Consider the following 72,089-nt stretch of genomic DNA (forward strand, 5'->3'; position numbering starts at 1 on the left):
AGATTATGCAGGGATCAGGAGAAATGCCTCGGGTATTGTGAGCTCTATTAGTTTAACTTCCTTTCTTTTCAGCCAATGAGGGATGTGTGCAGAAGTCTGTCTTTCAGACATGCAAACTTAGTTGCATCAAGTTTTTAAGAGTGCACCACATGTGACCTTGATAATGTAGCCTGGTTCTATATGCATGGTGGAGCTAAGCTTATCAAAATGGTGACCAGATTATGGGAGGGAAGCCGACAAGTGCATTTTTCAACCTTCTGGTTTATTTTCAGCCGGAAAAATACAGAAATTATATGAAAGGTAACAAAACCAAGCAAACTGTTTTCTATGTTCATTTGAATGCTAAGCAAACAAATATCTGAAAAACTGATTCTTTTAGCAAAAAAAAAAATAGCTGATGCCATGTTAACAGATACTACTTCTGTACAGCCATACGTATCACTTTTAAAGACCATCTGGTCACTTCTTATGAAAAGCAAATTAAATTCTCCCAGCAATTACAAACATTAGAAATGTATAGTGAAAAACAAAAAACACTTGTAACAGGTTCAAAATCAGAAAACAGCATCAAGTAGCACATGGAATACAAATTCACTGTATTACAATAAGGACTGCAGTTTCAAACAAGCGCTTCCCTTTAATGTGTTTTTTTTCCTCATCAACTGGTGTGCCGAGTGAACAGTCAATGAAAAACATTTCACAACTGCAAACTACCAAAAACTGTTTGGATTAGTAAAGGTGGACCTGGCACTACAGTGTGATGGACAGAAAAATGAACAGAATCCACTTTAGGAGCCATGAAACAGGTGCATGGTGCTCAAGACGGTGTGCTTATACTGTTGTTCAGCCTTCACAGATGTGTTGTGTTCTAACTGGCTGCTGACCTCATCAATGTTCTCAGCAGTGTCCCCAAACCCATGGTAATGTCCATAGTGCAAACTATCCCTCAGGTCTGCCTGCTCGAAAGGCCTCTGGGTGACACAGCCACTGGGACTGTCACCAAGATGCAGGGAACCACACATGTCAGACTGGGGGTCACTGCCCCTGGCCTCTGGACCCTGCTCAGAAAACCCCATAGCGGATCCATTCTCAACAGAGTTGGCCACTGTCGCTTCCCAATTGGTCGAGAAGCCATTATTCAGCACGGATTCGCCTCCATTGGTGTGTGCTTGAGAGCATGGTTTATTAGCTGAAAATCCGTTGGTCAGCAAAGTCTTCTGTGGCGTATGACAGTTCCTCAAACCTATTACTAAAGGGTCACCTGCCATTTAAAATGAAATGATATTCAATGATGCTTGTGACAGTGCAGTTAAATGACATTTTACTTTATGGTTACACGTGGTCCTAAGTAAACAAAAGCACTGCTTTACAGTATAGACAATGACTGGGGGAAAACCCATTTTGATTTTGTTTTGCACATATAAATCACTTTATTCGTTCCCCCATAAAAGAAGTATGTCTAAAACTGCATTTAAAATCACACAAAACAAAATAGGACTTATTTCTGATTCTCAAAAGATGGTTAGAAATAATGTATCTGAACTGTTAACAGAACTATAGCACAGCATTTAAGGACTTTTTTGCCTTAAACTTAAGTGTTATTGCTGCCCACAAATCAAAGACTAGTAAGCATAGCATTAAATATTCATGTTAAAAGTTAAAATCTTTAGAAACAGTGAATATGGGGTCAATGTCTACATACTGTATCCATACAAAACAATCCAGTATACTGTCTGAAGTGAAGAGAGGTTGCTATAGTCCCAACTAGCTGGAAATCAACAGCTGCAATTCCATTTCATGGTCACTAGAAGGTGCAATGCAACAGTCAACTAGAGCCACTGCAGGATTTCTGAACATTTACCAGAATGAATCAAACGTTATGAATTTAATGGGACCATTTGTCCATGTAGAATGTTTTAAGCAGATTGCTGCGTTAAGTCAAAGTTTCAGAAAGCTATAGTTCACATGCAAGATGTTGGAAGCTCTTTTGTTAAAGATGGTGTTTTTTTTGGAACATCATGGCTAGAGACAGTAGATAACTAGTGCTCCCTGTCTCGTTGCTGAGGCAGACACCATGAAAGTGAAGAGGATGCATTTTAATTGCTGTATGCAATGGCTTTAGTTTCAATCAACAATTGCATGTCAGTGTAAAATCTGATAATGTGCACAGATACTAAAAAATGTCTGACACCTTTCATCTTTTTAGACAGAACAATGTGATGATTCTGACATTATCAGTACAATTAACATTAATAAACATTTTTAAAATGTCTCGGTACACTGTAGTTTCAGTTTCAATACTTTACCTTAACAGTATACCACACACAACCAAACATGCCACAACTGGCATCATATTAAATGAATGCCAACCTGTTCGCTAAAGCAGTATCAAGAAATACATTTTGTTAATAAAATCTATGCAAAAGCCAGCTGCGTGACATCTTGCCACAAACCCTGTATCTTCTGACACTCGTGAGATCAGCCATATCCATCATTACAATTGAAACTGGCAAGAAAAAATAACCCATAGAAAAATGTATTGGTTGATAGCTGTCTAAAGTATGAAATCGTGTTTACGCCGTGGTTGCTTTGCACAGTGGTTTCAATGTTATAAATTATGTTTTTGATTTGCCCACTGAACAGCAACAACATCAGAATAACAATAATAATATAACCATGAGACCAATAACGTGGAACACTGATGTCTCAGATATTAGCACAATTATTCTAACATATTGTAACATAGACAGACAATTTCTTCAACACAGTCCATTTGTCATCTGAGCAGCTTTTACTCAGGTCTAAGACTGGCTAAAAAAAAAAACCTAATTAAAAAAAAAGAAAACAGAAAATTCAACCATATATTACACTGCAAATCTTGTCACATACACTCAGAAAAGGTACTTAGAGGTTATGGAATTACACTCAGTGTAGCACTTGTATTTTATGGGTGAACTTGACATTTTGAGATCTACTAAGCAATTTGTCATTTTATTTTGATATCTCAAGTCTACCTATACCAGAATAAATAACTTTTGTAGATTGCTATCTAGCCAAAAAATACTCCTATGGTTTGCATTCAGAGTTTGATCTGGAGTCAACGATACCACCCAATGGACAAAAATTCCACGCGATTGTTCAGTTCACTGCTATTAACATTCATCCTTCCACTATGAATGAAATGTGGGAGCATGCATTGACATGGTCACACTCAAGAAAAGGACCTAACACTTGGTCATTATTAAGAGGTCAACACCCAACATAAGTTGTTCACCTTCAAGCCATTAATAGATAATGGCGCAATGTATCTCAGGACAGAAATGAAGCCGAACACCAGCCAAGACAAAACTGTCAAACACACACAGATACATTCAGATTGGAGAAGAGAAAAGTTCAAGTAAGTATCCACTTAGTCACAACCAGACTGGTTCTGAATCCATTGATTATTTAATGAGATTACAATACAGATCTCTGGGAGAGAACCATCAAGCCGAAAACAGATATCAAATTTTATGTGTGCCATTGAATCAATTTTCAAAAACGAAACACTGCTGACAGAATTTTATACACCTTACTGTCCCTATCAAAATGTATGCATAAATAATGCATTTTAAAAATGTTTTACTCAGCAATTTTTTCTAGAAATAAGGCAGGGTTCCATAATTCTATAGAATGTAATCTATAAAACGTTTATACATCACATTCACTTACGTTAATATGAGTTTTATTTCAACAGTGCATTTTAAGCCACAACTGCTACTCAAGACTACTGTACTGAGTATGTGAAAAATTGAAGTACAAAAAGAGCCACAAGACATACAGTATTTCATCTATATATAAGAACTGCACTACTTAAAGAGACTAAGGGTACACAGCCAAAAGAAGAAGATTAAAAAACGCTTTATCCTGAGTAATCTTAACCAACAGCAACGGGACAGAATAATGTGTTATAGCACCTTTCATTGTTATAGTTGAGCTGTTACTGAGCTACACAGTGAGTATATAAGCTGAAATATGCTTTGGCAAAATGAGCAAATTATGAGTGATAAAAAAAAAAATTATGAAAAGGATTGTCGTAAATTAGATTACCTGAACAGTACCAACATGGAAACAAGGAGTAAAAATTTAACTGAATGTGAAACAAAAAGAGAAGCTGATAGGAACTGGACAAGAATCTTTAGATCTTTGTTGAGACCCACATGGTTTAAAAGGCTCTGCGGAATCTTGCAGGGACCAGCTCCTTCTGTTGTCTGGACAATGCAGGCCTACAGGCCAAGCTTCAGGACAAGCCTCTCTTAGCAAACACACATGCACTGAAAGACGCATGAGTAATCCTTAAATTGAGGGGACCCCCACACATAGAACATAAAGCAACTAAAGCATTCAGGGGTTCACATGGGATAATTATTACAATATGGAACATAATGGAGAAAAATTGTGCAAAACAAATTGCAAAATGGGTCTCCCTTTTCAGTCAACAGTTCAACTACTGCAAAACTTAAATCAGTAATGCTATGACAGTATAATATACATTTTTTAAGAGAATGAAACAAATTTAAGCATTGTAACACACTTAATGAATTCAAATTTATCCATATCTACATGGAATAATGTAAATATTCGTGGATACTTTCTGCATTATACGGATGTGTATATAATCGGCATGCAAAAAGACCCGATACCAATGAAGGTTACACAGCGGCAAAGAGAATCTAGTGTAAATAGGGGAGACTAACAGTAGAGAAGCGCTGAATATATCTGCGCACTACAAATAGGCATATGAATTTGTGCAACGGCACGGGATCTGCATGGAAGTCACAGTGATAATCTCCAGCTCTTTGGGTGTAGGAGAAGTGCCTTCTATAGCCATGTGGTCCTGTGTACTCTCTGGGCTTTTGGTGACAAACGGAAAGAAGGATCCAGTCCCACCTGAACTGAGTGCTGTGGATGATTCTGTGTGCATACTCTCCAGCTCCTCCTCAACACTGCTGAAAAGCTTCATGGGAGAGTCCAAGCCTGGCAGTAAAGCATCACCAACAATCATTGCATTTTAGATACAATACAAGCTTATGATTAAATGGTTCACAACTTACAGAGCATCCTCAGGAACCCACATCACCTAGCACACGCTCTGCTCAGGCATGAACACTTTACATATAACCTGAGACACTGCAGGCCGGACAGTATCATCATACATAAAGCACGTTTTTAAAACCGTTTCTTTTCAACCACAGTCAGACTGGTGGCAAAAGACATAAGGGAAAAATATGCAGACTTAATCTCAGATGTGCAATATTTTTAAAACAATAGCTGTGTGGGTTTAGTGTTGTTTTACAGTGTGTTCAAGATTAATTTAATGTAGTGCTATGGTACAATATTCAGATGAGCTAATTTTATTAGTATTTTAAAATGAAAATCTGTGTTTTATTGTGTCATTTCACTTCTTTCTTTTTTAACAATGTCTTTTTTTAGCATGCACCTTGATAATGGGTATTTCACTACTTTACAGTGTTTCAAAATTACCTATTTTTGCACCTCAATGTTTGAAAGTGGGTATGTACAGTAATTGTATTTTACAATGTCTTCTTACTACTTATTTTGTGTCATTACCCATCCTGGCTTTTAATTCTCTTCTTCACTGCTGACTCCAAGAGCTTTGCACAAAAATTCCCACACATCCAGTGTTTGGGCATGTACAAATGGCAAATACATCTCTTGAATCCACATAAATCATTATAAATTGCATCAGAGTAAATACACAAGAAAATGCAAGGACCTACCATCAGTTCTGGCCTTCTTGATGTGATTGGACTCCATGCAATCAAGAGACCTCTTTCTATTTGGTGCCCCATTGAAGAGGCTTGGTGCTTGGATTTGTGGACGGAGGCCATTAGGAGCCCCATTGGGACAGAATTCATTGAGGTGGTTCTGCATGTTAGAGAGGAGCTGAGCACACTCCTGGAAGCCCTGGGCTTGGGCCAGGTCTGCTGCGGTGAGCCCACTGGCGTTTCTTAAGCTGCACAATAAATGAGCGCCCATTACCAGCCGTGCAGCCACTCACGCGCTCGCACACACACAAGTCACACACTTCTGTCTCTGCTGCCCTAATACTACCAGTCATTTACCTGAAGGTGATATGAACACAGAAAATTTAACATTTTTTCCCCCCAACAATTGTTAGTAACTTAAAGAAAATAGCACAGTGAACCCCCATTTTAAGATATATTTGTACACACTGCAATCGGAGGTGAGGAGAGTATTGCAAATGTGGAACACATCAGAACAATGCCTAAACCACCAGATACACTGCCCCTGAAATGTCCTTAAAACCAATACAAAGAAAAAAGGCCCATTTTAAATGCTTATCAATAAATGAAAAGCTAAAAAAAATATAGAAAATATTTTCCTTCTGGGGAGGGAAAAACACGAAAGAGGCTGAAAATCACATGGGCATCCGATTTGTTGTGGTTAAGTAAATTTCTTGTATAAATGCAGAACATGCGTATTATGATAAAGATGTGATTCCATAAAATGAGAAGATCATGCCATCTGAGTGCCCCCAGGAAAATGGGAAAGGATGGGAAAGGAGGAGAAAAGGGATGATTTCCAGACCAAGCTTGAATTTAGAACACTGATGTCTTCAGTCTTCCAGTGATGCTCAAAAGGCAGGGAGATGAACTAAAAAGACACAGAACCTCAGGTCAGGAAAACATGCTTTCTATGGGATACATGAAAGTCCCCAACTGTAACCCAATTCAGGAATGACACTGGGTAAATGTGTATTTATCCAGAATGACTGACATTACAAGTAATGAAAGAAATATTCAGAAAGATAGGATGAAGCAAGTTCCAAGTCCTTGCAAACGGCCAAAAGAAAGCACCACAAATAGGATGAATAATTAGCTCCACTAAATTAAACTAGTGATACTCTTGGGATCAGCTGTGAACAGCTAAACTAAAATAAAAGGTATGAAAGCAGGAATGTACATATTTTAATGGACTGTATGTCTTCATGATATAGTTTTAATGTAATCCAAAGAGAAGCTATAGATGAACAGCAAGTGGAGGGACACAGGGCACATGGAACCGGAACACTGGAATCCAGCTAACTGGAGAAGACGTGGAGGGACACAGGGCACATGGAACCGGAACACTGGAATCCAGCCAACTGGAGAAGACGGAGCTGGATAAAGGTGCTGTCAATGAGAAAAAATGAGAAAGCGGCCATTTCATAGAATGGCCAAAAACAATTCCCAGTGTTTGTTTACTTAAAAGCAAAGCTCCATGATATTAAAACCTCCCATCAGTGATTCAGGCACATCTTTAAGGGCAGTTCCACTCATCTCCTATTGCAGTGTGAGGCTAAATGTTTCTAAGAATTTATAAACAAACAAGCTGCCCCAATGCATGGCTTTAACTGCTCCACTTACCGGAATACTGTTGCACTTCCCTGCCCAGTGTTTAGGCAATGAAACAGATGTAAAAATGTCACTTGGGGTTGCTCACCAGAGTGTCTGCACAACAGCGACCCAGAGATTCCCAACTGACTCAACAACAGCTTCAATTAACAAGCAGGACACCTTTGAGCACAGAAAATGGCCTTGTGACATGATAAACATAACTACTACATCTTCACACCTATATTATCTAACGTTGCAATTTCAATGACATCATAATTTCCTACATTATATACAAACCATTTGATAACCATTTATATCAATAGGTAACAATCTGAAAAACCAGAAGACCAATCAAGCCCAATTTTTAACAACGTGGACTGATACTTACAGCTTGGTTAAATAGCAGAGCTCATTCTGAATGTTTGAATGTGTTAGGGCTAAGTGTGCAACACCACAACAGCAATTCATTACCAGTTATCAGAATGAATTATTTTTTAACCTCTGTCTTTAGATTAATGATATAATTTGAGGGCAAATTATTTTTCTGTTATATATTCCTGACCTGGATCTGTTGAGAAACATAATAATCATTTTTTTTTTTAAGTGGCCAAATGGAGCTTTCCCAGTGAAATCATGCCGTACTTAAAGCTCTACAGTCAAAGTTCACAGTCATAATTTTTTTTATTATTATTTATATCCAAATCTGGACATAATGACCTGATGGTTGTTAGGGAAGAGGGAAAAAAAGATTACAACTAAATAAATGAAAATAAATTATAAACAAGTCACTGAAAAAAACTGTTAAAAACATCCTGCATAAAACAACCTTTCATGAGCTGTTACTGAATAATATGACTGGGCATTATTTCAATAACTAGCCATTTGACTCAGCAGGAAAGGTCAGGATGACGATTGACATTTTTCATGAGCAGCACTCAGCTCAACCATGCGGTGTCATGGGTGTGAACTGCCAAAACATTTCCATTAGCAGCCAGGAGTCTGACCCTCCATAGTAACAGTAAAGCTAAAAATTACACACCAAAATCTCACCAGGAACAACAGTCTCTTTGTACTTGCCCTTCAATAAGATCGAGTGCAACAGTACATTTTATACTTTCCAATGAACTATACGTTTACAAAATTTTAAACAAAACCTTTTTCAATTAAATAAATAAGATTCTATCAGGCACTCGGGTGCAGCAACTCAAGCAACATGTGACATTGATTAACAGATCGCCCATGAACATTTAGAGGCAGTTTGTTCATTCACAAATTCACTACACTATGATATACATTTATGCAGAACTTAAATTTCCTCATCACTTCCATAACAGTGTCACACAAAAAAAAAAAAAAATCAAGAAAACAAAATGCATTAGAGAAAAACAAAAATATTTAAAAGTGCTAAAAAATACAATCTGTCTGACCTACATAGACCATCAGCTAAGAAAAAAATTAAATGCTTCCAACATGTTTAACTTCAACAGAAGTTTTGTTTCCATTTCCCCCAATATAACAGGACCAGCGGGTCTCAATAACTCCCTATGCCTGACAACCAGGTTTAGATGAAAAACAACAACTTTTCATATCATATGAAAACTGTAAATTTCACTGCATCCTATAAGAAAATCACACTAGAAGCAAAGCTTTGAAAGACTTTTGATAACACAAACCAACAGCTCCTCTCCTCACAAGCAGGCAAAACAAAGAAACATTAAAATTTAAAATCAACTTACTAGCATCATTTTATCCCATGATAAGGTGCCAAAAGACACGAGTAATTCCAACTTTAAGTAAAACAAATGCATGTTTTGCAATTTATCAATGCAGACATCGATAAAAGCAGGAAATTGTATTGCAGTGTCAAAGTTCAAATTTACATAGCTGATTTGTGCGTGCAAACCTGTGCCAAACTTAAATGCCGTAGTTTTCCTTGAATCGCAAACAAATAACAGAACAGAATTTTCTTCAAAAGCTAAACCTGCTAAATTGGAAAGGAAATACTTAAAAAAAAAAATTATGCTCAAAAAATCTAAACTGAGAATTTTTGTAGTATTCAACATTACAAAATCTGTTTTACGCATTTTATGTTGCAAGTTAATGTTCTACCGAACTTTGAGCACAAATTGAATATGATTATTACCTTCCAGGTATAATATGATGAGTGCGCAGCCCTGAAAAATGAATTGTTAAACTGTTTGGTTAGTAATGATCTATGACTTCTTGCACATACATTTATGTTATTCATATATACTACAATGACTGTCTTTTTACATAAAATTGTTAACGTTTACATTAAAATCTGATGCTCCATGTACTTTGCAAAAACCCACATGTATTACATATTAATTGATACAGCAAAAAACTATTTCACAAATATAAATTGCACCAAAAAGAACTAGCATCGTTTGCAAACTTTACTTTTAACACATAAAGACATTAATTTGTGAATATTAACTTTCCAACTCCATTGGCATACTAGGTGTTTCCCTCCATTTCTCTAAATTAGAAATTTAAAAGGAAAATGCAACTGAAATTCTATAGTGTTTCTGTTTGTATTCCAACAAGAAAAACAGCAGACAATTTAGGCATCAAGATACAAATTTTCTGTTTTGATTTGGCACAAATTGCACACAAAAAACAGGAAATGAATTAAGACAAAGCAAGTGAAGTTTACAGCACTGAAAAACATACATTTATATAAACGTGAAGGCAGGAATGGGATTGTAAAGCTTCATTGCATTTTTTCAGCTTTCAATAATCAATCTGGGTAGATTTTCTCAGCTGGCAAGCAACACTGAAAAAGCTTTGTTCTCCACTGTCCTGGAAAAAAGCAAAATAATGCAGCATTGTGTGGTTCAGCTATGCAGCCTATACTGGACTAAAGATGACTGTTATAGTGCCAGAGCTTCTCTGTACCAGCCGTACTTTGCCACAGTCTCCCTTAATCATTTTCAGTTGAAAGATTAAAAAAACCAAGTAGTCTGAAAGCTCACACTACCTGCCAGCCACTCATACAACTCCGCTATATCCCATACCCATTCCTAACAGCCTACTCCTTATCACAGAGTAGGAAATCTGCAAGAGGTGTAGAACCAAAACAAGTTGTACAGGATGGCAGCTGGTTCAGACTGGATCTCACCTGCCCAACGAAGGTCTGTGCATACCAATTAGCACCTGCAGTGACCAACTTGTTTAAATGATGATCTACCCAGAGTAAGACTCCTTCATTAAACAATTCTGACAAAATATTATGCCTTAATTACCAGAGATGCATCACTTATGACATCTGCTGTCTTGAAAACCCTTAAGTGGAACATTCTATTCCATCTCAAAGCTCTCATGAACTTGTGTGTTCATCCTCTAGTTAGCCCACTTTCCTCTTGGTGAGAGGCAATTCTGTAAACACAGGGCCTCACTATGTACTAGAACATCGGGACAGCTGAAGTACACGTGTGAGGATCCGGTACAATAATTTCAGCTTGACTTTAGTAGAGTTAGACCAGATCTTATGTGAACTGTCACAGCTAAACATCACCCTACCCACTTCCTGACAAATATAAACAGGTGTGTGGGGCTGCAACACTACTTGCCAGACATTCCCACCATTACCACCAGTGTGCTATAGGTCTGTTTGTTCTTCTCTCTTCTAGTCTCTTCGACTTACATGCAAACGACTGTACCTCCACTGATCTAGCCACAAAACTGCACTGGTTTGCAGAAGACCCCACAATTGTAGCTCCCATTATAAATGGCACATAGCAGCGGATGTTACTTCCTGAGGCAAATAAGGAAATTCAAGATCTACCTATACCAGTGTTTCTCAACCCGCTCCTCGGGGACCCCTCCATGGTCCATGTTTTTCTTCCTTCCCAGCTCCTAGCTGTGGACTGTCTGGGGATCCCCTTGGAGTGGTTAGAGAAATGCTGACATAAGCCATCCATTGGCCCACTGCAAGCACCAACTACAGCACATCATTCATTCTGCCGAGGAAGTTCATGGCTGCAAAATGCCCTCAACTGTAAAAGCGGGAGATGAGCAATAAGCATCATCAGCAACTGTTCCCATCCAGGTCACAATTTGTTCTGCAAACTCTCTTCTGAGATACACAATTAGTCACAAAGAACCAGAAAAATCCAGCATCTGAAGAGCTCCTTCCTCAGGGCTAACATCTGAACAAGACCTCAATCACCACATTGTCTACTACATTACAACCACTATCAGACTGTGACACACAACACAAAATCTGAATTGTATTATAAATTTGCACTAATCTCACAATTTACTGCAACAAGTCCATTCGTTATTGTTTCGTGTGTCTACTCACTCTTGTTGTACCTGACTCATCCCCATTGTGTACCTGTCTCTTATTTTTATGCACTGTTACTAGGTACGTATTGTACGTTCTTTGTATGCAGCACCAGAAAAATAAAAAATAAAATAGCAGGTACATGCTAGAGTACTTGGCCAAAAAAAAGCGGATTATGGATGCCAAGACAATGAAGAATAGCTGTGGGGGGAAAGCACTTGTTACACTGTGCAGCCAAGGAAGTATAAGTGCCAACTGGCAAAAAAATAAGGAGAATCCTCTGAACTTACCTATATGAAATTCTTCGAAAACACTGATTTGATAATAAAGGTCTATTGTTGTTGCCCATGAAAACATACCAGATTCTGCTTTGAAATGTCATTCCTGTTGTTTTCAACTTTCCATTAAATTTAATTAACATAGTTATCCATTCAAGGTATACAGTTTTTGTATATGGTGTTTTGCTTTCCATTCTTTTTGCCCACAGAAATAAAAATACACCTCTCACACAATCCTCCCTCACCTGCAAAAAGTTAAACAAAAGCTTCTGTTTAACCAGGCCTCATATCCTTTTTCCTTAGAGACAGGGTTTAAAAAGATAGAAGTATGACAGCAGTGACCCTAAAGAGGAGAGGCTTTCAGTGCTCAGCACAAGCAGTAGAACTGTAAATAAGGAAATGTGCTGGTTCCTCAGTGGTGCCATTTTTCATTTAGATGCAATAAATGCCCTTCAGATGATTCCGTCTAGCCTGTGGCTGTGTCACCCTGTGAGTCATGTTTCAGCAGGCAGCACTGCTGGTGCCAACCAGATGAGCGGCACAGAGAGCCAGGATTCGACAAATATCTCTGCAAAGCGCCTCAATAGCAGAACTCCGGTGCTACATCTTGGTCATCCCAGGTTTCCTCACTGGAGCCACTTATTTTGCATTTAATGAAGTAAGATGCAGCACACAGAAAGAAAGATGATCTTCACTCTTGATGGAGGATTGGTCAGGAGTACCTGTGTGTATATAAAGCGTATGTGTCCAGTGCATTATAAATGGTTAATATTGCTATTCTCTAAAGACAAATCACACGTGGAAGGTTTTGCAAAGCAGACACACAAGCACAGAAAAAGTATGCCTAATGGTGTAAAGGCTGAATTCAAGCTGGCCTTCCAAAAAGTGACTAGGGATTCAGCTGACATTCTACAGTTTTAAAAAACATTTAAGGCAGGCAATTAGAGCACTTACAGACCTTCACATTCTGTGTGACGTGTAATAAAAATTATTTGAAAGTGTGACTCTGAACAGCACTGGCACAAATAAATGGGCAAAGAAAAATTTATGCATAGCATGAATCAATGGATATATTTTGACATAAATGGATACATAACTCACTGCAAAGGTTTTAGACTGCCACAAGAAAACTATCTACGTTGGTGTAAAATTATAATTACATAATTTTGTGTGTCAGCTTGGCCATTTCAAAACCTCTCCTCAAGTCACCCAATTTGCAGTTATCATCCAAGATGCCCATAAATTTGTTAAACTCAACCAACTAGCATACCTTGCTTAATAACTTTTATGTTATTGTTAGTTAAGTTAATCAAGTGAGCTGATGGGGAAATTTGGCAAACACATGGAACGGCTAGGTCGAGCCTGAGGAGCGGTTTGGGAACCAAAGCTGTGTTGTTCTAGCCATCGAACAAGGTATCACTAGCTCTTTGGAGATTAGGAAGAAAATATTGTTACTTTTTATTACTGTGTATTCTAATATTGAATAATTTTTCCTCAGAAAATATGCACTTACTTCCCAGCTAAACAGATGGTCTCAGACTATTGCACAGTACAGCAGATTCATCTGTGTTCTCCAACATGCCATAACAGGTTTACAAAATTACCGTTATTAGAAGTGGCTATGCACGTGCTGCAAAGAAATTTTATTTATTTTTTTTAAATCAAGAAGCACAACTGATGTATTTAGTGTTTTTTAAACTTTTTTTCAGATAAACACTGCAACAAAACAAGCAGACAATTTCATTTTTCATTTTGCATGAAGACCTCCACTGCAAACCAGGCCATGCTCCACTGCAGATAAGCACCAGTGCGTCATTCTCTAAATAAGGTGTTTTTGACTCACAGCAAATACCATTAAACGCATGTCAAAACTAGTATGAACTGGACGATTTCAAGCCTTACTGAGCAAATATGCAATTCTGTATGACTGTCTACTGTACCTACATATATGCTTACAGACAAATTAACAGGATGAAGAAAAAAAAAAGGAACAATTTACCCAGTAGGCCAAATATACTGTATTTAAATATTACAAAAAAAGGAAAAACCTAATTTTTTTGCTAAAAAAAATTACAACATGAATGAAAGTATTACAGATTACCAACATAAAACAAATTGACCCATAAAGATGTAACTAAATTTGGTATGGGCCTACATCAATAATCCAAAGTGGAATAGTTTCACACCCTTCCAAATATAGATCAAATTCATCAAGCATGAACTACATACAAAAGTACCAAATTACCTTAATCTATTTATTCAGTGTTTTGCCCACTCAATTCTTTCAGTCAGATATGGAATTAAATAACGATATCCTTGGCAAATGCACTTTACTGTATAATATTTAGCAGTAATAACACAATCCGTTGTTGTCCATTTGAGCCAAGGATGACAGGAAGGGGGCAGTATTGCTGCAAAAAATGGCAGCGTAATACGAGAGGTTTGTCCTGGAAATAATTGTGTGTTCCAAAAGTCTATCATAATTCAGCAAATTCAAACCTCTCAATATCATAAAATAGTGCGCAAGTTTAGATAATTCATCAGGCTCACACAAACAGCCAAAATTAATACCAAACATTACATCATTTTAAAAGCTTCCACAGCATTTCCAGAAATACCAACAGGGGCAAGAATAGCACTGGTGTCAGCAACAGCACTGTGCAGACTTTGGGGAATATGGCAGGAATTCGGCAAAGAACCAGCTAGGATGTGGAGCTGACAATGTTATAGTGACAGAGAAGGGACTCGCAAATAAGGTGATGAAAAAATGTGACCATTCTTAAGTCCCTGAGCATGGCCTTTCAGCTGCTCCAAATGTACCAATATGCTGACATAATTAGATGCTTACACGCGGAAGTTATCACACAAATTACAGGCACTCACTGGCAAACAATCCCACTTGTAGGAAGTAGGGATGGCCATCCCAGGTCCTGCAAGATTTAAAGAACACATTTTAATGTGGCTGACACCATGCGAAGAGACTACAGAAATAAAACCCGACCCATCTGGAGGACCAGTGCCCCCCATGTAATGAGAACTAGATTAAAATTACCTGGCGCAATACAGTGGCACTGCATTTAACTGAGTGCGACTTATCTTTTGCAGGGTCCATGGTCTACAGCCAAGAGTTGGTGAAACGAGTCCAGGTGTCTGAGGGATCCAGGCTAATAGTTGAGAGCACTATTTAAGCCAACACATCGTTAGAATGGAATGCCGCTTCATCAAGCGGCAGAGACAGAATCCTGAAAGAGGCAGAAGGCAACAGAACAGATCTGGTTTATTCCCTCCCAAAAACCCAATGAATGCTGGTCATGAAATTGTCCAGCACACATTGATACAGCACTGAGACCCAGTCGAACCAATTTGTTTTCTGGAAGTGCCTGGCTTAATCCCAATGCAAACCTTTTTTTTTTTTGCTGGCATAAATGCAGAGTACAAAAAATCTGATCTGAAACAGTGCAGAGAACATCCATGCACAAAACAATCCAGAAACTACAGCAGTGAAATTGAGACCCGCTGTTCTTAAAAAAGGAAAGAAAAAAAAATGCTACGTGCAGAAGCAAGGTATAAAACACCCAGCACATTACAATCATGGCTCATGGACAATCCATCATCACTTGTCCTGGAGAAGAAAAAGGAAGCATTTAATTTTTTGTTCCTGAAATGCTTTGCTTTTCAGATCTGCATACACATAGAACTTCTGCCATAGCTGTTTCTCGCTAACATATCACCTTCAGAAACAAAAAAAGCTACAACCATGCTTACATCTGAAAAGTGACAAACATATCTGATTAGACCTGAGCTAATGTATTCCTACTGTTAGATTACAAATAAAGTAAAGTAAAATAAAAGTTTTAAACAATTAGAATATAAGCAAAGCATGCAGGTCTAAACAAGACTATCTTAACTGTATTCCTAGCATTAAAACCAATCACCGCAAGAAATACCTCAACGGTTTGCCAGTGTGTAGATACGAAGCGATACTGAGAACACTCAATGCCACAACTGTAAGGTTTTCGCAGAAGCACTTGTGGCAGACTCAGCAGTGCCTATTTGGAATGCTCCCCCTTTCTAGGATTACTTGAAAAAATCAAGTCATTTCCAATTCAATAGCTGCAAAACATTAAGATGTGTACGTTTCTTTTCGTTTTTTGTAACATCTTTAATAGTTTATCTGCAGCAGTTTATAATAATCTCACTTTCATGAGGGAAAGGGTGACAGGTGATTAAAAAACATCTTAGCAAGAAGGGTTAATACGGCAAGTAACATTCAAAAAACAACAGTTCTGTATGAAGCAATCTTATGTAGAAAATTCAGGTGTACAGTTAATCCTAGATATAGCTACAATCTCACTGGGTACCTGCTGACTAATCTGAACCTAGCTTCTGCCTTGTAACACATGACAGAATTCCAGTATAGTCAATAGGCTGAAAGCTCATGAAGTAGAAAAGTAACCAAAAAAAAACCTGTGCTGGACATTATGTGAGACAAAGGTTAAATTAACTAAGCAAATTCAATGGATTTTCCGTTTTTTTTAACATGAATGTTTAAATGGGGCCATGGTTTTGTTTTATACGCATTTTGCATTTTAATACTTTGTGATTTTACATAAAGAAATATGTTAATGTAAACTCATACGCATAATGAAACACAGCTGACATGCCGAAAGAAAGCAAGACGACAAAGTCACTGTATTAGAGTCTTTATGGAAGATCAATAGAAGAGAGGTTCAAGATAGAAGAGAGGTTCAAGATAGAAGAGAGGTTCAAGATAGAAGAGAGGTTCAAGATAGAAGAGAGGTTCAAAACCGGCCTTAGAAATGAGGTCTGATGAGACTGCTACTGTGAAAGGAGTGATGTGAAATGTGTTCTGCTCCTTCTTGGATATCTGCTTAAAGGACTTTATCACCAATGATGCTGAAACAGAGACTTGTAAGAAATTTATATATAAGCCTGGGAGAAAAACAAGATGGGAACAAAAGGAGACGATAAAAACAAGATTAGGATGAAAAAAAAATTCTGGTGGGGAATGATACTCTCTTTGACAGAAACAAGTAGTCTCGAAAACAGCAATGAAATCTCCGAACAAGATGGAACAAGCTTATGGGTGCTAAGGTCCAGAACACCTGGGACATCACAGGCAAAAGTAACTGGAAAGAAATCAATTTCGTTCAAGGTAAAAATAAGTCCACAGGTCAGGTCACACGAAAAAAGAATGCAGACTCTGCACACAACCCAAGCAAATTACAACATCCACAACAGGGATGGGCAACCTTAGGCATCTGTGTAAGCCATATATACCCTCAAAAGAGCACACAGGTTCTGACTTCTGATATCCAAAAGAAAAATCAGTCTTCCTTTTTGAAATTCCCATTCTCAGGACCAATATATTGCATTCTGGAGAGTTGAGTGAGTGGCTCTTCTTTTTTCATGCATGTGGGTCAGAATCATAAGTGGTTGGGACAAGAAGATTTACCAGCTAAGATCGCTGCCATCTTGGAGCTCCCGAGAAAGGCCCATTCATAGATGGAGGAGGACTCATCTTCAGCTTCTGATAATGCTGGGAAAAGGCTATGGATGGTTCCAAAGCAGAAGATCACACAATGGGGGAAGCTGCCAGATGTGACTGCAAGGTGGCATCCTGTCTGGCATGGTTGATGTGTTTCATTTTTAAATGCAGTATGTGTTTACACAGCAATTTCTGATCGAATGTTTAGACAATTTCTGGAAAATTAAATTTAAGCAAAATTTTACAGTGTTTGTCTACAAATTGGGTGCTGGGCATTAATCTATATTTTAGCTATTTTTTCCACTATTTTGAGATTTGAAAATTGAGGTGAAATATCCACCAAGCAAAGCTTTTCACTAAAATGATTATGCCTTTTTTTTCTACTCACACACTTTCTGAGAGCTTCAATATTAAAAGCACTGGTTGTATAAAGGGCAGGTGAGAGTCGTCTAAACAGCTGGACTTTTTGAGCGCAGTTCCAAGAATGGGATTCTCTTGATGACAGAGGGTTTGCATTAGCCGAATCAGAAAGGGCTGCTGGATCCTGCTGGTATAATGCCAGTCATTCTTTTATAGCAATGTTCTAAAAGTTTCCAAGCTAGTGGAGGTTGTGCATGTCATACACCCAACTGGCAGTAACTCACCCCAAGCCATTACAAGGAAGGTTAACACAACTTTACCAGTCGGAAGCTGGTTGAATTTTGCAGTCCGTCATGTTCCATTTCTTTCTGTGATGGGTATGCCACTAATTATTTAACAGGATAGAAAGAGTTAAAGCGGACAACATTCTAATATATTTATATAAAAAATAGGCTTTGGGAAACAGCCAGAACAGTTTAAAAATTTCAATTGAGTTTCTGCAGAAAGTGTGTGGAAAGTAGACATAGATGGTTGTGCTAATTATATAGATTGAGGTAGTTTCACATTAGTATTAATGATAGTTTGCAAACTGGTTCTAGAATCAAATGTAACACTGGGTACTTTGAATATTGGCTGTAAAAGTATGAAAATTATTATGAGAATGATTTAAATACCAATTAAACAGAGAAGTAAACAAAACCAATTTTATATTAAAACTACTATTAAAATTTGTATTTTGGCAATACACAGAGAATTGTTAAACGGATAAAATCATATTAAAAGCTAAAAATTGCATCTAAAAAATGTTTGTTTTTTTTTTTAAATACCACATAAGTTATTTTAAAATAATATATTTTTGAATTTCCTAAAGTTTGAGAGCACTAGGATAAACAACAGATTTATGGCAATTTATGATAAATAGCATTTAAAACAAACCACAGTATCAGCTGTCTGGTACTTCACCAAGTCCTGGAGTAACTTGCATTTCAACTGATATAAGGAGATGTTTGGAGCCTAAACACACAAACCAAACAGCCTCCTTGAATGAAGAATAGGGAGGGAGCACTAATGGCTGAAACCATGCTGTCGCACTGAGGGTACAGGAATAGCATGCAGCAAGCCCATTAATCTGTGAATCTGTCTTTCATGTAACTAATGAAGCACCGAAATCAGCAATCCCCAAAGCCAAGATGATTACATCATCGAGCACAGTAGCCACTCTGTAATTATGGTATCAAAATATTATTTCTGTACCAGGCTCACTGATATTACAGTATTCGCAAAAACACAGAGGGAAAAGCAGAAATAATCTACACCGATAAAACTTATCGCGATTTTTAACTGTAAACAGTTAATCTCCAAAACAGAGTGGCCAAACTTAGGGCAGCATTAAGAATGCCTGGAGGTACGCGTGAGGCTGAAAAACTGGTTTCACTTGTCCATATACAAAGCATACTCCCAGTAATTAACAACATCAACAACAACATCAATAATAGTAATAACCAAAAAAAAAAAAAACCTGGAAAGATACCAGGCAAACTTCATTAGCAGAAGTTCCACCCACTTCAAAAAGGGAAAAAAATCTTCCCTCCCAGGAGGCTGATGGCTGCGATGCCAGTGGCATGTTTCCCAGAATGGGCCACACTTGGTTATTCCATCTTTGGAAATGTCTGCTTAGTCACTCAGGCCCAGGAAGTACCAGATGCAAACAGCTTGTACTGAATAGTCATACTTACGTATAAATATAGAGATTAATAATTGTTATTAAAAGTAAGTGAAACTGTAACAGTAAATTTTGAAGTTTATTGTTTATAGAATGGTTTGAATATAATACGTTTTCCATAAGATAGCAATAGCAACCCAGTGAATGCCTATTTAGGTAGAAAACATTGATCCATCATTATTTGTGATTTAAAAACATTTTATTGCAATTAATTTTTATCATGAGTTTTAAATTACAGCTGGAGATGAAGACATTCATGAGCATTTTCATAACTAACTGCTCTCTACATCTGTGTTTTTACCTTTTCCCAGCCTGAAACTAGGAGTTTACTGGCTTCCAAAACGTAAAAATGAACTACAGCTGTCAAAGGAAACAACAACAGGTAACAAAATACTTTCAACATGCTTTGAAAATTAACCTTGCAGTATTAATAACAAACACATTACAGTCACTCTCAGGTATAGTCATAACTAATAAATCCATGCACATTTCATCATTTCAAAAAGTGTTCCGGGACATCAGGTTTCGATTCTGGCACTAAAATCCATATACTGTACGTGTAGTAAGTTCACATGCCATGTCCTGTTCAGAATATTACCTAATCAGGTGTATGTAACAAAATGATTAAAGTATCCAAAAATCTAGTTTAACCCTGCAGTAGCCAAGCAACTAACAAAAATGGCAGAATACAACTATTAACTGTGGATTCATATAGCCTAAGGTCAAATTAAGGTAGCTTTTAAAATGAGCTACAGCACATTGTATTCTTAGCTGATAAAAGATAAAGAGCATTCTGTTATGTAGCGTTAAGTGATTTTAAATGTAAAACTAAGTCAGCAATACATACATAGCTTTAAACATTGGCTTGAAGACTCTGCTATGAGCCTACAGTTTTCACACAGAAAGATTCGACCACTTCTACACTTTATGGCCAATGGAGACTGCCACAGTAGAAACATCAACTTCCACTTAACAAGATGTGCTTTGTTTACTGCTAAACTAACAAGGGGAAATTAAGACTGCAGACCCAATGGAATATGTGATTCTATTGGTTCCATTATCTGTTTAGACTGACTCTGTGCTTGAATTCCCCTTGGATTTTGTGTCGTACAAAATGTGTCTCTCTGGAGGACCCTTAATGAGCATTCAGTTACTGTGAGCAGTGACAAATTTTGAAAGAAGCATGGCATGTAGACCTACTACTGACATGTAGGTAAGGGCTTCAGCCTCGTCTGGATGTTTTCAAATTTTTCTTAAGTGTGACAGAAAGTGGGTATATTGCTACTGTTCCACAGATAGCATGAAGCATGGATTGCACATCCAGGCTCTAATCAGACAGTGTCCAAATTAATTTCACAAGTCCTAAAAGCCATAAACGGATTCCATTGGTTATATGATGTTATCTGCTTAATCTAGTATTGTTCAATCTATCCTGATATGTAGATTCAGTCTAGCGATTATTTTACATGACAAGATTCATTAGGTTTACTAATGCGCGTCTTTTCTTTTGTGTTTGTGTAAACCCGCGTCACTGGCACTGAGGATGAATCTCTAAGAGCTGGCTCTGTTTACTTTGCTCTGCCACAGATCGATAATGCAGAGAAGAGTGTCCCTTAATGGGTAGCGAGGCAGGCAAAGCTTTGGCGACCCAGAGCGTGTACGTCACCGCCTTCCCAAAACTATGGCACACAATTCATGACATTTTGGTGTCCAATAGAAACCAGCACAGCAGGGAAGCAGAGCCCAACTGCTTGTCAATAGCTGCCTCTGAATTTAAGGACAAATTTTATTCCTCAATAATTAAAGGTAAATCTATAACAATATCATATCTTCTTAAATCTTTTAGAAATGTTGTCAGACGATACTGGACTGAGTGGGTTTGATGTATTGCTGCTGTAACTACACTATGCTCATATGTAGTTTATTAAGGTTTCAGGTCTAGTTTACTATAGATTAATCTTTCCGAAATGTAAATGTTCATAAGTGTAACTGAAATGTATGCTTCTAATGACCTGTTTATTAGTGTGGGTTGTCAGTTCTTTGATAAGCAAACTAAAAACTGTTACTTATTGTATATAGAGCTTAGCTGGTAGTATCTGTACCCAGAACAGCTCATCTGAGATCATGCAGAACCAAGAGAATCTGTGGAACAGGATGAAGATACCCACTCAAATGGTTGTTATAACCAGAAACTGGTAATACTGTGAACAATATAGGACAACCCATTTACTGACAAGGGTGTGAGGAAAAGCTATACAGATACAGCAGGGGTAACTGGGCAGCATGTATTTCACTTTTTTAAAATGTATGCTTTATGTGGAGTGCGGGGCAAAATGGTCTGCTTCCATTAAATCTTAGTGTACAGGGAAAGCACTTTGCCATGAAACAAGGAACTCCCCCGGCATAAATTTGAGCAAGGCTCTTTCAGCACTCCATCAGTTACCAAAAGCTGCAATGTTGGCATAAAAATAAATTAATGCACAACTGGCTCTCAGTTCTGTGCTCAGAAGTCACCGCCAGGCAGAATGACAAGGCTTTCGCCACTCAAACAAAACCACCCCACCTGCTTCCTTTAGCATGAGAGGAAAAAAACAAGGACCTTGTTTCACTGCCCATTCTGCCTTGTAATAGGACTTTTATCACATAAAATGAAAAAAATACTACAGCAGAAAATACATTGGAGGTTGTTCCTTTCCCTCATGTCCCCCTGCACTACTGGAAGCTAGTGTTGCAAATCTGGGCCAGCAGGACCTTCAAGCCATTAATCTGTCAGGTCCTGAACTGCTGCAGATACTAACTGCCCCTCCCTGCACTCAAAGGGCAGAAGAGGTCGGCAAATGGACAGTAATTAAAGGTACAGTGCCCACAGAAAGAGTGACTGTTCTTCTGGAGGATGCACTACACTGAGAGAATATCAGAAATCGGATCAGTGTGCTGTTGTTCTGAGCAAAGGACTGGGGGAAAGGCTATCAGCAGAGCACCACAGCCTCAAGTCAGTAAACAGAATTTAGACTTTCCAATCAAAATTTTCCAATGGGCATTTTGGAATTTGTCCTCAAAAAATGCACAGATAAAGCCTAAAATCTTTCAAACAATGAAGAAATGTGCATTTGCCTTCAAAGCAGCTATCAAGGTATACTGAGGCTAAAATGAAAACACTTAAACTTTACTGGTTAATGCAAGATGCATTCACTAAAATACTCTGCAATTACATTAGCAAAATATAATACATACAATCAAAAGTGTAATTCTGTAAGGCAGCGTTATTTTGACTGTAAGATCTAAGGATCAAAAAGGAACTCCACCAAATGCTACCATATGATATGGTTTCGTGTATAAAATGAATCTTAAGCTGTTTAATGACCTCAGATCTGAGGCATGGCAGTAAGGCATGGAGTGACCAGACAGAAACAGTCGAATGGGAGAGAGAGAAAAAAATCCCATCAGAATTCACCAGATTTTTTCCCCCACAAATTTACTTCTTTCATTTAACTGCAGGCAATACCTACATTCAAAAACTGAATATTTATTATACCTTTCAGACCACATAAAGTGCATTAAATGCCTGCTGCACATCTGTTGTCCTCTCCTGCACAACTGCTTTACAGCCTGTCTGGTCAGTTAAGGAGTTAGCACTGCCAAAAAAGATTCAAATCTTACACTTGGAGCTAAGCCCTTTTGGATGAGTCCTCTCCTCAAGAAGTTTCTCCCCAACTTTCTCACAGTTAAATTAGTTTGGAGAACTGTTACCAAGGGTATTGGAACATGCACAGGTAAACGAAACCACATCTGGAGCACTGGATGGCATTCCCTCATAAAGTCACTTCCTGTTTAATCATTACTTTGTGCTGCACAGTACAGTCGAGTGTGAGCACGCTCGGTGTGGCGCAAGACTTACTCGGCTCTGGCTCCTTGCATCAAAAGAGTCTTTATGCACTCCATGCTGCCAGCCCGGGCTGCCTTGTGGATCGGGGTCTCACCCACATAGTCCTGCAGCAAGGGGGGGGGGGGGGGATAAAGAAGACTGGACCATGAAGGCAACAAACAGGGTAGTGGCCAAATCCAAGATGTTTGCAGAGCACCGTGCCTTCTGTACATGGCTGCTTGTGACTTTTATCATGATTTTAAATCCATGGAATTTGTAGAAACCCAAAAGGTAATGTAATAATGGCACACAGGGTTAAGGAGACAAGTTATTCAAGTGATCTGTAATAGGTATATTCAGTCCATTGTGAACAGGAATCCACAAGCCTCTAAGGGGACCACAGAGCGAGAACAACGTTCACTGCACAACCTAAAGCGGATCTGCTTGCTAGCTGAACTGTCCATCAGCACCTGGCCCTAGAACAATTCAGAAATGCACAGGCTGGGATCTGTGCAGGGCTGTGGAGTCGGTAGATAAATGCTCCGACTCCAACTCCGACTCCTCAGTTTCTAAATCTTCCAACTCCGACTCCTCTGTATGTATATACTATGCTAATGTATTTTCTACATCCATTGAAGGAAAGGAAGGCAACATACATGTCATTTCACCACAGAACTACTGGCTAGGAAGCAAACACTCTACTATAATGCCAGATTAAAGACAAACACAATGAAAACAAGGTTTCAAGGGTAGCGCATAGCGAAGGGGAGCCGACGGAGCTGAGAACACACCAGATGATTTTTCAGGCGTTTGATGCGTGATGACTCGTTGAACGGCCGAAAAATCGGCAGTGCATCTGTAAATGTATGGGGGGCTTTAGGCTAGGTTCACAGTTCCCTGTAACAGTGGAACACGACACAATGGAAAGCGGTGCCGCACCTTACCTGTGCATTACATCCCATATAGTGACGCATACAGTCAATGAAAAGCATGCTTCATGGTTACTTGACATGTTCGTTTTGTGGTAACATTATGCACTGCATGCATTGGGCTTTATTCTTACAGCAGAGAAGTAGTTCATTATGACTGTTTGTGAATTGGGACATTTCAACTTACTTTTTTAATTCCCATTTAAATTTAGTAGGAGTCGGAGTCGGTTAACTTTTTGCCGACTCCGACTCCAGGTACCCAAAATTGTCTCCGACTCCGACTCCACAGCCCTGGATCTGTGAACCTTGTGTCTAGGCTGAGCCCAGTTATTCACCAGGGAGATCCACAGAAGTGGAGAATTTGTATTAAGCTTGCTGTGGAGAGGAGGGGTTGTTCATCTCTGCTCTGACACTAAAATAAGTTCCCCATGATCAACCAGACCACCTTTACCGAGAGCTACATAGCTCAAGTTAGCATTAGCTTCCCTGTCTGAAGCTGGGATTCCCCAGGAATACTCGCTAGCCCCCAGCAGGCAGGACCAAGGGTAAGAAGGGTATTACTCCATTACTCCGACATTTGTAAGGCTTTTCAGACATTCTTTAAAGGCTAAATATTAAGCCTAAACGCATTCCCTTCACTGTTACCATCCACGATCCTACCAAAACAGATGTTTCTAATAATCCACTTGCTAAGTCTGACATAATGCATGACGTAAAACTGTTTCTGGTTACATTATTCACCATGACTTCATTCTTAAGCAAGGCATCATTGAGGGTGAAAAAGGGGCTAACGTCCTTGAATTCAAGTTAACAAAAAAGGGGGGAGAGGGTAATAAAAAGTAGGCGAGATTGAGTGTAACTGTCCTGCCAGGAGGAATTTTCAGTACTTCATTTTCAATTCGGCAAACAAGATAAAATTAACAAACACACTTCTTGGCAGGGGCAGAACCTAAATTAACTGGCTGTGGGTTTGTTACAGCTAATCCTGGTTGCAGTCCGTCACAAAATGAACGGTTTGATAATATTTTGGTTTTCTAGTAAATTACTCCAACATTGGACAGAGAGTAGTTGATAAAAAAAAAACAAGGTTGTCCAGCTGTTACATTAAATTTGGATATGCTGCTAAAAAAACAGGAGACACCACCATCCATGTGTGTGCGACCAGAGCAAGGCAGGAACAGCCTCTAAGTTGGTCTCTCTGTGGCATTTAAGCAAGTTCAGCTGCAGATAGGCAACCATACTCAGTAAGAAAACGCAGGATTTGGTTCATTATGATTTTTATGATTTTTTCGATTTTTAAATTTGATATATTTTTTACAATGTACAAACAAGCCCATCTTGTTACTACGATACATTAATGGACACATTGTGTTTGCGGTTTTAATAATAAAGAATCTCAAAACAAATTCCATTTTCCCTGCTGTTCCAAAATTGCACCGAACCATTAACCCAAACCACGGTTTGTACTGGACCATGAATTTTGTGTACCGTTACATCCCAACACCAAATATGAAAAGATTGTGAGGATGGCTCTTTAGTTTACATAGCCACTTCCTCTTCACTGGCATGGAAAGTGGCAGAAGGAGAGTTATTTAATATTTTTTTTGTTTCAGATCAATTGAAACACTGGCATGTTGGCCTGTACTTGGCTTGGCCCTACATCATGACTTAACAAGCGGACAGTAATATTCCCATGCTCAATGGAAGGTAACTGGAGCTAAACAGAAAGGCATTCTCAAAATCTGATACACCTGTTACATCAAGAATTATCCATGTTTTTTAATTACTCATTTTATTTTATTATAGCAGTATATAAAGTGGTGAGTACCTTTTGTCTTACAAAAATGGACACAAATGTTACATATACCTGAGGTTCTATCATTGCTGTTATAGAAAATTAAATCAGTGAAACTGAGCTGCAGTCATTATCTGATTCCCTAATCCTTACATTTTAAGTTCTGCAGAAAAGGGTCTAAGTGAACAACCTAAGAAATTTGTAGGGGGTGTTTCTGGGAGTAGTATGGTATGATTCTGCCTGGTTAAGTGTTTCAGAATTAGGGTTTATTCGCCAAGCATAAACATGCACAAGGACTTTTCTTGGTACAGAAGGAGGAGACAAAAGGACAGAGACATGTATTTACTGAATTTTTGTCTGTATAGCCAATAAATACACAGATAAACAGAAGTTTAAAAATTATATATATAGAACAATGTAATGTTAAGCTGCCAATGAGCAAAAGTGATATATAAAAGGAGCAAAAAGTGCAGTTTGAACACGATCCACTCATGAGGTTTGGTTGTAGGGGGGCAGACCTGTCTGTTGATGTCAGCTCCAGCTTGCAGCAACCACAGCACACAATCCGGATGACCTCCGAAGGCAGCGATGTGGGTGGGTGTCTGGGCAAACCTTGTGGTCACCGAATTCACACCACTGCCCACTTGCACCAGACGTATCACACACTCCAGCTTTTGAAAGGTGAGGGATAAGAAAGAAGGCAAGATTACCACATATCTCAGCAAGTGCTACACATCCAGGGAACACTGTAGGATCACAGAAATGGCCCAAGTTCCAATGGTTAATTATTCTGGGGCCTGTATCACACAGCAGAATTACTTGTTTAGCTGGATAATTTGATTTATTTTAAGATTTTGACTTTAGTCTGGCTTAAACATAAGTGAACGAAGATAAAGTCCATTTAAACTGGGGTAACCGACAAGCTTTCCAGCTCAGTAAGAAAGCCAGCTCTGTGATATAGGCCACTGGACGTAACGTCACATAAATGAACCAACAGAGAAAAATATATTGGGCTTTAAAAAAATGCAATGAAACAGTATATCAAACTTTGAAACCTTCCCTTTAGGTCTCCCTGTAACAATAACACACTCTAAGTACAAAAACAGTTTCTAAAGAAATCACCCAACACCTCCAGGAAGAGGCCCATTGCATGTAAATTATGTCAGACTGCAGAGTCCTCTGGCAGGACAGGCTCTAACAAACCACAGGAGCAAGACCGTGTTGCTATTCAGCACTGTCTTCCTGTCAGATATGCAAACTACAGTACTTAGGGGTAAGTACAACATATTTTCTAAGGAAGTTGTTTAACAAATAATGATTTGCTATAAGTTCTATCTACACCCTCAGAATAATATATTTGCTAACTACTCCTGCTTATTCCACTGTTTCAGTGCATCGAAAAAAATAATCAAATGTGGCCTGTCATGGGAAAAAGACATAAGATTTCACTGTTACTTCATTACTATTAGTTGTCTAGCCTAACAATTAACTAACATGTTCATCACAGGCATTTGAGATTTTGATGGCCTTGTTATAAGACCCAAACAACAAAAAATACAGATACAAAGCTTTTGGAAATACATTACACAGGAACATAAGCCAACATAGTCAACAATTCTGTAAAAATTGAGAAAGCACCAGAATTAGGTTGTTTCATTTCTGGTGGATGAGATTAAATCATCGAAGGTCATGGATATATAAATCCAAAGTAATGTGCCACTTCTCAGTTTCTGATATTTTATTTCACAGAATAATACATAATAATTATTTATATGCCAGTTATAAAATGTGGCTACTCTCAGTCTTGATTAGCAGAATTTTGTTGAAAAAGGATGACACCTCCCTTCTCATAGCTTATAAAGCACTTAAGTACCCCTTTCTCTCACTCTCAAAAAAAATCACCTAAAGCTAAATAGTTTTATAATACCTTTATACTGACAGAAACATTATGCATATACAGAATATATAAAAACACGGTATATTTATTTTAATTTTATTGTTCAGCGATTTGTGACGCCTGTCTGTAAAAATCGATTAAATAAAGTTCACTTATATACAGTAGCGACTGGGTAAAATCGATTATAAAAAAAGGACATATCATTTGGATAATTCTGTAAAGCTGGGACATGTAAAGCAATTGAACAGCCTTGCACGAGTCGTATAAACCTTACTCTTCTCAATGGTAACAATGTATTCGAAGGGGATACAAATAACTTTAAAAGCTACACCCCTGAAAGTTCGTCAGGGTAGTGAAATGAGCTTAGGTGATGCCTTCTCGGCACTCTTCGCTGGGCAGATTAGCGCCTTCCTGGTTACAGCGGCCGCGCTTCGTTGTTTTTTCCTACCCCAAAACCGCGGCTTTGGCGCGTATCATACTATTGGTCTGAGCTTGACCAATCACTGCACAGCCCCACCTACGCCGGGCTACCTCATTAGCTTAATTGCCATCTCGCCAGCGACTCTTTCCTCCTGGGGCTAAATGGTTCCCGGTTGTCATACTCGCTTCTCTAGATGGCCAATCCAACCCCATGTACCGCGAAGCAAGTCTCCATTCTCGGTTACCGCACATGTAAAAGATAGGTTAATTCAGGACGTAGCGAAGCCACCTACAATGACAGGCAGCGAGCCATTTTAGGGCAGCTGGACAAAAGTATTCATCGCACAGTTCCAAAAGCCACGAATGCTTTCCCTTTATTATATACCCAGACTTAATATTGTTAATTCACCGCTAACTGGTTACTACGAGACATTTAATTGGTAGGCTTGGGTTGAGCTCAGACCCAAAGATTGCAACTGGCTTGCTAAACAGTAGCGTATTATGCTGCGGATGAGGGAGCCACGTTTTATTTCGACAAAGTTGTAGCGTAACAAGCGGCATATCATTCATTTTCAATCCTTTTAATGAAGTTCAAGCAAATCAATTACATCCAAGAAAATAACTTTTGCTCAAACGAATATTGATATATTTGATCTGCCGGCTAGCCGGGGCGCAATTTTACTCATCGCATCACATTTTCTTACTATCGTTATATCCAAAAAGACGTCAGAGAACCACGGCCGTTAGTTCGCCGGATACCTTTCCGAAATGAGCCGCCCAGTGAATGGGTGTCCAGCCATAAAAAGAGTCTTCCGCGATGAGATCCGCCTGGTTTGCGGTGCACTGAAGCAGCGAACACAGGGCGCCGACATCCCCGTCTCTGCACGCCCGGTGGAGAGGAAAGTGGGCATTCAGCACCTCCTCACTCGAAAATCCAGACTCCACGTTTATAGACATTGTTGTACCACTTTCCCAAATATGCCTCCTTTTCTAATGAAATAACGATTATATCGGGGGGGAAAGAAAAAAAAATGCAATTCCTTCCCCTTTTCTGGAAGGCACAACAATGCCCCGGCCGAGATGCACGCCCCACGGACAACAAACAAAACGGCAGCGCACAATGAGCCGAAGCGAAACGCGCAGCCCCGCTCTCTCAAAGCGAAAGTCAGACAGGCCGCCTGCAAAATCCGGACCGGAGCACGACCTCAATCCATCAGGCAAAACGGCTCGGGAATAGGCATGCGCGTATGTCTGCTCCAGTACGATGTGATGAAAAAACCGACTATAACCAAAAAAATATGTACGCTACATGTTATACATTTTAAGGTATATATAACATTCATTTAAATGCTTTTGGTGTTCGTTACTCATCTAAACATGCGTTGATTCATGTTTCATGCCTGTGTTAGTTCTAGAAATACTACTTTGATATTTCAGGTTTTATATGAAATATTTGAATTATGAATGAATCACGATTATGGGGTAACCTGATTTTTATGTACTGCTGAAAATAGGTAGCAGTCTAGCACACAGTACCGTCTTTCATCAGAATCATGTGTCGAACTGCTTCATAATAAAAGTCTGGTAGAACCCCTTTGCTGTGCTATATTTATATCTCAACAATTTAGCTCGGGGCACCCTATTGCAAACGTCCAGTGGCAGTGGGTCTCAGCAGTTCCTAAAGAGCGTAAGGATAGGCTTAGCTGCAGCACGCAATAGCGGTTTTTAAGACAAAATAAATGTCACCGAACCAGTATTGTCATTTATTAGTCTGAAATCATGTTACATCTAACTCGTTCAAAAAAGTAACATCAAGACATGTTTCTCAGATATTTTCACTAAATTATATTGTTTAATGTAATTAATAATACAGACTCATTTAACGGTTTGTCTTTGCATCTACTATTATTGGAATCTTTATCACGTATCTACGATTCCTTTACTTGAAACGGTAGTATGCATTTGGTATCCGTTGTAGACATCGTTTAAGACTCCATATTGTAGGCCCTTGAAAAAGCAAACTGAAAAGATGTTCGCACTTTATCCAAGCCAAATAAACATGCTCTGTGGAAATACTGCTCAGAAGTGACACCATCTGGGCAAAGAGGAAAAGAAATTTCCAGAACTTTCAGTTGTCGTTTTTTTTATTTTTTTTACGGCCCAGCCCTCAGCACCAATACGCGGAGCAAATGACATCAGTCTACTTGCCATATTTCCGTGATTGGAACAAACATCCATTACTGAAGAAATAGGATTATGAAACAGTCCCACGCCCAAAGGTCAGCTCTACTTAGTTTTCTGATTTATGAACAACTAATTCTCCACAGAATAACACTCAAAGTCAATCCATCATATAAACTGTTGCTACCATTACCACTGCTGCTCCTGCTATCGCAACCTCATTATTACTGGCAGCGGAAAAATAACGTTCAGAAAACACTACATCGATAATTACTTAATGCAGAATTCCTTCTTTATTTATTGGCCTGTCCCTTAAGTTATAGTAGATCTGCCTACATTTCATTTCCAGATGCATATATCCTGCTAGTAACTTCTGACAAATTTTACAATCGAAGACACTGTGTCAATTCTAGTAACTCTCTATACCACAGACCTGTCTGATGGAATTTCAGTGTAAATAAGACAAAAAGGGGCAGCAGCCAAAGATTGTAAGAAGGAAATCCACAGTGACAGCGTCTCTTTCTGTTTACATAATTAATGGTGCCTTGGACACAGTTGCTTTGTGTTCCGCCGTTTGCTTCACATTAAACATGCTTCCTTACATGTGTGTATTTACATCTTTCACTTCACTCTGTCTTCCAACTTCAGTATCTTAAAAATGTTTTCAATTAAAAATTAATTATAAATGTTCCAGTTCGGTGGGTTTACATCTTTTCATTTGAAGCAATGTCTGGGCTAATCGTTTCAAGGTATGAGATTACTTTTAAATGTTATGTTTCATTAACATAAGATGTCTGTTTTTATCTTGTTACCAGAAGATTGAACATCATTCTGCTTAAGTTTTTATTTCCACTGACCAATTAAAGGACGTTTCCACACAAAATATTTAGCAATTACTACAATACCATAAAATTTAATCTGCAGTATAAAATTTAAGTGCACCACATCAAAGTGCAAAATATTGCAATAAGGAGAATAATGCTTCTATATAGTATTGCACAGTAGATTTAAGTATGTTATTGCAATTTAATATATTATTGTAAGGCATTTTACAATCCGGCTAAGGAATGTTGAACAAGAACAGTAAACAATTTGATAGCTTACTTAGTCTAAAAATCCATCCATCTTATAATTGCTTATGCTAGTCAGAATCATCGGGCCTAGAACAGTGGTCACCAACCCTGTTCATGAAGATCTACCATCCTGCAGAGATTAGGCAGTGCCCTAATATAACTGATAAGTACTGAAGCCAGCTATGTTGAAACTAATAGTCGGCTCTAATACTGAGATTCTAATGAAGGGCCTGATTATCTGTAGCAGATGTGTTAAATTGGCACTGCACCTAAGCTCTGCTGGGTGGAAGCAAGGTTGGTGACCACTGGCTTTGAACCTATCCCAGGCATCACATGATACATATCTGTTGGCAAGGATACCATTCCATCACAGGGCAAATGCATACATTCATTCACTAAGGCAGGGGTGCCCAACTCCAGTCCTGGAGGACCAGAGCCCAGTGTAGCTTAGTTCTTTCCCTGTTCCACCATAAATGATTCACCTCAAGAGCTGTGTGGTAATTAGCACATGGAGTTGAATCAGGTGTGTTAAATGAGGGGAAACCCAAAAATGTGCAGGGCTCTGGCCCTCCAGGACTGGAGTTGGGCACCCCTGCACTAAGGACAGTTTACATCTACATGTCTTTAGATGGTGGGAGGAAGCACATATCACGTTGTAAGATCATGAAAACACGACATATTTAAATCCACCACCCTTGGAGGTATGAGGCAACAGTGCTATCCAGAGAGCCACCACACCACCTGTGAGCTTTTAAAGTTGGCGTAAATATACCAGTAGTGTTAGCCTAGGCGTACCATTGATACATTGCCCCCACTAGGGGGAGTTCGTATCCCATGTTTCTTTTTCTTCAAAAATAATCGTACCTATATAAACAAAAACACGATTGCAAAATAAGCCATTTCATTAGTTACAATCAAGATAAAAAAAATAACTAATCACACTGCAAATGTAAGTACCAAAATTCATTGCTGTAAAATTCATTTCTTTTTTTGAGGGAATAAATAAATACAATTCTTCATTTTATCATTACATAGGTTTTGTGACCTTAAGAACAAGGGCCACAAATTTTCCACCTCTGGGCAGAAAGGAATGCATCTGCTGGATTCAGATATTGAAGTCAATAATGTTTTAATGAACTGTTGATGTGCAAGACTCAAATGACATTTATATTGTACCAAACTGCAACAATTATAGTTTCTGTAATGGGGTGGGAAGTTGATTGTGCAGCAAGTGTAGAATATCTAGCAAATAAGTTGCATTGTATGGCCAGACTGCAGGAGCTCAGATACTGTATTGCAAAGCACATTGCACTGTTACCTGCATGTTGCCCTGGAATGAGTTCTGTTGAGCACTGATATTTATCAGATCTGTATTGTACAAGCCATAACTATGTATTTGATGGTACATTTTACTACCCAGGAGTGTCATACAGTAGATGGAAGTTGCCCAAAATTAGCTATATATAAACCATATATTGTAGTTGAATCACTATTTGAATCTATTTTAATATGAAATATCTGGAAAAGTACATTTGCAAGAAATATTTTAGATTCCGAAATATTTGCAATTAATATTTAAACATGGCAAACTGTGTCTACAACATTGAATTTTGGTGCTTGGTTTGGTTTTATCTTAGGGTTTTGAGTACAGTATTGTGATGACTCATGTGAGACATTAAAAAACAGTTAAACGAATCACATGACCTATTTTTATTCCTGAAGGCTTGCGACAAAAGCATTCTGCCGGACTGCAGTAATGTGAAGGAGACATGGCTTCCAAGAAAGGGGAGAGGGATGAAAAACCCAGTGTGTGCTACTGACATTGCATTTTGCAGAACAAAAACAAACCATTGTAAAAGAAATTAAGCCTGAGTTCAGAGGTCATAGTACACATATAATAAAATACAAGCTGACTGCACACTCTAACAGATATACAGTTTACTGCTTTGTTGTGCAAGGGACAAAGAAAAAAAACATGTAGAAAATTGTTACATTACATTAGATTGTAAAGGAATTTCAGAGATAATGCAAATATTTTTGTTTACTAAAACATTTAAAACATTCACACATTAGTCAGAAGTAGTCAGTGACTGATTATAGACTAAAAACCATAAATTTGATTTTGGTTAATAAAAAGTATTGAATTAACTTAGATCGGATACGTGTAATTTGTGATACTTCTTAAAAATAACTTCACTTGTTTACTGTTCTACATTTAGTTTGTTTACCTTGTATTATTGTTTAGTCATTCACCTGCATTTCTTGCATGTGAGATTGTTAGTTGTATGTCTACATTTGAATTTTTTTTTTTGTTTGCTAAAAATTCAATGCAGCAAACATGTACAGTACTGTAATTTAGTATCTCTACAGGAGAGTAAACTCCAGAAAAAAACAGTTTCATAAACCTAACACTAAGTGGCTCAAAAAATAAATCCTCGTGTGTGCCAGGGCAGGGCAAGCATGGAGCATTTTCTCAGAAGCAACTGGCTAAAAGGCAGTGTACACCCAGTGTAGGACACACCCATACACTTTAAGAACAATTCAAAGTAACCAAACCCTTTCATTGTCTTTGAACCATGGGAGGAAACCTACATAAGCACATGGTGAACTTACCCACAAAACTCTGAGCCTAGCCCTTGAATCACCACGCCCCCATTCTTTTTTTTTCTTCATCAGATGGGCTGCCCTGTTTCCCCAACATTATTAAAACATTAACTAAGCTGTAATCTGTGTTACATGATTTGATACCAGTGACTAGTGACCTTAGTTCAGCACTCAGAACTGCATTGGTTATTAATACTGTACAACTCCAGATTGTACTCGATTGACTTAACGCTGCCTGAAACAGTATAGACTCACAATAGACATTCCATCCCCCCACAATTTCACCTTAATGATAAATAGGTGTCTTGACAGTTGTTGTCAATAAAGCCACAGTATTTCTGCTCTGAATATGACTCCACTTTTTTGATGCATCTGTAGTTTATTTTCATATTCCTTTGTTTTGGTGAAACCCGGATGGTTTCATGCTTAAAAGCCATTGTCTTCATTTGGTTTTTCCAGTTTCAGAGGTCACGTTAGTTGTGTGAGATGTGACTGGGCTCTAAATCGCTTCACTCAAAGAGCTGTGCAGACCCACAATACAGAGCCACAGAGGAATAGGGAATATCAGGTTTAAGTAATATCACTGCCTTCCTGTCTGCTTCCCCAGTGCCTGCTATTTGATCCTGATGGTATTGGTGTTATCTTGCCTTTGTACTTTTGTCTATTTTGTTTATATATCTGCCAGGGTATGCAGAAAAATTAAAAGGTAAAATTAATTGCAACATTAAAGTCAGAAACATGGTTATTTAATCTTTAACCTTTACTTAACCTTTAAATCTTTCAAACCCTGAATAGCATGGCATCTCACTGGCACTGCATTGCAATGCAGTGATTTCTGAGAGCACTGAATGGACATTCCATTTGCACATTCTACTGTAAATGATAAAAATGTGTTTTTGTTTGTCACAGCCTTTGAAACTCACTGCATGGGCTTAGCTGCACCACTGCGAAGCAAGTCAGATTATTCTATGCTTACTGCTTTTTGAGTATAATCATATTTCTATAGGTTTTATATTTGACTGTTGTGGAAAAAAATGCATGAAACATAAATACAGAAATAAGAACCATGTTGTAATTCATATGTTTGAAGTTTTTATGAAATAGGTCATAGGAACCTCTCTACCTATCCTGAAGGAATTCTACAACAATGGCTGCAACAACAGAGCCCACTCCAAAATACATGACCCCTTCTGGTCCATCAAATAGCCTGTCCATCCCTTTTGCATCTGGAGGAAGGTCCCAGAGTATTCCATCCACCATCCGCTCTGTAATAGTTTTTTTTCCCCAGGTTAACTAATACCTACCTCATAAACACTGATAGAAAAGGGTCTCCACCTGCATATTTTCACTACAATGTTTTTGTTATCTTGCACTGTCTATATACTGTTTATACTGTTTTTGCACCACTGTGTACTCTTACTTATTGCAGAGTCATTGTGGTTGTGTTGTGTTTTTCTTTTTTTTATTTATCCCCCAGTACATGATTCTCTGTTTATTGTTGAACTGTTCTAGCTGTCTGATGTTCCGAAGAATCGCAATTCCATTTCATTTGTGTGAAATGACAGAAAGTGACTTGAATTGATATCTATGCATATCAGTTATTAATTGTAAACATTAGTTGCAAATATATACTGTTTCGAATAGTTTTAGCCTTCAAATTGAATTGCATGTACAAAACCTGTGAACAGTAACTCTAAAGTGGTTTGTGCTTTCTGCTGTATATGTCCTCAGTAAAGGAACTGAGACAACAGGTTCAAAGAAAACTTGATGACATCAGCAATGACATTTCATGCAAGGAACCTTAAAATAACAACGGAGAATGACGCAAATCTGGGCAGTGTATATAAGAGGCGAAGAGTGTCAAACCGAGTTAATACATGTGGTGTAATTATTTTCTGAGACCCGAGGCCTCCCAGTCATCAGTGACATGTCCCCTCCCATCTTCCTTGCTAAGGACTAGATAAGCTGATGGGCTGCCAGCAGGTGGCAGAATTGTCCACGACACTCTATGACAGCAGCCATCAAAGCCTGTACTGGGGAGTGGCTGCCGCTTTCAGGAGCACAGGTCTCAATTTCAGTTGGACCCACTATTACCTAAAGGCTGGATATATTTCAGCCTTTCAAAACAAGTACACAATAAAAAAGACTCTTATTTTTCAGAGGTTGATTCACTTGTTTTGTTTTTCAGTGCGTAATGCCAGAGTGTAGAGATGGAGACATTATAAATTTTATGTATACAGGCTTATTCAAAGATGGAACCCCTAACACTTTCAACATCCTCCATGACGTTTTACCAAAGCCTGTGATGTTATGCGCAATTCGGTTCACCGTGACGCCCGGCAATACGAATTAGAGGCAGCATCGCTCTCCAAGAGACACACTGACCTTCTTATAATGTCATACCCACATTCACATGTGCTGCTATCCACGTTGCATATACAGAGATATAACTTGACTTCTTTATTTGCTTTGTCATTTATGTCCATTTGTCCTTATCTACGCGCTGCAGCCGCCTTACCCAGGAAGCTTATTTACAGGATTACTGCGCTCCCGAGAACTCTGCGCTCCCGAGAACTCTGCGCTCCGGCTCGCTCGTATTTAAACAGCTGTATGGTCTGCAGTTGCAATCGTCAGATGAAATGAAAAATAAAAGGGGCTGATAACCTGTTATCTATTGCCTCTTGTATTATTTGCATCCATTCAGACATCAGTTCATTTAGTTATGTGTCACAGGTACAGTAGGTCTGTGGCTGTTGCTGGCCGGATCCGTTGTGGTATCTGGTAAATGCTAACCCCCACTTTCGTCACAACTCACCTTTAGATAGGGATGTTAGATAGTTAACGCACAAACTCGGCAATCTGCTCCTGCCGCATCGAACCCGAGCTAAACTTACAGTCACGTTATTGCTATTGCCAGGCCCCAACATTATTTTATGCAACTTTTTTAAAGCAAATGATGTATTGCGTATTTATGATAAGAAATGTACAATTATTGTTATATTTCTGTATAAAATATTGGATAAATCTAGAAAGTTGGGGTTCCAGACAAGTTCTAGTATCCCACCCAACCACAGAATGCTGGGGGTTTTGCCGAGGGATCTGTTAACATGAACTATGTATTTAAATTTTTTTTACCACCCCTCACGTTCACACGTTCCCATCTGCAAGAAATTAAAACCATTAAACCTTAGATTGATCCCTCCCCCCAATTTACTGGTCAGTAAACTTATACGCTGGCATCAAAGGTTTGGGAACCTGTACTATTATGTATAGCTTATCATACTTATATAGCTGTTGCTTTTGTATCTGTTTGTACAGCAATACATATTCCTGTGTATGAATGTGTAAGTTGGTGTGATAGAGAGAGTGCAGTTGAGAGACTGGCAGAGAGGGCGTTCACATGGTTATGTGTGTAAAAGTGCATCCCACTATGTACTTCTGAGTGAGATATATGGGTTTGGAGTAGTAGTGAGAATTTCTCATGTTTTGGCTGTCGTGTCAAAAGCCCCATACATTAATTATGTCCCAACAGGAGTACCATTCAAATACAGACAACGCAATGCTGTCTCAGAGAGAGAGAAGTCATGTTGACTGAGGAACAGCTTGACCCAACAGCTACTTGGGTAGCTTGGATGTAGCAGGAGAATGGGACACTGGTCAGAGATTAGGTGGACAATTTGGCAAGCAGGGGGAAGCAGTCAACTGTGTGTTAAATAAGGGGGCAGAGAGCCAGATATGGTAGAGGGGGGGAGAGTCACGCCATCATTTATTTTCAGTCCAGGAGACACTAGTGATGGTCAGTATACAGCAAGGACATTTGGGTGTTATACCATAAGAGGGACAGTGGTATTAATGTATTTCACTGCAGTTATTCCATGATGAAAAGAACCTACCAATTTGTCTACATAGATCCATCCATCCATTTTCTGACCCGTGGGGGTGTGGAGCTTATCCTGGAGGCTATGGGAACAAGGCAGGGAACAGCCCAGGATGGGGTGCCAACCCATCGCAGAATCTACATAGATAGTGTGAAAAATTCAGATTCACTAAATTTTGAGCTGGTAAAATTTTATTCTGAACATAATGGTTTTTTAAGGGAGGGGAATTCGGGACAGTGATTTAAAATACATATATTTGTCATCTATTTTCATGATTTTGTTTGCTTTGTTTTTCATGGCAATTACATTTGAAATACTATATAGTAATAATTGTAAGAGCTGCTTGCATTGTGAGCTTTGGAACTTGTTTGAACCATGAAAGCATTTCCAGAATGTTGCTCTTCACCATGATGTTCAGAGTTAAAGGCTACAGGCCAAACTTGCTTGTCTGTGTGTCATTCTAACTCGTCATTCGCATGATTGGCAATTTGACCTGGATTGTACAGTATGCAAAAAATGTATATACTATATACCGTAAGAGCCTAATGACTTTATAATATGTAAATATATTCTATCCCATTATATTACAAAATGCAGGGGTTGTATTTAAAATGTTGCCAATATAAGTTGTTAAGAATGTCCTGGATGATGAACACCATCCTAGAAAACCACCTTTTGCAGAGGCTGTGAATCTCAGTGCTGTCTTCCATCATCCTGAGAAGGCTGGCTAGTTCTCTGCTTTTGAAAGACGGATTGAAAACCCATGAGAAGTGGAATGGAAATTCTTCTCTTCTCTTTCACTTACCCAAATGTAGCCCACCATTAAAAGGCAAGCTTGCAGTTTGAAGTGTAATCAAGTGGACGAATGAATGGAAATGTCCAGCTGGTTTGTTTTAAGTTCCTGATTGCTGCAGTACCTGGTACAGGGGTTGCGGGGCTGCCTTCTGTAGCTAGCCATGCTAACTGCTAACTGACTACAAGTGATATTGGCAATGGGGTTTAAAGGCTGGGTTTTGTTATAGTACAAATTATCCTCTTAAGTAACAATTGTCAGGATGCCGGGCTACATCTGGACAGGAAACAAGGAATGTGCTCCAGGGTTGATTTGTGAATGCTATTACAAGCATCTGATCCAACAACTGTGGGTGATGCCAGTTTTTCTAGAGTTGGTGGTTTAACAAAATACTTAATGTGTACCTGTTACAGGGAAATATTTCTGGCAAATGTTTTAGCTCAGATAATACAAAGCAAAGCAATAGGTAAGGATTTAAGGAGTGAATCCTTTTTTCAGGGGGGTGCTCACACATTATAAAAAGTACTATAAAATGCTGACTGAGCTAGGCCAGTGGGGGCCACCAATGGGGTATTACTCTTTGTCAGCAGAGGAGCAGCTTCAGATGGGCAGGAAAAAGACAGAAGTCTGGTGAATAAGATTAGGTTCAGGCACATGGGTTCAGGAATCTGCTTTGAGAATTCCCACAGTGCAGAGCGCAATGTGCCGCGCGGCCTGAGAGAAAACCCAAACAGCAGCGCAAATAGCATGTTAATTATTTGATGTGAGTCACTTGAACCACCAGCTTGCTAAAAGTGACTGTAAACTTCATAAGCGAAAGCAACACCCCCCACTTCTTTTTTGTGTTGGCCGGGGGGGAGGCCCGGCCTCACCAGAGAAAAGGAGCTCAAAACAGCTCGACACACTCCACAATAAAAAAAACAACTTGTATAAAGCAGAAAAGAAAGACCCAATAAAACAGTACTTAGTTGTTAAATTTTTTATAGCTTAAATTTTCCACCGCCACTAGTTGGGAGAGAGGGGCTCAGGCACCACGGGACGTGGCTCTTTATGCATTAGCTTCCCACATCACAAGCCTGCTCCTCACTCACTCTGACGTCTAGCTTTTTTTTCAGGGCTCTGATGAGAGTCATGCAGTCCTGCTGCTGCCTGCCTGGGGGGTGCCCTCCATTTTGCTCTAATGATCAGGTATCACCCTTCCAGAACCTTCCTTTTTCTTCTCCTCTCACATGCTCCCTACTGCTGTAGCTAGGAACTCATGATCAGCTTCTATTTATCTGCTGATTGAACAGCATCCAAAAAGTTTTGTGAAAGATTGATTCTTGCTTTTGAACCGTGTACTATTCAAATATAGAGAGAAAATACTCTTTTAACGTGAAAATGTTGTAAGTTGTAACGATGGTAGGTAATTATTTTTAGATAGTGTGTCAGGCATTTTATTTTTCAGGCGTATGTTTTTTGTATTATGATGTACTCTCAGAAACTAGCACCTTAAATGTTTGTCCTGAAGATCTTTTTTGTTTGTTGTTCAGAGTTTCAGTGTTTACATCTCTGGTTGGGTTTCCCTGTTTTGAAATGTCAAACAAAACTGCATCCTGTTCCATGAATGACATTTCTACCAAAAAAAAAAAATGACACGAAGACCTATTGGTTACTGTACCCTGTTCCCCTTTTCAAGTATTGCTTTTGAAAAGCTAATGAACTTTTTAAAAATGTATTTCTTTTTGCTTCTAGCTCATTTAGAATATACTAAGCGGCGTCCAGTTTGGTTATATTAGTAGCCTAATATTCATTCTATGCTAAGCAAATATAAAGAATCTTTGCTACAATGCTACATTTCCTACTAAACATTTTCCCTCCAAGAGTGGTTTCAGGCATCTTTTGGTTAAATGAGCATACAGTACTTGCACAGAAAGTTTTTAGTAGCTGTGGGACATTTTAAAGTGGAACAGAACATAAAACAGACTGCTGATTGTGCAGAGAATGACAAAGAGGTGCCAACATCGTGTTCCCTCACCTCTTTTTGGCACTGCAGTAAGTTGAGGTGTTTTTATTTATCCTGAACCATCATGATACACAGAGACGACTCTTAGCAGGCTGACGCACATCTAGATCTCTGGAGAGCATCTGAGACCAAAAACCCAAAGTCATTAAGTGTGTGTGTTTTTTTTACTGACTCCCCTTTTCTGAGACTTGTTCTTTTGAGTTGACTGCAGTACTGGCAGGAGTTAATATGCACTTTCCTTATACCAATCAGAGTTGTGTTCTTTTATTATTTTATTTTATCTTGCTACAAATGAGGCAGCACATTTGTGAACAGAAGAACATTTCTGAAGGCGGGTGGCAGCTTGAGTTAATGGACTCTGGAAGTTCAAATTGAAAGCATGTATCAGTTTCCAGCTTGTAATTTTGAGTATGGCTTTGCATTAGATTAATAAATAAACAGACAGAATAAATAAGCATGCCATTCATGATTACAGTCATGATTTATCCTACCTGTGGGTGCAGTTTATGAGGGTTGGGATTGTTTTTACTGGGATATAGTGCTACTATGTGAAACAACACTCATACAGTATGTACATATTTGTTTTGAAGCAATTGCTTTTTATTTTTAAAGTAAAAGATTACAGCTTCTACCTGATTCTCCCAAATTACAGTAGGTAGACATAGACTAACCCGCTGGTAGCTTAATATAACATTTGAATTATAGTTTATCACCAAAGTCAAGTGACATGGACACATAACCTGAAAAGTAGTACTTCTGCTTTGTTAGAGTTTTCCTCATGATGTTTTTGACGCCAAGGCTTTAATTTGTTTTCTTTACGTTGGAAAAAATGGAAGAATTGTTTTACATTGCTGCAGAATCTCCTCTTTTCTCAAAGCTCCATTTGAAGCTGAACTTTTGCCCTGAAGTCGAGGCTTCCAACTTTAACTTGCTCTCAGCTTGTGGTCACGAGGCACCCCATTAAATTATCATAGATACTTCTATAACATTGTAAACTGGTGTTGAGTGTAGACTTGGTAAACATATGGCATATAGTTCTAACACATTTCGGTATTTATGTTGTTCCCCTGAGTACCACTGGGTTTAGTCAGGCTGAACTTCCACAGCCATCATCAACCAAACTGTGCAGTATCACATGGGCCTTGCAATGTCTTTTTCTTTCTTATTCACAAACACATCTATCCAGAGAGGTGCCTGGCTACTTGTTAAAGGCAGGAAATTCTTTTGTCTTTCGCCTATCTGTGATTTGTCGGAATTCTTGTAGCAAAGGGAGTTTTGAAGAAAGCTTACATTGCAGAAGATCAGTATACATACAAACCCTTACAGCTCTGGGTCCAAGGCATATGCTATGGCTTGCAGATGGTTGAATTTTGATAGAGCTTAGCCCTGACTTCTTAAAATGGGACAGAACCCAGAGCATATGCCTATTCCTGTCACCATTCATGTTGTTATTTTGTACAACTTACCATGTTTACCGTAGCTAAAATAGATCAGCATTTCACCAGATCGCTATGTATTTATAGTATGTGTGCTAAGCTATGTTAAGTGCTGCTCGAGAGTTAATATGTTTGATTTCAGTCTATCGATTTTCTGTTTTAGTTGGTGAACTGAGCCTAGCGATTTTCTCCATACTGAGACACGAAACGTTAATCAGCTATTTAGCTACTAGCTTCATCAGGACACAGCTGGGTTTGAAGTGAACCTCAAACTCATTTCAAAGGTTTATTTTCGTAGCTTACCAAGGTAGCAAATTTCACGTTTTTATTATTCTTTTTCTGTCTCCACCCACTCACCACAAAGCCAGGCAAGTACTTCATCAACTTCAGAGCTAACAGCATGTTGCCTTGGTGTTTTTTTTTCCTGCTTGAATACAGCGAGTGATGCAAACAGTACATGACCCCTGATTAGGGCCGTTTAATCAAAATGCTTGGATGATTACATAACAGGCCTTCACACTAACCCACATTTCAAAGGCCACTGGGTTGGACCATTGTGTAATCGGAACGGTTTGGTAATCATGTGATGACAAAAAAAAAGACCAAGGGACTGACAATAAATAGCCCTTCTTCTTTTAAAATACACAGCACCAACCAAATGTACAATAAATGGAAAAAAAGCATCACATCAAAAAAAAAAGTCATATCTTTGGATAGAGAATAAGATATATATTTAGAGACATAATATATAAAGTTTACAGTGCATATTGTACTGGGTCATAATCTTCATTCATGGAGAAAAAGAGCATAGCAGTCCATTTGGACTTGAGAGCTTGTTATAAACCACACCATGTGGGTAGAGCTGTCCACAGCAGTCTGCGTCATCCTGGTCTCTCTGTGTCCCAGTGACGTCTCCCAGGCCAGCTCGTGTCACCAGGCACCAGCAAAGAGGGGCAGCAAATGGGCATTGATCTCGGGTGACAGGAGTCAGAGGAGATTACAGATTCGTAAGACTACAGATTACAAGAACAAAAATTGAGACGCAGACCAAGAAAAATCCCTCAGTCTCATAAATATTTGGTTGGTTTGCAGAATACTGCCCCCGCTGTGCTGACGCCCTGGATTCTGCCGGTAGAGGCACAATCTGATTTTACCTGTCTGCGTAACTGCCGGTGTGTTCCTGAAACATGATATTCCGGGGGGAATTCGGGATTCAGTTTTCAATGGGAAGTGAAACCCACAGGACTTGATGGCTGCTTCCTCCTTTAACAGCGGCTGCTGCTAAAAGAGCGTAATACAGACCAGTGTGCCCAGTTATGAAACCAACATCTGGCTTTTTAATTTTTTAAAAGAAAAAACATCTTCTTCACTTTGTTTTAAAACACAATGAATCAGCCACGACAGTCTCTCCTCTTTCAGTGTGGATGTAAGGGGCCAGGTGTTCTTCCTTCTGGCAAAAGGCAAATATTTAAAAAAACAGCAGTTTAGAATTACATCAGCAGGCAGATATGTCTGACGTAAAAATTGATTGTGCTGTTTAACTATAATATAGTGCCATTAAAAAGCTGAAGTTTAGTAATGAGGTTTAGCAACTTTAAATAGTAACTGGAGTGGGGCTTAGCATTACTGATAACTGGTAGTGCTGGAATGTGGTCAGTGATTTGTAGTGCAGTGTAGTACCCACTTAAACTACAGCCAATCAGCATCTATTCAGCACTAACTACTGAGCAATGCCATAAGCACCTACATAAACAACATAACACATATCTTAAAACGCTGTGCATCCATGCATACATAAGAACATAAGAAATTTACAAACGAGAGGAGGCCATTCGGCCCATCAAACACGATATCCTTTATAAAACCATCAAGTGCTTCAATAAATGTAAAGTTAGTGCCTTGTCAGAGCTCCGTAATACATATGGCCTGCAGTTACTAAGAGCTCTAACAGACAATGTTCTCAAGTTCAACCACAAGACAGCCTTCCTTCCGACCTTCACCACCTTCTGTTACTTTCAGTTACAGGTTTACCCTGCTTGCTCGGGTGCTGTGGAATTCCCAGTGCGGCAAGGACTTTCTGCGTTCCTTCCAGATGTGTTGTTTTTAGAAAACACCAAAGCTGCCACCTCCATCATAAACTTTAACATTTAACAGCTGGTTACATTTATTTTTATACCTGGATATATTTGCTGGGTGGTGTGCTGACTCAGTGGGTTGCCCTGTGTGTGCAGAGTCTGCGTGTCTTTTGGGCTTTCATCTTTTCTCCTGTGGCCCAAAGGCATGCAGTTAGGCTAATGATATTCTCCAATTTGCCTATAAACTGTCAGCGTGTGCGTCCCCTTTAGGTTATACCACAGCTGTGTGCTCTGTGCTGCCAGGGATAATTTCCAAGCCCCCTCGTGACCCTAACCAGGGTAAGAGGTTTGAAGATGGAATATTTCTGGGTGATTGTTAGGTTAGCCACCCTGTTCAATGCCACTAGAGCAGGATTCCCACTGAGACCTAAACTACAAACCTCAGGTCCATTTAACTGCTACAGGTATGAGTTATGCACACTGACAAGCATATGACCTATGATGACTAAAAAGTCATTCATAGTCTTACATTCTACAACGTAATGGCAAAGAAGCATCTCGAACCGAATCAGGGTTTACTTCAGGCCAACTGTCTCTCCTTATTCAGCCTACAGTTTACCTCAGAGCATAAAATGATGGATTACTTATGTGCTAATGCATCACAGATGCCACACCACAAACCACAAAAAAAAAACAAGAAAAGATGAACGTAGGACGGTAATGGACAATCTCAGCTAATAACAAGCTCAGGAGGAAAGAGCCATTTCTTCATCAATTCACAGGTCATTTCCAATGTATTCATTTAATATGTCAGTCTTGTTTTGTTTTGGGAAGCTGTTCAAAACCACCAGGATGTTTTCTGAATATGTTCTTTTCTCATTATTTATCTTCAGTTCTATTTGAATTAAATTATCGCATCTAAATTGGAATTAAAAGGGCTAATGTGCTAGCGCAGAGCATGAGAAAAATATACTCTGATCTGTGGTTTCTATTCTGTTTGTCCTACATAAAACTGTCATGTTATCTTGATTTTTCTTTTTCTCACAGGAGGTATAGCTGTTTTGGTGAGGCCCCTCTTTATCATCACCACAATTATGAATATATCTTATAATGTGATTACTAGATAATGTCAACTCTCTCTTCTCCAAAGCTTTCCTGAGTGTGTGTCTGTGTGTGTGTATATATATATATATATATATATATCTTGGTCTTAACAATTTGTCATATAATCCTGGGATATTTCATTCTTGTATTTTAGTTTTAGTGTTTTTTTTTCTTTCTTTTTTTTTGTTGGAGAATTATACTATAGATAGAAGTGAGCTGCAAATTATGTGTTTCACCTAAGAAAACAAAATTACTGCTCTGGGTAATACTATTTTCCTATGAGAGGGTTATGTTTTATTCTCGCAAATGAATCGCGAGGCATTCTGATAACGTGCGTGAGCACATACGCAAATAGGTTTTTTGTGTTGTAATTCAAGCTGTGACCTTCAGCTGCATTCCTGGGTTTAGAAGACTGCAGTAGAAAACGATTCACTAAGGAGTATGGAAAGCCAGACTGAAGGGCAGGAAAAGAGAGGGAAGACGAATAGAAGGTGAATGAGAGCAGTGCAGTTTATAAGGGGAATTTATCAGCAACTCCATACTTCTCTGGTTGAATATCCCTGATGACAGTGACCGCACCATGGAGGCAGACATATTACTCATCAGGCTGAAATGAATCTCTGGGTTGGGGGGGAGTAGGTCAGCTTTCAGCTTTTTCTTCTCTGCACTGAGGAGACACGGTACATTGAGGGATCCTCTTCTGTCTTTCTTTGTGACCCCTTGACTGTAAGGGTGGGAGAGTGAGGTCCCCCCCCGCCCCCAATTCATTGCTACCATGCCCCACATGGCCTGAGAAGGCTGACAGGTGTCCCCTCCCAAGGATAATATCCTGTAATGCCAGCTAAGCCGGCCTTCTCACTAACGCAGTCCCCTCTAAATTCTCTCCCGTCCACATGCCATGAGTCACAATGGCTAGCAGCGACAGCGGGGTCAGGGGACTGGGGGCGGAGCTGGGGCAGGAGAGAGGAGAAGAGGTCCATTGGATTACAGTGGGTACTAAGGAAGGGCGAAAGCCCTTTAACCGTCTGAGAAGTAAAACTTTGATTAATCTCCATCCCGCACGTGCCTGCCGAGTTACAGTGCCGGCAGGACTCTGAGTCAGTGTTGACGAAACAAAGCTGAGGGTGATTAAAGATTAAGCAAAGGAGGAAACACTGGTAGCGAGGGGGGTTGGGGAATGAAGATTCACACTGCACTTCTCCGAAAAGCTCGAACAATGCATTGTAGGAAATGCTCATGGGTCTAAATTAAACAGATACAAATAGGTATGAGTCCATGTGCAACAATTCGTTTAAAAAAATGTTTGCAAATCCTTTTCCTATCAGGGTCAATCTTTTTCTATATAATAGCATAGTCAAAATCTGTCCTACAACTATCTTGTGTATGTAAAGAAGGACCATCCTAAGCTATTTAGGCAGCGAATCTCCCCCCTCCAACAGTTGGACCTCCTACTGGTGACTTAGAGAGTGCCATCTACGAGGCAGACATCTGTAGCGTGTCTGTGTCCTCTGTGTTGTGCAAGTCTAACCTGATATTATGTACCAGGAAAATACCCCCCGCCCCCTGAGGGCATGACCTAGCAAATGAAACTGGACACAACGTCAGGGTTGTGACATTAAGCCTTGGCTGACATGCGACGGGGGGGACAGGTCATCCCTGCGGTAAGCACACGCCAGCGTGATGTGACATCAGCCTTTCCTCCCCTCATCGTTTCCTTTTCAGCCGCCTCCTGTTACCTTTGCTCACATGTGTGCCTTCCTGTCGTGATACACCACCTGTCCCCAGTCACCAGGGCAAGTGCGCCTGGCAAGTACAACTATCCGACTCATCGATCTGTACGTTCTCACTCCTCGCCCTTGCTTTGAGGAAAAGGCTCAAGACCCGAGGGCAGACCTAGAAGTTCTGGGCCCCCTGACAAAGTGTTACCTTGTACCCCCCTGTCCAATTTTTATGGATGATTTCAAGCATTCAAAGGCCCCTGTAATGTGCCAGGCCACGTGAATCTGCCAGGGTATCCATGTCCCTCTGACACCCAAATCTAGAGCCCCATCTGTTGCCTTGCCACCGCATGCTGTGACCAATCCACTGGGTGCTCTTCTACGTCATTGGCCTACTCTGGACACTGTGATCTGCTTGTCTGATCTACAGTGTTATGAAAAACAAGAAATTCAATGAATTCCTCTTTCTTTGAAAGAAAAGTCAGACCCTGAGCCGGTGCCTGGCCATGGGACAGAGAGACACTTATAGTACATCACATCATACATTAGCTTCCAGGCAGTTAGAGTCTGTTTTGTTGTTGATATGAAGTAAAAACAGCACAAGCTAAAACCATGCTGTGGCTCGGAAAACAGCAACTCATGTAAAGTGGAGAAATCAGTAGAAAGACATTGACAGGCATTTAGAAATTTCTAGTTTTATGTCTGCAGAAAACTTCTGAAGCTGTATGTCACTATGTTGATAATGTGTTTACATCACAGAAATATACTTTCCACATGATTCTAGTCAAGTAGTTTTACTACAGTTTTAGTCTCAGAACCATTTTCATTGGGTCACAGATTGTGTGTAAAAAAAATAAAAATTGGATTTTCTTTTGAGTTTCATGCTTCCCAATGATGTCATCTTGTTTTTTCTTTTACTACCACCCCCCCCCCCAACACACACACATAATTGGCGAAAACAAACAAACAAACAAATAAATAAATAAACGTAGGTCAGAGACTTAAAGACTATGGAACAATGTGGGTCCTGAGGCTAACCCAGTCGAGAACCAATGCTCTAGATGATATCTTTAATTATTGTTCTCAGTTTTACAGCGAAAAGTCACCTTAACAAATACTATTTGTTTCATCCTTGTCTTTTTCCCTCATTACATGACATTACAGCATTCAGTTAAGAACCCTAGGCATGAGATCTGTATTCTATACATTTGTTACACTTTATGTGTACATGGCATGCCTCCCATGCACAGCAATATTTATACCACAGACATCTCAATAAAAATATTAGCAAAAACCATGGGAGTAATGTGTGAGCAGTGCCTGTATTCGGAAGGTCAGCAGACTGATTCCACTGTTGGGCCCTTGAGCAAGGCCCATAACCCCAATTGCTCCAAGGACTGACTGGCCCTGCTCTCTCAGTTGTACTTTGCTTTGGATAAAAGCATCTGTTAAATAAATAAATGCTTTTTTATCCATGTGGCATCAGCTTTCTTGAATTTAGAAAGCTGTGAGATGGTACGCAACGAAGGCCATTCCCAGTTTATATGCATTGAGTGGTGTCTAATGTCATCACAGGACACAGAGGCAAGGTAACAAAACACACAACAAAACCCACTTCCTTGTTTCTTGTTGCAACCCAGAAGTTTAGTTGACACATAAAATCTAGTTGATCTTCCTCTTCGATATGTGATGTAAACAAGGGAATAACTTTGGGTTGAGCACTGGGGGGTTATGGTCTCCGTCCATTCAAGGGGTCCAGGGGGTTGTATTGGCTGCTGCATTGGCTTTATATATATATATATGTGTGTGTGTGTATATATTTGTATATATATATATATATATATATACACACACACACAGACATTATTATTATTACACACACACACATAAAATGGTTCTTGTATTGCATAAAGCTGCACTTTGTAGAATGGATTTTCAGCTGGGTACTCTGTTTTTGCAGCTTAGCATGCTCTCACGGGTTGTGTGAGCTTGAACGCTGCAATGTTCTCAGCATGCATTCCTGGCAATGAAGGAAACACCTCAGCCACATCTGATTATGAGACCGCGTGACGTGCATGCAAAGTCTGGCCACAGCTGTGCAAGCTATGAAACTTAAACCTGAATGTTTCGCTTGAGTTCCCCCTGTGCATCCATGGGTGTAAAGTCCTAGTCATGTGTTTAAACTCTCCAGGACTCCTGCTTGTGGGGGGTTGAGCGGTTCAGCTCTGTCTTATTAACTGCATGTACAGTAGTTGACATACAGACTCACACGAAACTCTGTGTTTCCCAAAGAAACAACATAGAAAATAGTTGCACCATCTGACTAGTAGCAAAAAGGAAAAAAAAAACTTCTGCTAAACGCCAGCGATAAGGAATTACTTCTCTATTCCCTGAAATCAAAATTGCTGGTGTGTAACAGGGGGCTTTAAAAAAGGACTTAAACAATGTGAATTGGCAAGGTAATGAATCAGGGCATGACGGTCTTGGAGGAGAACATCCCAGTGGGCATTGCAGTGTGATACAACACAGTGCTACCCTGTTCAGATAGAGGGAAAAAAACTGGTATTACTTTTGTAAAAGTCTATTAGTTGAATACCAAAAAAGACATTCTTTTTTGAGTAGAAGACCAGCTTCTACACTCCTTGAAACTGGCAAACCCTTTCTGTAACATATGGGTTAATTAGAAGCAGATAGCACAAACATTACCAAACACCTTGAATGAAACTATTCCAAACAAATTATCAAAAAAAAAAATATGTACTTATGTCAGATGATATTCTACACTATAATCGAACCTCTTTTGCATTAGACTATTATGAAATGGCAATAATTAGTTATTCTCATTTGCTGGTACTGGTACAATGTCAGTCTAATACTCACAGGTCCAAATGTTCGATTACAAACCATTCCTTTATTTTGTGTTCTCATGTGATATTATTCACTCCCTGTGGCCTGTGTGTAACAAAAAGTGGCTTCATCAAGTTTGTGAGGAAAATTTTTAAACATTGCCTCGATCTATGTCTATAAACAACAAACATACTTCATATTAACTATAAACAGCTTCTTTCCACATCCCCCTATTTTAACCGTCTTAATTTAATACAGGGGCGGGGGGGTTCTCTTTCAGAATGATGTCTGGCACAATCCTCTAAAGCGAAAATACAAGTATGCACAAGCTTTTGCCTAAAATGAGATATGAAAGGTTTCAACTCAAATTGTCTAACTACTGAGCATTACGTTAAGACAACTACACCAACTGCAACTACATCCTAGTGGCATCTGAGTATGTGAAAAATTATATCTTAATTCCTTCGTTACAACATGGCATTAAAATGTAAATAGACTCAGTTATTATGATGTTCCAGAAATTTTGGAACAAAAAATTGAAGGTCATGAAGGAAAGCCAGACAGAAAGCTTGTAATATGCAAGGACTAAAATGAAACTCACTTAATTTAAATTTTAGTGCAACAAAAAATTTACCAAGGTACTTCAGCACTCTCCATATATCCATCCATTTTCAATGACAGCCCATCCTATAAGCAGCCCAGAGTCTGCATAGAAAAGTATTAAGCAAATGTTCTGCGAATTGGGTGCCAGTCTCTCACAGAACAGATTCATATATTTATATTTATTAATTTCTCAAATGCTTTTGTCCAAAGAAACATACAAGTTAGACACATAATACATCAAAGGCATACAGCTGTCAAAGAGCCAAGTTTGATACAAGTGCTGGTGCTAGGTTAAGTTTTAATCAGTGGCCAGTAACATGTGCAAGATGGTTAAGGAAATAAGAGTAATATGAAACAGCGCAGAACTCAATATCAGCTTTTCAAAGAAATAGAGTCTAGTAGGGTGCAGCAAATTAGCTGGTAGTGCTGCCTTACATTTCCGAATTTGGGGTCCGAATCATAATTTTTACTCTGTGTGTGTGGAGTTTGCATATTCTCCCCATGTTAAAAGGGTTTCCTCTGACAGGTCAAAGACATGCAGTTGTTAGCCTACTTGCATCTCTGAATTGCCCATAGTGTGAGTATGTTACCTACGAAGGAATGGAATTCCATCCAGGTTGCAACCCTGTCTTGTGTCCTTTGTTGCCTGGGGTGGATTCCAGATGACCCTGACCCAGGATAACTAGTTAGAAACTGGATGGAGGGACACACTGATAGGACATACTAGTGTATGTGCATAATACAGCACAGCATCTAGTAGCACCATGTGAAATATTTTTAGAGAATATTAAAATGAACACAGAAACAGGGCAGGATCAGTGATATGACAAGGATAGTTTAGGAAGGTTTAGGGGGGTAGTTAGTATGGATCCACTGTCGAGGAACCACACATGAAAATTGATATGGTCAACATGTCATTGAATCATGGGAGGAAGTCCATGGGACCACAATGAGAATGTCCCATTGTGCACATTCAGAGCTGGAGCTACATTCAAAATTCAACCCAATGTTTAAAATTACAATGAAAGTTTTAAAAGCCTGCCATATAAGAGATTTGCAGACCAGCTATGCTTTTCATACAAATGATAGCAAAAGACATGAGATATGTTGATGTTGATGCATATAGTGTGTGTGCTTTTGTGTGTCTGGGGTGAGGCAGTGATATGGAGGTCACATTTGTCAAAAATAATCCAAGTTTATGACATAGTAGGAGGCCTAAGTGATATGAATCATTGGCCCTATTATATATTTTCAGACATCAGTGTTGGATTGCAGTCAGAAGGCTGATTAGTGACAGGAGGACTTAGATATAACGGTAATGGTACTTCTGCATCCCCCCCCCCCCCCCCAAAAAAAAAAGGGGGAAGGAACTGAATATTAAACACATCACACTACAGTTTCACTGAGTGTATGGAGACAGTGAAGTGAGTCTGCAAAATAGCTTACAAAAATGGCTGTCTCAAAAAACATACATTGCAACAAGTTCCTCTACAGCAGCCTTCCAAAATTACTCAGAATATGTAATAGAGGCAGAATGGTAATGGCTATTTATATTTTATAATCTGTTTTCTTGCTTTGATATGACATTAAATATTAATGTTATGCTCCCCTTAGTTTGTGAAATAGGTGGCAAAAGGTCAATCTATTTTAAAAATTTGGCACTTTAATACTGACTTCTGTTTCAAAATGAGAACATTTTTACATCTAACACTGTATTATAGAAAAGAGTCACAAGACTGAAAAGCAAGTTCCCTGACGGTCCTCAGCATTACTCAGTGCTGTCACTCTGAACAAGCAGCAACTCACTGATTCGTTAAAATTAACGCAAGTGCACTTCTCATCTGAGCTCTATAACACAGCTTTTGGGGATCTGAATGAAATGGTGTCATGCCAAAGTATTTTCTCTTCTTCCATGATTAATACATGCACAATACATTTTTTTCTGGGTGTCAACACACTTCATGAGGGCATCTTTCAGGTAGCTGTTGAGTCACAGAGGTTGACATGACATCTAAGCAAAGTTAATGGTTTGTATGTCATTTTTGAATTCCACAAATTAACCAGTATGAGCTGACCATTTCCTTTTTTATGGTGAAATGTGATGTTTACTACTTCTCTCTCCTTTTTTCCATTAGGGTAAATGCTATGGTAGTTCACGAATTTCACATAAAAAAATGCTAGCTGACATCATGGCACTTTGCTGATCCTGACCTTCCAATACCGAGCCACTTCTTTAGTTATTGACTTATTTCACACAGAATGGCCGTTTATTCATAAAGCAATTGAGTTCCTACTGATAGAATTATTAATATAATATTGCTGCTTATTCAGAGTGATAGACCTGAGTGATGGAGAGGGCCGGGAGAGAACTTGCTTTTCAGTCTTGTGACTCTTTTCTATATCAGTGTTAGACGTAAAAATGTCCCCATTCATTATTATTATTATTATTATTATTATTAATAATAATAATAATAATAATAATAATAAACAGCAACGGTTTTAATGATTGTAAAGCAGAATGTGATAGAAAAAAACAATAAATATTTCAAATCCGAAACAAATAGACCTACTGTATGGGATAGACCTACTGTTTTAATAGACCTACTGTATGGGAAACACATCTCAAAGAAAAAAAAAGTACCAAATTCCGAGCAGCGATTGAATATTCGAGAAAACAGCAGATGTCTCCAAAATATTGGAGAACCGCGAAGTAGCAGCGTAATAAGAGGGACACCATGACTGCTTTCGGAGAAGTAGAAGCAAAAGAACAATGTATTAACACGCACTGTTGCAGTTCTTCCAGGTATTTTATTAATTTCATTTTTTCCATTCCTCTGCACAGCCTTATTTCTATTGGACGATTGCCACGAAAGATTTAAGGGTTCAGATTTACTGATTCAGTGATTACTGGAAGCAAAAGGTCACAAGTACGTTTCAGATCGAAATGTATAAACGCGTTGTTGCCAAATCGAAGTACAAATAACAACCAACTATAACACAGAAATACGCTCGGTTAGTGAACACTATTGTGAGAACTTCATTTTTGTGCTACAGTTTATTTGCAATAAGACCTGGGAACTATTACAAAAAGTCGACGACAAAAATATACAACTGCACGCATCAGTGTGAGATTATCTAATGCAATAATGCTTTGCGCGACATAACTAAAAATGCACGGAAAACCATTGTACTTTTAAAAGGTCGCGCCTTCATTATATTAAAAAAACACTTAAGAGAGTTCGTTTACACCCCACGCTGTAAATCCACGAAGCCGCTCAGCTATTTAAAAATAAGTGCGAAAACCAGAACAAACATATTTTTCTACTGTCTGTTGCCTTCTTCGATGGGCAGCCAACGTACTCTGCGCTTACAATAAACAGCTTGAAAGGGAGTATCACGTGGTGGCAAGTCTTCGTTATTTACGTCACCGTCTTCATCTCCAAGCAACCCTTCCATCACCATTAGCGTCAGACCGTGCGGAGCTCCACGGTTGCCCGGCAACTGGCGCCTTGCGCTCTCGCCCGGCCTTGCGGCCGGCTTGGAGCTCTGACGCTAGTGTGACGTTAATGAGGTGGGTATCAATTTGTTATGGCAGAGGGGAGGGGGGTAGAGTTCCTCAACAGAGTGCCCTGTAGCTTCGTGCATGCCAGTGGAATGCACGCTACGTGCAAGCTACAATGCATCTAAGAGTGTTAAACACTCAGTTTAAATAAAATACACGTCAAAAACATAGCATAAATTTGGTCCCTCTTCAGGTTGGGATTGTTTTGAAGGTTCAGTTTTTATGGGATATTTTGCCAGAAGTGACAGTAGAATGGTGGAAAAAACTTCGAATGTCTTTTAAGGTAAGTGATCAAGATTAAATTTGTATAGGGACATATTCGACCTTAGATGCTTAACAAAATAGATGTTTTAATCTCGTTTCATTACCTGATACTGTAACATAAAAATAGATATGACTAAGATATAACGAATTATAGAGCAAATATTAGATTTGGTCAATTTGGTTACTTATAACCAATGTTATAATGTATTGCTAACGTTTCTACCGCTAAATTTGTATTTGACAACAGTTATCCATAGAAATGCTTTCACTTTTATATTATTACACGGTGCGTAAAAGTCGATACGATATGACATGATTTATCTAGTTTTTTTCCCTTTCTTTTACTAATTAAAATATCCGATAAAAATTGAGAAACGAGTCCTGAAATGGAAGCTTCTACTATTTCGTATAGGTTTAATAGAAGAGATGTTGATGTAATTCAGATGTATTCAGTGAACGTTGTATTATTCATATGTATTTATATGTGTTTTTCATTTTCTGTATTTTTTATTTATGCGTTTATTATTTCGGCTGGGTAACAGCCTTTCGGGGAAGTGGCATGCTTAATAAACACGATACTATTAAAAGGGGATGTGAAGTAACGGTTATGCATTCGCACTAGTTTCATTATTAAGCTGCAGATTTGTCAATAGGGTGATAATGATGCGTTCATTTACAGAATCCGATCACGCGCCTGATGTACAGCATTTGTTCTGCAGGTGTGACGAAGACCACTGAAAACAAATCACACTTGAACACTGAACTGCAACATTCTGCCACCATGGTGATCATCTCCGAAGGCAGGACAGGGTGTCATGCCAGCACATTGCCTTGCAGGCCTCTCCAGGTCGGCTTTTATGAAATAATTCGCACATTGGGGAAAGGAAACTTCGCTGTGGTCAAACTGGCGAAGCACAAAGTCACAAAAACACTGGTAAGTTTCCCTTATATTTGAATGATATTTTAAATCCTATCAATAATACTGCACAGGATTGTGGTAGATATATAGTTATATCTACCACAATTGTGTTTAGGATGACATTTAAGTATAATGTGTATTTATGTTCTATAGTATGCGTAACGTTGTAATGTTGATGCATGCTTTATTATGTAGGTGGCCATCAAAATAATTGACAAAAAGAGACTCGATCCGTCAAACCTAGAGAAGATCTACCGAGAAGTGCAGATAATGAAGCTCCTCAGTCACCCCCACATCATCAAGCTGTATCAGGTAATGCTGCACCCCTTCAACTTAATACCTGAAAAAAAAAATATTCTGTATGAATCCATGCCAGTGCCAATACCCAGGGCATATGCATCCTTGGTATCATGCTTCAGACAAATGCACCATATTGGGACAATAGCTGGTTGCTTCTTCTTTGCATGCTGTCTAGGTATCATGCTAGAATGGCTGAAAAGAACCTTATCTTCCATCTGATAAAGGTTCAGATACCAGGGGGATGGATGTACTGTATACTAGCTGCTAGCTCACAGAGCTTTAGTTTCTGTCTGTTTATTTTGTTTAATACCTCTAATTTGAATCCTTCCTTTTGGTGATGGTCACTGGTTTAGGATTGGAAGATGTATAAGGAAAATGAGAGCAGAGAACAGACTGAGAAATTCCTTTCCTGATGTGTTGGCTAATGACCACTAAGGGTCCATTAATAATATGGAGGCCTTTGAATTCTTCTGCCTGCAGGGATGGCAGTGAGATTCAGCCAGGTTAGATATGCATGTGCATATAGTGATATGCTGAAACTTGGGCAAAGAAAATCTAGAATATTTTCTGGCATGTTTGTTTTCATTTGTCTCTCACATTCTGGCATAAGCTAACCCACAACGATTGCGCCTGTTGTAAAGCCCCTATATGGATATCTGTGTGTAATGGTTTACTTACGGCAAGTCACTGAGTAGGAGGTATCAGCATAATCCCTTTTTGCCCTTTACCTGGCTTTTTCGCAGTTGAGCAGACGTGTGAGGTAGATAGTGCTGGCACAAGTGATCAGAGACTCACGAGTCTGAATGTCTGGCTCGATTAGCGTCAAGTCATTTGCAGAGTGCCACACAAGTCACCTGAAGTTGAAGGCACAAGGGCAAAATTTTCCATGTACAATCCTGCTATTTTGCCCTCTACTAATCTAATCTGGGGAATTTCAAGGTCTTTTGCAGTTTTTTTAAATTGCCTGGTTTCTGCTTGGTTTTGTCTACAAATTGTACGTTAAAATATTTTAAGGAGCACTGCAGTTAAATAATTAAATTCCAGAACACTGATATGGACAGATGAAAACTGTTCTTAGCACAACACGCACAGTATAGCACAACACACACAGTATAGCACAACACATAATGCTTGCAAAGAACATTGAAATATTCTTTTAAATCTGATGCAGTTTAATTTCAGTCTGGGTATTAGTCTGTATTGCTTTGGTAATTGATTTCTATTAATTTCAGATAAAAATTATTCTTATATTTTACCATATATGCTAAATTGTCAGTTTACACTTATTGTTAGGTTTAGAGATGGATCAGTAGCAGAAAGCAAGCTGAATATTGCGTAATTGCATTATTTCCACTATGTAGGAAGCTTTTTGTTTTATATGAAAAAGATTTTTGGGCATACAGATGTTTCACAAAAGCTTGTCGACACGTCAGTTTCTGTGAGAAATTTGGGGCGCAGGATGTCTTTCATTGTCGCTACCACTGGTTGTGGTGCATTTCAGCAGCACACGCCGTCAGTGCACAAACACTGCTCCCCTCTGGACATGCAAGGTCAAGCCCTTCTGGTTGGCTTCTAGTCTTACTGCAGCTCCTGAGTCTCTGGGGATCTGAGGCGGGTGAGGAGGGGTAGAGGCCGATTAACTGAACGGAAACCATTGATATCGGACTCAAAGTTAAAAATAAAGCATTTCTTTAGATTAAATGCGTATACCAACATTAATTCTGAAATGATTCCCTCCAGCTGTCATTTGCATGTAATGAATTTGATTTAAGATCATTAGTGTTTTTATACTACCTTTTTAGATTTACAGCAAATATGCTGCATCATATTCACAAGATTGTATAAACAAACAAAGGGCATCATATTTACATAACTATGAATATTTGTATATGTATAAGGTCTAATGATATAGTGGGTAAAGTATTGGACACTTCAGATACAAGGGATTAGATCTACAGTGGGCACTATAATACTTTGTATAATTTTAAATTTATCAATTTATTAAGCTACATTAATAAATCACATTTATTCATGCACCCATTAACACAGAGCTTTTCTGTGTTTTACAGGTCATGGAGACAAAAGACATGTTGTACATCGTTACAGAATATGCAGAAAATGGAGAAATGTTCGGTAGGTAGTCTTAACCCATTAACCTGCTCTTCTGCTCACATACTAATCCTGATATTTGGTAAATGGATTTTTCACTTTGACTTCAACGGCAGCTTTTGCTGATGACGTTAATGTTAAGGTTAAAACATCTGTTTTCGGATTTTTATGGCACTCGTAAGTAACAAGTGTTTGAATAACCGCAGCCTATAAAATTTAATTTTCCACAGAATGGTGCTCAGCTCTGTTTGATTTTTTAACCTCATTTTGTGTGCAGACTATCTGACCTCCAGTGGACGTATGAGTGAAGGAGAGGCAAGGAAGAAGTTCTGGCAGATACTGGAGGCAGTTGATTACTGTCACAGGTCACATATTGTGCACAGGGACCTCAAGACTGAGAACCTCCTGCTGGATGCTAATATGAACATTAAACTGGCAGGTAAAACAAATGGCTTAAGGAGCAGTGGTCTGATGCTTTAGAAAATGGAGCTTTGAGGCTTGCTAGCATCCTCAACAGATAGGTTACACATCTAGAATTGTTATCTGTTATATAAATATATTATAACCAGATTTTGCTTTTACACCACGTCAGGGGCACTGTAAGCGGAGTGGGGCAAGTAGGATGATTTCAAGGGCCCCTGAGTAACAAGAGTGTGGCTCTGTTTCTTTCTTTTGTGTAGACTTTGGCTTTGGGAATTTCTACAGTTCTGGAGAACCATTGTCCACTTGGTGTGGGAGCCCACCCTATGCTGCCCCTGAAGTCTTTGAGGGAAAGGAATATGAAGGGCCACAGCTGGACATCTGGGTAAGGAGGCCAACTCGCTACAAAAAGGCAACTCTCTCGTCCCTCAGGCTTTTTCTTGTCACGAATGCCCTCAGTAGAATCGACAGAATGACTGGTAATTCCTCTTGTTCTTCTCCTTCACAGAGTCTCGGCGTCGTGCTCTATGTACTTGTGTGTGGGTCCCTTCCTTTTGATGGTGCAAGCCTTCCTGCACTGAGACAGAGAGTCATGGAGGGCCGATTCCGAATTCCATTCTTCATGTCTGAAGGTATGCACTGTGATTATGGCCTCAAGGCCAACGATCACCTGTATTCTCATGCATACACATTCACTCTTGGGAAATGCTGACTTGCCTAGAGACAGATCTCTAAAGTGCAGAGAAAAGAACTTGCAAACTTCTAAATTCTGCATCAGCATTCCTCCTGCCCACAAAAAACCTCAGAAATATACTCATCTGAAATACCCGGAGATGTTTCCTGACATGCCCCTTTTTGTCCCCGTTTTATCCAGACTGTGAAAACCTGATCCGGAAAATGCTAGTGGTGGACCCAGCAAAGCGGATCACAATTTCCCAGATTAAACAACACCGCTGGATGCTCGCTGACCCAACAGCAGCCCATCAGGTCCTTACCTATAACTCCAGCCTGGGTGACTATAGCGAGCATGTTCTGAAAATCATGCAGACGCTGGGAATCGACAGACAGAGAACCATTGAGGTAACAGCTGAAAATGTTAAGAAAATGATTTGTGCCGCAGCTGTTTTTGTGGAATCCCTTATATGTAGTCTCAGTTTTCATGCTACTATATGCATGTTACTGAATTAGAGAGCCCTCCACATGACAGTGTTAAAGGCTGTTTTGTGTTCCTATTGTGGTCGAGGAATAGATTAATTTGGGTTTTATGCCGGGGCAGTCTACAATATTTATGTCTGGCTCTTGTATCTCCTTCTCTCTGTGTGCCAATGCAGTCCTTGCAGAACAGCAGCTACAACCACTTCTCTGCCATCTACTATTTACTTCAAGAGAGGGTGAAAGATCACTGTAGTCTCCAGTTGGGCCGGCAGTGTGGGAATTGGAACCAGAGGTCTCGCAGCACTTCTGATTCCTCCGTCCCAGAGGTGAGCTTAACTAGCAGATGTGCAGCAGTCTACTGTGCTACTGCTTTATTCCTCTAAAGTGCTACTTGCCTTTTTTTGTTGTTGCCTGATGATAGCTGTCTTCCTTTCTCACTAGGTAATGATGGAATCCTTCAGGACAGCCTTTCCCTTCCCAGCCAAAGAGAACATTCCTGTCCAGTCTGAGGTGGAATATGAGTCCAACAGCTTATTCCAGGTGAGTTATTTTAATAGCATTATTCTGGGCTGCTCGGCTGTGACAGGAATGCAATTTCAGCCACCGTTGTCCTATGTCTTCTGTCTAACAGCCCTCTTTTTTATGCAGCCTGTGGTCTTTCCCGGAGAGGCCAGCCTGAGTGGGTTGCTACGCACCCGATCCATCTCCCCCAACAGCCTGCTGGAGACCACCATCAGCGAGGAGGCATGTTCCAGAGACCTGGAGGAGGAGGAAGGGCATCAGCAGGCCTCTCCTGTCCATCTTCCAAGCACCACGTCTCGCAGACACACCCTGGCTGAGGTCTCAGCTCGCTTTCACCAGTGCTCACCTCCCTGTGAGTAGACTTATCTCATGCATAACTAGCGTGACCAGAAAATCCATGCCAGGGATGGCACTTTGAGGTACTTAAGGTTTTACAGACTACTTTAAAAAAGAAAGGCTCCTGTGCTTGGCTAAATCATTCAGTTCTTCTTGCACTTTGACTGGTTTGTTTCCTTTTTTTATTATTATTGTTTCCTTGATTGGAAGACTCATCTAGCTGTTTCACATTCACATTAGTGACGCACTTATGATTATAGGATACTGACCAATCAGAACATAGCAAGAACTCAGCACTTAAGTGTTTACAGATCCTATCCTAGCTCAAAGTATCCTCCCTGATATTGATTATCTGGTCACCCTATGCATAGTATATTATACCAAGCAAAAAATATGTGCGTATAGTGCCAAACAATGGCTGCCTTTCTGCCTGCTTATTAGACACTCTCATCTTTCACGTCATACAGGTATCGTGGTATCTTCCGTCAGTCCCACTGATGGTGCCTCCTCAGATAGCTGCCTGATGTCCTCATCCAGCAGCAGTGCCACCCTGTCTGCTCTCCTATCTTCTGCTGGAGGTGCTGGATCCCCTGTAACCATGGGGACAACTTTTACACATTCCTCTGCCATGCTGCCTCAGGCCCAGGGTGGCATGCCCGGAGCCAGCTTTCAGGAGGGCCGACGCGCCTCAGATACCTCACTCACACAAGGTAGGTATCTCTGGCATGGATCTATAGGCACAAAAGTATATCGCATTACAAATGTTTTCCAGATATGAATTTGTTTCATTTACCACGAAGAGGAGCAAGCAGTGAATATGTTTCCTCGTGAAGCTTGAAGGCCGTTAATGACAAGCATCTACATCTCTTCTTTCAGGCATCAGGGCTTTCCGGCAGCAGTTAAGGAAGACCACCCGAACCAAAGGCCTTCTGGGGCTGAACAAGATCAAGGGTCTGAGCAGACACTCTTGTGCACCCAGCTCCACAGCTCGGGAGCACCGCAGTCTGCTTGAGGAGGTGCTGCTCCAACAGCGGTGAGGGGCCTTCCACTTAGTTTTATCCACATCAGCCATTTATATGATCAAGAGACTGTTGAGTCAGACATATCAGTTGAGGGAAATACTGTATATTAATCATTCATCTATGACTTTGTAGCACATCACATGTAAGGTCATTGCTCCTTGACTTTGCTCCTTTAGCATGTTATGTTCTTGTGGTGAAATCCTTCTCTTTTCTTCTTCCAGAATGCTCCAGATGCAGCACCAACAGATGCTGCCTGTGACATTACAGCAACAAACATCTACTCCATCCCCCGGCCTCTTCTGTTCGAACTCGCTGTTTGCTGACGCCCCTGTTGTAGCTCCCCTTATGACTGAGCACCATTTGCTACCCCTGTGTCAAACCCCCCTCAACATGCAGAAGACCTTCTGGCAGCAACCTGTTGAGTCTTCCTGTTCTTTCTCGACCTCTTTATCCCCGGTGGCTTCAGCGGCCCATCTATTGGAGGCACATCTGCACATTAGTCAGCGGCCCCAGCCCAACGTCTGGCCTCCGCTACCAGCACACCTCTCCGTTTTACCCCAGCAAGACGGCTGGAATCTGGGCCTAGCCCAGAGCAGAGACTCGGAGCTGCAGCAGCTTGGGAACACAGGACAGCAACAGATTGGTAGCTGTTTGATGGTCAATTAGACTGACACTTTTTGGGAGACAGACCTAGGAAAACATGTTACATAAATTGAAATGGATGAAGACATAACTGAAGAGCGTCCACCTGGAAGGAGTCTGCAGGGACCATTGCAGGTGTGGTTAAACAGACAATTTACAGCAATTTATACAATTTATATGATTGCTCTAAAAATAGAGGTTTATAGTTGCAGTGTAAGGTGAATGGAGAATATATAAAGCTAAATGCAACTCATGCACATATGAAGCACATGCATCTCTATATTTACATTTCTCTGCATTATCGAAAATGAGCAATAATGGAACTTCTGTAAAAGTCCATAGTTCAATTCACTGAAAAGCAATACTAGACTGGGCTGTTGGCCTAAAGAGACTCTAATGCAAGGGTATGTGGCAATCTTTGGTCAGGAATCAACTTAATGTATGTAATTGATATTTTGCAGATAATCAGCAGGTCTGGAGGGATACAGGAGAGTTTTGTCCTTAAGATTGATATCAGACCTGGGTTTATGTAGCTCACGTTTGTTACAAATGACCAAAGCTTGCTTTTGAATTAGTATTTAGTACCACAGAAATGTTGGAAACATGCCATATGGAGCATTTGTTGAACCTTCCAGATAAGTTTTTAGCGTTCTCCAAAGGAAGAAGAAAAAACAGCTGAAAGGGTATCAGACGTTTCACATATAAACTAGAACAATACGTTTAGAGGAAAAGTATAATTGGTAGGACACAGAACTGCTTTATGAATGGCAAAGTCATCATTTACAGAATGCTTTGTTTAAGGTCATCTACATACTGTACTGAACATAGCAGTCAGTCTTTGTAAAGTAGGTGGGGAAAAGTCAGTTTGCCCGCAAGTCTGAGAAAAGAAATCAGAATTATTCTGCATTTTACAATACCTAGCATTTTCACTACCTCCAGCTGTAGAAGTTTAGTCTTCAATGAAACATATTAATAAAATCTTGTTCAGTATCCAAAACTTTGAATTTATTTTCTTTTAGTATCAGCTCCTATAGAATGTTTTTGGTTCACTTAACCCTGGTTTCAAATTACTGGTTTGTAGATACCTTTTAGCATATGGCAACAATTTAGAATATGTGCAATACTTAAAAATGAATTACAATTATCAAGAGGAAAAAATTGTATGACAGCAGCATGGTAGCAGAGGGCTAACTGTGCAGGGGTAATTGTATGATATTTTTCTTTTTTTTTCTTTTTTAACAAAAAAATGTTTCTGTCCTGCAACTGAAGAACCATTTTAGTTGAGTTTTTTTAAAGTATTATGTGAAAAAAAAATGTGAAAATAAATATGAGAATAATATTAGGACAAACTTTTTTGTATGCTGACAAGGTTTGTAGGGTACAGGCCATTGCGTTGCCTTTCTGCTGTAACTGGCTTTGTAGAAAAATTACAGTATTAGCAAGCCAAAGACGAGTCCTGTCTATGTGTAAAAACGCTGCTTGCCATTGCACAATCTGTAGAGCACTACTTGAACACAACATTGGATTTGGTTTGTAAAAAATGCTTAAATTTGCTTGATGTTCATAGTGGCAGCCTGAATCAAGGTGACGGATTTTGATTGACAAAAAGACCATGGCTGTTTAATCCTTTTACCCTTTGTATCTTTTTATGGAAATCATCGACTACTTGTAGCAATAGACTTCACGAAGAATTATTTATGTCATAAAATTGGTTTTAAAAGTCTTGCAACCTCTCGTCTTCCGTAATAATTGGCTAATTGTAATAAAACATGTTATCAGTGTTACCAACACCATGAAAGGTTGTGCCTTTGAACTGTAATTTGAAATGTAGCCCTGCATCTTCAAATCAAAACAAAGGAAAACGTAATTCTACATCTCTGGAATAAATTTTAGATTTCTAGAAAATCAAACCAATTTTTTGTGAAGGCATGGGCTAACGGATCAATGGTCCTATTTCAAGGATGCACTTTATTTTCAATATTTTCATCCATAAGTTGTCTTGGTGTTTGTTTTGAAGATGCTTGATGTTGGCAACTGTATAACTGAGGAATATTTGACACACTACAATTAAAATTTCATTGCTATCCATGTAATGTCATTATTGCAGATTTTTTTTTCTCTTTTTGAGATTCTCAAGTTGACATTTATTTGTCTGTATTTCACATGAATTTATTTAAATTATTTATTAAAATAAATTTACTTTAAAAACAGAATTATGCCACTTGTGTCTGTTATACCTCAGACTCCATTTTTTAAAACTGCATGTTCAAGCATACAGGCAAATGCTGCTCAGTAATGTGAAGACATGCATGCATTTTGGAATTTGCATCAAGGAGAAACACTCCACAAAAATTGCGCTTGTGCAAGCAACATTCATAGGCCATAATGAGTACAGCAGTATGACCCACATATTATGACAAGTTATGCGAGGCAATCTAACAGCAAAAGTAAAATTCATCTTTAATATCTTTGCGTGGTGTGCTGTATTTGCATTGCAGAAAATGACTAAATCAGTGCCATAATTTTTGTGACAGAACATTCAGAAACGCACATCATTCCAGTTTTTCGTTCATTTGTTCTCGGGCTCAGGAATGTGTGAAGGTAGTATTGTATTTTAGGAAAATATATTTGAAATATATTTGAAATTGAACTACTGTAGTTGTCTCAATGAATACCAATCCTGTTTCAGTGGCTATACTATTGATGTTTTTTTTTAAATGTCAGAGAATGGATTTCTTACATTTTGGCTGGAGGATCCTTCTACATTTTAATAGCTTCCTATTGCCTGTTGTTCTTAGACTCATTATCTCTGCTTGAGAGGTATCTAGCGAGTTTATCCAGTTTGACCCGAACTCATGACTGACCGAGACCATTAGTAATGCAACAATTTCTAAGCCAGTGTCTAAAGTAGTAATAAGCTTTTTATCATCAACGAAGCTATGCTTCTATGCTACATAATACTAACTACAATGTTATACTTCACTGCCAAAATTCTCTTAATTTACTTTTTGGTTTTATTTGCAACCTTTCCTTTTTGGCACTGAATTTCTATAGGTGTTTATTTTGTATAATCTGTCGCAAATTACTAAACACGATTTAAATACAGTTCTTAGACTTAACCCATTCCTGCCAGGTGTTAAACTTAAGCTGACGGTTAAGGGCTTTGTAGACATGGCAAGGTCAGGCTTGAACTAGTGACCTTCTGATGACAGGCACAGAGGCTCAGCCCACTGAGACACACGTACTGTAACCCCTTAAGCTCCATTCCTAAAAGCTCATGACCTTTTAGAAATATCATTACATACCAATCCAGCCAGCTAGGCAATTTTTAAACAATTTCCATCTTTGCATGTTTTACTCACCTTGCAGAATAAATTCCTTATTCAGCATTGCCTGAATATTGCAGTTTTATTCTAGTATTAATGTGACACATTTAATAGATAAAATACATTGTACACTATTTTAGCAAGGTGAAAAAACTATGGTTCATGACTTTGAACTGGCGGCAAAAACAAGGAAATGACAATGGGCAATGACTGGTACGGAGTATGCTAAACACATTAAATATTTTTCAACAAAATTGCTTCACAGAAGCCAATATCTTTTTCTTTGTTTGTTGTAACATTGTTTTTGACTGCCATATGTATAGAGACTAAACAAGTACTATAGCACACGGGTGATTAGTAACTCTGAATAGAAAGGACTGATGTGGAACATTCTTTTAGACACTATTGCCTCCTGCATAATATTAAGTAGTGCGTAACATTCCATTGCCCCACGTGCGTCATTCGGCTCCGAGACGACCGGGTGAAGGTGAGGGGATGGTTCTCTCGTACTCTCTTTTCAGCACATTCACAGCATTATCAGGATTCTGCAGTGACAACAGGCAAATTGAATTTGAAACCGGTTCCGCTGCTTTGCAGCCTCTCAATCTTTACATTTGCAGAGCCTAAGGGCGAGTAGCTGTACGAAGCTGAAAAGCCAGCTGTGGCAAGAGTGGCTTATTTGTTTTCCACACTGCGGCCTGAGATGAAAAAGCAGCTGGGATCTATGCTAGTTAATGGGGATTTCCAGCGTATAGGGAGAATTTTCACGTTTTGTCTACTGGTGGGATTAGTCACAGTAGCGGGCGTGTTGATACTGAGAAATTTGTCACAGTCTGCAGAATGCATATTTTCCTTATTCCTCACAGACAACACAAATCATAAAAAAAAACCCTTGATAAGTTAAGCAGGGAAAATATATTGAGAAAAGAAATAGTGCTCCGTGTCTCATGGTTTATATAATACAGTTTCCAATGGAAATTGCACAGTAATGAATACGCTGAGGTTAATCTTCGGCTGAAAACGGCCCCTCAGCGATCCATCCCTCCCCACTCTCTGCCCACTGAACAGTGATCACCTATACTTACTTACACTTCTGTTGAACACATCTACTCTTAAACGGGACAACTCAAATTCATTCTTCAACTCAAGTCAACTCAAGTATGTGAATGCATCCTACAAAAACTTTGCACATCAGTTACTGATGCACATGCATGTGGTTCATAGTGTGCAAGATATACAGAAACATTGTATCAACTGGTATTCTTCTCCAGCCAGCTGTAAGCTTAAGTCATCAGAAATTACATGTCCTTACATGCAAAGGCCTTACTCTTATAATACGTACTACTCTTTTAGCATGTATGTGACTGTAGCTACAGGAATTGGTGTACAAGAGAGTCTGATATTAGGGGAATACAATTTAATAATTTAAATACCAAGCTAATTACTGGAGGGGGAAATGGGGCTAAAGTAAATCTTGGGGGGTACACATACCCCCCCAATCCCCCCCCCCCCCACCCTGCTTCAAACGCCCCATGGCTGCAGTTTATAACTTTATGCTAAAAAGACTGCCAGAATTGTTTTGTTCACTAGAACATTACAGCCTTGTTTCAAGGTTGACAATTTTCTATTGAACATACCGAGTTTCAGTACCAATAGTCAAATTGTCTTTACCAGGCTATATTTAAGCTTGTCGACTCACCTGGGGAAATGCACACATGGCACCTTATGCTGTGAGCGTCACCGTACTTAGTATTCTTACACTGCAGCAAGCTCCTGCAGTCACATCCTGATCTAGGTACATGGTTGAAATCTAGAACAGGCTACTGAGGGAGAGAGGCCTGCAGTGCTGTGCAAGCCCACCAAAGAAAATTATGTTTAAATTGTGTTTATTTTGGTCTAAAGCTATGATTTTACATCTGCCATTTCAAATCCTCTCCTCACGTCACCCCATTATTTACAGTTAACCTCCAACAAATTCATGCATTTCTTGAATTCAAAATCTGTAAAGATGGCAGGATTCCAACAGATAGGGAAGTCTAACTGGATAATGAGGGCCATCCAAAATGGCAGAATACATGGAAGGGAATTCATACAAGTGAAAGCCATAAATTAAAACTATTACATACATTGTAGCTCAGGAACATGGACAAGATTTCACAACTAAAGTGATGGCACAGGGGTTTAGATGTCCAAACAAATCACAGGTAAAAATAATCGTCCAATTAATATTCTGACAAGGGGTAGCATTGGTGATTCTGTGTGGGTGAGATTTACTGACACTGAAGGACGTGGCCTGCATCTTGGTTTCTCATGAAGGTCAAGAAGCAGGACACCCAAGTACACACAGTCCAAGATATCTGACGCTGATACCCAAGAGCATTCATTCAGCCTGTAACCTTCCCAGTCTACCATGAACTGTAGACATCCTTGGCAATGTCAGGAGTCATGGAGAGTCTAGACTGCATATACGGCGCTATCATCTAGGATCAAGAGTGGAGGGGGCAGACTAGGACGGAGTAGCAAGGGCACCTTAAAGAACGGAGATGTACTACTGGTTTTAACAGCGGAACATAGTATGTGGGATTTATCTTGTTCTGCAGAGGTAATCTGAGGTGGTAAGTCACATGATTAACCTGTTTAACAATTGGGAATGAGCTGGAAAGCTGTGAATTTAACTTCTTATAGAGGAGCTGGAGATAGATGTACTGGGTGAATAGCCGGACTTGCTGACCGGGTTTGTGCTGGGAACCTGGACGTCAGCACCGGTCTCCATGGTGTCTCTGTTACCACACATGTTACTGGAGGTGCCCATGATTAGCTAATTTCACCTTTTCACTTGTCTATGGCTGGTATGTTCAACAGCTCAAAAGGACTACAGACACAAGGGAGGCTGGCAACCTAGAATACACTAGGATGGGGTCAGATTATTGGATTCATTAATAAGGGAAGTTTAGACATATTCCACCCAGGGATGAAATCATTCACCAGTTATGTTGGTAAGAATTACAGTAGGTAAGAAGAAACCTGACTGTCTTCTGATTTAGATGTTTTTTCTGGTCATTGGACTTAGGGGTGACATCCTAATGACAAATTAACCTGCATGGGGAGTTTGTGGGAAAAGGTCAGACCTGAGGCCTATCCAAGAAGCTATCCATAGCCACAAGGATGAAAGTTGATCCAACAAAACAGGTGAGATCTCTGATGAAATGAATCAATATGTGGGACCAGGGTTTGTGGGATATAGATAAAGGTTCTGGGAGTCCAAAGGACAGCTTTGAGATGACATAAATTAGACCCATTCAGGAAAGGCATTGACAAACAGGGTCAGGTCTAAGTTAAACAAGGACCACCATAGATTTCCTATATCAAAGAGTGTGCAACAGAAATATGGGGTGATGAGAATTAGAATTAGAGTGAATCCATTGTAACAAGGCATTCCATTGTAGGAACATATAGCTCTTGGCCTAGGTCTAAAGCCTAAGGTCCTTGAGGAACCGGTTCCAACTGTGGGCCTCATAATGGCTAAAAGCCTTTTCACCATTTTTAGCTTGAACTTTAGGTACAAAAAGCTGACCAGCTCCCAAAGATCTAAGAGACTAACCTGGTTTGTATTCTTTACGCATATCAGTGATATATTTTTAGCCTAAGTCATTCAGCTTTATAAACCAATAAAAGTACTTTAAAATCAATCGTAATAGTGCAGTGATTTTGAGATAGGAGTAATATGTTCTTGTTAGAATTCTAACAGCAGCGTTTTGAATGAGTTGCAGCTGTGTAATGGTCCTTTTGGGAAGGCCAGTCAGGAGAGCGTTGCAAAAGTTCACCCTACTGGAAGGCCATGAATAAATTTCTCCAAGTCTGGCTTGGAAATGAAGCAAGGCCTAAGAATTGATCCCTGTGAGACTCTGTAGCCACAGTCATGTTCCTCAAAGAGCAAGCAAACTGTTTCCAGAGGTCCTGCCTTTGACGGGGTGGTGAAAAATATCAGAAAAATGTTTATTAATGGTTGATATGGAACTGGTAATAGGACCCCACACTTCCCTTGTTAGTAATGATATGATGAACACAATCCAAGTGGCAACATTAGGAAGAATGGTGGGCTGATTTGTGAAATACCAGGCAGACCCACAAGCACTAGAACTTCTTGTTTAGCTAATCACTGCCTCATGACTTTAACTAAGCTGTGAGCTGGTACCCCGAAAGAGAGGTTTGGGAAGCAGAGATATGGTCATTTAGCTATCCAATAGGATAACAGTCATTCTTGGAGAGCATAAAAAATCTTCTTATTTTTCTTATTGTATTCCATATTCTCATGTTATACCGCCTGCAAGTAAACACATACAGCCCCGTTAATAATTTTTCATGGCCTTGCAATGAATTGTATAAGACCCTTCTCTTAAAACCTGCAATGCACCACAGGCTGCTATTCCCTGACTGCAGCTGGCTTGACAATCTTATCAGGAGTGTTAGATAAATAATACACTCCTTCCCCCTGACATGTACCTGCTTTGTTTGAGACATGGATAGGCTTAGTCCAGATATATGTAGAAGAAAAGGGTGTGTGTTGTGTGTTAGGCGAAAGGCATTCTCAAGTATTTCACAGAATTGTAAGAAACCTCCTGAAACATGTCAGTACATAATATTTTACATTCCTCCATTCGGAGGAGATATGAGGTAACAAGCCATCCGACATCATCATTAGCTACACCTACAGTCAGCTCAAGAATGAATGGCATCAATCATGAAAAGGTACAAAATTAATTTAATAAAATTAGCACTAATAAACATTCTAACTGACACAAAAAACTTTTATTTTAACACAAATTTTCAAGAGGAAACTAGGTTTCAGAATCAGAATTTTAATCAAGTTTATTTAGCGAAGTGTGTTCACAAAATTTGTCTCTGGTTGTCAGTGGCTCTCTGCCATTGGGTGACGATATCCGGGTGCTTGGTGGAATTCATTATGATATTGATCTTAAAAAGGACACAAGGCAACAAAACAGCAGTCAAAGCATCGGTAATCCCCATCAGATTTATTGCGAACATTAGGTGCTTTTCCTGGTATGCAGTCCTCTTTTGGCATAGTCATAGTGTGCACGGTCAAAGTGATTGATTTTAGTTTCATCTGACCAAAGCATCTAATTCAATTTGCATTTCCAATGATGCGTAACAAACGTCAGGTGCTGCAATATGTGAGTTCTAATATATGAGTGCTACTAAGGATTTCATTGGTGCCAAACTTCCAAAGGGCTCCTTGACTTGCAAGTAGAGTATAACAGTTGGTTTTGAAGATATTTCTTAGCCTCCCTCACAATCTTCTTCACTGTGCATGAGGGAAATATAGACATTGATTGTCTTCTTGGTAAATTTTTAGACTTCTTAAAATTTTTGTATCAGTGTCCTGTTGGTGATTAGTGTTTCTTATTTCTTATTTTTAATATAAGTTACCTGATCTGTGTATGCCTGCAGCTGTCTTTTTTTTCTCATATTTACACTATAGGGACACGGGAACTGGTGAAAAGCAGGGAACTAAGAACAACTAAACAGAACCGAGTTCCACTAAAAGATTATTTTGTTTGGTTTCATTTTGCTGATACTTTTGAAACCCATGCTTTGCAGAAATGTACCACTCAAAATATGTGTTAGAAAAATTATTGCGTTAAAAGACATGTATATGGCTGTCATAAACACTTGCCCAGAACATTCGTTTTTGCATGCTGTCCCTGTAGTACACGGACTTGCCCCAGATACGGTTTCCTCTGGCAGTCTGAAGGCACACAGTTAGCCTGGTGTCTCTATGTAATGTTTTGCAGTTACATTTTAGTTTCTCACCCTTCTTTTTTGTTTAGATTGTCATGCTCCCACAAACTTATTATTTTTTCTTTTGTTAACTTTTTACCAACTGTAGTGACTCAACCACCGTTAGCAAGAAAATGTGCTTACGTTTGAGTTTTGCTTGTTCCCGTGTTAATAATAATAAATATATTTAAAACCCAAGTAGCATGATACATACTTAGGGGGGGCAAGGGGGGGGGTACATGCATCTTGTCACGTGGGTCACTGCCCCCCACCCCCCAGATCCGCCACTGATGGTCTGACATCGCATACAGGTTATACAGCGATAGGCTCATGACCCTGAGCTAGATGAGTGGTTAGAAAACACATGGATTGATTTTTACTCATTTTTATGAAGGGTGACTGTTTATTTGACTGTAGCTTGGAGCAGCTTTTGCCTCCTGACCTGCTGTAAGAGTAGAGGAGTTATGCATTCAGAAAAGCCATTCTGTACATCACTGCTAGACTGAGCTGGTATTTTTGCCCTTGTGACCTTCCTGTTAGCTTTAATTAGTCTGCCCATTCTCCTCTGACCTCTCTCGTTAATTAAGTGTTTTCTGTCACAGAAATGCCATTGTGCATGAAAATGACAGCACAGTAGCTGTTTCTGAGATGCTGGAATCACGTCTGGCACCGACAGTCACATCATGTTCAGAATTGCTTAGATCGAGTGTCTTAGCAATTCTAATGCTTAGTCAAACAGTAAATGAACCGCATGACCCTGACTGTGTGTTGTGTATATTCAGCTGAAGCCACAATATTCACTGTTTGGAGAATCAGGCAGGTTGATAAACTGGCCACTGTGGGTGTGTGTGTGTGTGTGTCATTATTCATTAATTATTTAACATATAACCTTTATGGTATTACAAAACTGT

The 72,089-nt window shown here is 39.3% G+C and overlaps 2 protein-coding genes and 1 long non-coding RNA gene across 4 annotated transcripts; 2 read left to right on the forward strand and 1 right to left on the reverse strand.

The window, feature by feature from the left end:
• Window positions 1-241: 241 nt before the first annotated feature.
• Window positions 242-29,673, reverse strand: ankrd10a (ankyrin repeat domain 10a). Its single transcript, XM_023811432.2, has 6 exons — window positions 29,245-29,673; window positions 26,687-26,839; window positions 23,478-23,569; window positions 5,781-6,016; window positions 4,930-5,016; window positions 242-1,261 (listed from the first exon to the last, which is right to left on the reverse strand). Exons 1-6 carry the CDS (start codon window positions 29,440-29,442, stop codon window positions 789-791), a joined length of 1,239 nt encoding a protein of 412 aa, XP_023667200.1. The 5' UTR covers window positions 29,443-29,673; the 3' UTR covers window positions 242-788.
• Window positions 16,677-16,938, forward strand: LOC140578668 (uncharacterized). Its single transcript, XR_011982937.1, has 2 exons — window positions 16,677-16,715; window positions 16,752-16,938. It is a non-coding gene; the product is annotated as an uncharacterized lncRNA (long non-coding RNA).
• A 24,635-nt stretch (window positions 29,674-54,308) lies between the features above and the next one.
• On the forward strand, window positions 54,309-64,266 carry LOC111843677 (serine/threonine-protein kinase SIK2-like). 2 transcript variants are annotated; one of them, XM_023811448.2, is made up of 14 exons: window positions 54,309-54,647; window positions 55,348-55,562; window positions 55,743-55,859; window positions 57,917-57,980; window positions 58,234-58,395; window positions 58,637-58,761; window positions 58,885-59,008; window positions 59,251-59,456; window positions 59,708-59,857; window positions 59,973-60,071; window positions 60,180-60,405; window positions 60,857-61,099; window positions 61,266-61,422; window positions 61,633-64,266. In XM_023811448.2, exons 2-14 carry the CDS (start codon window positions 55,410-55,412, stop codon window positions 62,075-62,077), a joined length of 2,271 nt encoding a protein of 756 aa, XP_023667216.2. In that variant the 5' UTR covers window positions 54,309-54,647; window positions 55,348-55,409; the 3' UTR covers window positions 62,078-64,266. The 2 variants fall into 2 exon arrangements, with proteins under 2 accessions (XP_023667216.2, XP_023667217.1); XM_023811449.2 differs by lacking the exons at window positions 54,309-54,647; window positions 55,348-55,562; window positions 55,743-55,859 and adding an exon at window positions 56,215-56,350.
• The last annotated feature ends 7,823 nt before the right edge of the window (window positions 64,267-72,089 follow it).

This window comes from Paramormyrops kingsleyae, chromosome 16 (genome assembly GCF_048594095.1).
Source record: "Paramormyrops kingsleyae isolate MSU_618 chromosome 16, PKINGS_0.4, whole genome shotgun sequence".
NCBI classification, from domain to species: domain Eukaryota; kingdom Metazoa; phylum Chordata; class Actinopteri; order Osteoglossiformes; family Mormyridae; genus Paramormyrops; species Paramormyrops kingsleyae.

Coding starts and splice junctions, on each gene's coding strand:
- ankrd10a (XM_023811432.2), bottom strand. CDS start 29,442: ATGTCTATAAACGTGGAGTCTGGATTTTCGAGTGAGGAGGTGCTGAAT. Junction 23,570..26,686: donor GAGCTGACATCAACAGACAG/GTCTGCCCCCCT, acceptor CCCTTGCTGCAG/GACTATGTGGGTGAGACCCC. Junction 5,017..5,780: donor CAAGAAGGCCAGAACTGATG/GTAGGTCCTTGC, acceptor CTTTACTGCCAG/GCTTGGACTCTCCCATGAAG.
- LOC111843677 (XM_023811448.2), top strand. CDS start 55,410: ATGGTGATCATCTCCGAAGGCAGGACAGGGTGTCATGCCAGCACATTG. Junction 60,406..60,856: donor TCACCAGTGCTCACCTCCCT/GTGAGTAGACTT, acceptor CACGTCATACAG/GTATCGTGGTATCTTCCGTC. Junction 61,423..61,632: donor GAGGTGCTGCTCCAACAGCG/GTGAGGGGCCTT, acceptor TTCTTCTTCCAG/AATGCTCCAGATGCAGCACC.